The sequence below is a fragment of the Pipistrellus hanaki genome (genome assembly GCF_964339955.1).
Source record: "Pipistrellus hanaki genome assembly, chromosome: 3".
NCBI classification, from domain to species: Eukaryota; Metazoa; Chordata; class Mammalia; order Chiroptera; family Vespertilionidae; genus Pipistrellus; species Pipistrellus hanaki.
In genome coordinates, this window is record NC_140505.1 from 183,926,904 (window position 1) to 183,987,851 (window position 60,948).

Here is a 60,948-nt window from a genome sequence, read left to right on the forward strand (position 1 = left end):
GCTTTTTCGAGAGCCCGGGTTTGGCCAGCCAGAGCCTTTTCCATGAGAGCTGGCGCTGCCCCTGGGCGGGGTGCCGGGCGGCTGTGCCAGCCGCTGAAGGTGGCAGGCTGCCCGGTGCGCACATAGGACACCAACTGCGTCCCCTGCCCGCCCGCGAGGAGAGCGGCTTCCTCGTTTTCTCCAGGAGGAAGTTCATTCCTTCTCGGCCTTTCTCCCAGGGCCATGGGGAAGCCCAAGAAGATAAGGAGTGTTCACATGCTTTCTACACAGAAACTGTCGGATCAACAGAAACTACACCTTGTAAAGCTGCTGTTCTCTGATTAGAGGAGTAATTCTAGCTCACTGGAGGAGCTTTTGGCAGGTGCACAAAGTAAAAAAAAAAAAAAAGTAAAAGGTCACTTGTTTCAGAAAAAAGTGTTTAAAGACAAAGGACACGTTTCTGAATTGTGTACTTTTCTGTGTGCAAGTTTTACATCAACGAATGGCATTTAGGGAGGGAGGGAGGGAGGGAGAGAGAGAGAGAGAGAGAGAGAGAGAGAGAGAGAGAGGGAAAGAGAGAAAGAGAGAGAGAGAGAGAGAGAGAGAGAGAGAGAGAGAGAGAGAGAGAGAGAGAGAAGGGGAGGGGAGAGGAGGAAGGAAGGAAGGAAGGAAGGAAGGAAGGAAGGAAGGAAGGAAGGGAAGGAGGGAAGAAAGGAAGGAAGGAAGGAAGGAAATCATCTAGTCCTGGCCAGCGTGGCTCAGTGGTTGAGCGTCGACCTATGAGCCAGGAGGTCACAGTTTGATTCCTGGTCAGGGCACAGGCCCGGGTTGCGGGCTCGATCCTCAGTAGGGAGTGTGATGGAGGCAGCCAATCCATGATTCCCTCTCGTCATTAATGTTTCTATCTTTCTCTCTGCTCCCTTCCTCTCAGAAATCAATAAAAATATTTTTTTTAAAAAAGAAAGAAAATAATTTACCCTCACATCTCCAACCTTATTCTCTTAAAAATGCCTACCTCTGAACCATTTTTCAGATGGGGAACGAAGGTTCCCAGGATGTATACAACTAGTAAGTAGCAGAACTGGCCTTGTCTACCTACCCATTGCTCAGATGACTATCAAGGCATGTAACACTGCCCTCCCTCAGTGAAAGGACCTACACCTTTTAGGCAGTGGCAGCCTCTGAGATGACATCCTGGTGATCACACCCTTGTATGACTGACTGGCCTTGAACTCAATGACTCTATTCTAACTAACAGAATACTAGACTATGGCAAAAGTGATGGGATGACCTCCTGAAATTCGGTGATAAAAAGACTCTCTCTCTCTCTCTCTCTCTCTCTCTCTCTCTCTCTCTCTCTCTTTCTCTAGCTCTGGAGGAAGCAAGCCATGTCATGACTAGTGCTGTGGAGAGGTCCGTGTGCCAAGAAAATTGATGTCTCCAGCCAATTGCCAATGAAGACCTGAGGCCTGCCAACAGTCATGTGAGTGAACTTGGCAATGGATCTCCCACTCTGAAGCCTTGGGATGGCTGGTGTAGCCAACACCATGATTGCAGCCTTATGGAGACCCTGACCCAGAAGACACCCAGCTAAGTCCCACCTGGATTTCTAACCCACAGAAACGGTGAGAAACATGTTTCTTATTTTAACTCCCTATGTTCTGGTCCGTTTGTTACCCAGCAGCAAATAACGAATACACTTTGCCAGGCAACTGTTATCGGAAGCTTGGTGGGAGAAATAATATTCATGAAGACCACTGGACTAAAGAAAGTGCAGTCTGCGCATGTCCTTAGACATTCTACTATATTGATCTTTTTATTTTTTTTTAAATATATTTTATTGATTTTTTACAGAGAGGAAGGGAGAGGGATAGAGAGCTAGAAACGTCGATGAAAAAATCAATAAAAAATATATTTAAAAAAAAAAACAACACTTCAGTGGCCCTACAGGGTCCTGGGTCCCAGGTATGGTGCCCCCCTGCTGCCTAACGGACCCCTCAGGCTGTGGTTTCTGGAATATGTTGCCACTGGCCTCCTGCCTCTGGGGGGCTTGGGTCCTAAGGCCTCTCAGATCCCAGCCTGTCTCCTCTCCTGGCCTTTTCCTTCGGAAGAACAAACAGATCAACACATCAGACACATCCGCTCCCCTCCCGGCTCACCCCGCTCACCCCTCCCGGCTCACCCCGGCTCACCCCTCCCCAACATCCTCTTCCAGAGACGACAGGGAACAGCGGGGCATGGAAGGCACTGAGTTTTGCCTGGCTGGGTGGCTCAGGGGTTGAGCGTCAACCTATGAACCAGGAGGTCAGGGTTCGGTTTTCGGTCAGGGCACAGGCCCTGATTGTGAGCTCAGTCCCCAGTAGGGGGTGTGCAGGAGGCAGCCAATCAGTGTTTCTCTTTCTCATCATTGATGTTTCTATCTCTCTCTCCCACTCCCTTCCTCTCTGAAATCAATAAGAACATATTTTTTAAAAAGAAGGAAAGAAAGGGGCTCCTTGGCCCCTTGAGTGTGACTCTTCCACAAAATACGCACGTACAGTGCGATTGAAACTTTGTGGCCCATGCGCAGAAGTCAGTTTTCGGCTCTCAAAAGAAATCTCAGTCGTTGTACTGTTGATATTTGGCTCTGTTGACTAATGAGTTTGCCGACCACGGCACTAGGGCAATTCACCCAACCTCTCTGGGCTTCTGTTTGCCGCCTGTAAACTGGGAACTGGACGGGGACTGCCACACCAGTCGGGGTAGATTGAACACTGGTGGAGAATGTGTGTGCGGCTCTGAGCACACCGATCCATGTTCGACTCGGAATAAATGTCCGCTGTTATAAACATTCTGTGTGAGCCTGGTTGAGTGTTCAGGCTGCCAGAGCGGATGCCCAGCCCTGCCTCTCCGCTCCGCCCAGATGGCCGTCTGTCCCGGGCACTTCCACAGAGCTTCACGCAGCCCAGGGCGCTTCCTTGTTGAACCTGATCTCCAAGTTCAGTGGCCCCACTCTGAACCCTGGCTGCTGGCTACTGGCTGCACTGCCAGCTGGCGTTTCTCCAGGATCGCCAGGTCCTCTGGAGCTCTGGGGTCATCCTCGCCTTACCCAGGACTGGAGGGAGGCCTTGAGGGAGGAAGGAATTTGGAGGAGGAGGAGGAGGAGGAAGAGGAGAAGGGGATGGGCCACAGCCCCTTAGCTGCCCTCTTCCTCCACTCCTGCCCCCACAATCCTTCCACCGCCTGCTGAGGTCTTTGTAAAATGGAAATGGCAACACCTGTTCTCCTGCCCTAAACCCTCCTGTAGCTTCTTCTCTCCTCAGAATAAAATCCAACCCCCCCCCCATTTGTCTGACAAGGCCCACCTGGTCTGTCCTGTCCACCTTGCAGCCTCTGGCCCCCCCTGCCCCCTAGCCAAGCTGACCCCTCTGTCCCTTGGATTCACTAAGCTCATTCCAGCACCAGCAGCTCACCTCTAATATATATTATATATTAGAGGCCCGGTGCATGAATTTGTGCATGGGGTAGGGGATCTGGCCAGCCTGGCCAGGGGGAGGAGACATGGGCGATTGGCCGGCCTGCCTGCTGGTCAAGCAGACAATTTGCATATTAGTCTTCTATTATATAGGATATACACTGAATGGCCAGATTATTATGTGTTCAGAGATTATCATCATCTGGCCACTCCGGGTATAGTGTTGGAGGAAAGCTCTACTGACACCCTGGACTTTCAGGAAGACGGACAGGTGGGTCCCAGAGCAACTTCAGCCTGAAACATCATGGAGACAGAAATGACAGAACTGAGGTTGCCCTCCGTCGGCCACATCCTGATGATGCAGGTCCTTCGGGGAGGGTACTGACGCGGGGAAAACAGAAGGCAGCAGGACCGGAGGGAGACCGGAGAGAAGATGACGGAGTCCAGAAGAGAAGCCATCGGCACGAGGGCACAGGCGCTGAGCGGGGCTGCTGAGGACCGGACACGGCGGACGTCACTCACTCACAGGGTGGTCAGGCGTCAGGGCTGACCCATGGCCCCTCTCACACACCAACCAAGAAACATTGAATTGTACGCTTTCAATGGGTGAGTCCTCTGTAGTGTGGATTATATTTCATTAAAGCTCTTTTATTTTTTAAATATATTTCCTTGATCTCTCTTGCCTCTTTTTTTAAATATATTTTATTGATTTTTTTTACAGAGAGGAAGGGAGAGAGATAGAGAGCTAGAAACATCAATGATGAGAGAAACATCGATCAGCTGCCTCCTGCACACCCCCTACTGGGGATGTGCCTGCAATCAATGTACATGCCCTTGGCCGGAATCGAACCCGGGACCCCCCCACTTCGCAGGCCAATGCTCTATCCACTGAGCCAAACCGGTTTCGGCTCATTAGAGCTCTTTTAAAAGTTAGAGCTTCCTGGAGTTCCCAACGCCAGCTTATTTCACTTGTTTTCCATAAGCCCCTGCTGGAGTCAGTGCCAGCCACAGGTGCGGCCACTGGCTCCGTGTTTCCAGGAGGCTGTGGAAGGGGTAGTAACCTCTCTCCAGGAGAAAGCCTTTGCTGCCTCCTGCTGGCCACTAAGAGAACAGTCTAAATCAGGGAGAAAAATGGCATCTGCCTCAAAAGAGTGAAAAATTAAGATGCACGTGACTAAAGAGACACCTCACAGAAGTCAGAGTCTTTTGCAGGAGCAGCTGGTCTCCCCAGCCGCCACGCCGCCCAGAGGCAAGCCCCTCCTCACGCTTCTTTCCAACCATTCCATGAGCCACGCGGTCCTGTTTTCTTCTCGGAACCTTCTATCTTGGAGGCTGTTCTGTGGGGAGCGGCTGCAGTGTTTGGACAGGTTCAAGCCTTGGACTGATGAGAGGGCACAGTCATCTCATGGCCACGTGCAAGTCCCAGCCTGGAGGGCAGAGCCCTCCCCGCACATTGACAGCCAACAGCTGCCGTTGTAAGCTTGAACCTGTGGTTCGAACACGTGGCCCCACGTGCCTGAGTGATGTGGGCTTGATAGCGCTCAGGTGCATGTTATTGAGTTGGATCAAAACTCAAGAGAATGCTGTAAACATCTTGACCACGCCCTTACTTTGCCTCGTGGCATCTGCTATAAAATAAAGACACAGCCAAAACCGGTTTGGCTCAGTGGATAGAGTGATAGCCTGCAGACTGAAGGGTCCCGGGTTTGATTCCGGTCAAGGGCATGTACCTTGGTTGTGGGCACATCCCCAGTGGGGGGTGCAGGAGGCAGCTGGTCGATGTTTCTCTCTCATTGATGTTTCTAGCTCTCTATCCCTCTCCCTTCCTCTTTGTAAAAAATCAATAGAATATATTTTTAAGAATAATAATCTTCTTTCAATATTATTTTTTAAAATAAAAAAAAATAAAGACACAGCTTGTGGGTGCTGTCACTAGCTCTCCATCAGAGAGAGCAGCATCCCACCCAGACCCAGCTTTCTTCTCTTGTCTGTCTTTTCTCGATCCTTCACCACCCCCTCTCAGGCTCACCAAACCTGGCTGAGCTGGAGCGGCACATAAGGTGCCCTGGGGCTGAGTGTGCCATGGCTGAGCCGGCTCCCCACATTGTTCCCTATCTGCAAAGCCCTGCTGTCTCTCTGAAGCCTGGGCCCCAGAATGGGAAGCGGAGTTGGACACACATTTAGTTTGAGTTTGGGGTGTAGTTACTTCTGGGGATAGTTAGGTGGCTCCTAATCTAAAGAATAGTTTCCAGCTGGTGTGGCTCAGTGGTTAAGCATGAACCAGAAGGTCATGGTTTGATTCCCCATCAGGGCACATGCCCTGGCTGCAGACTTGATCCCCAGTAGAGAGCGTACAGGAGGCAGCTGATCAATAACTCTCTCATCATTGATGTTTCTATCTCTCTCTCCCTCTCCTTTCCTCTCTGAAATTAATAAAAATATATTTTTAAAAAAATAATAAAGAATGGTTTCCAGAAATACTCTAATCCCGTGGTTCTCAAGCTTTTTCAAGCTGCAATCCTTTAATACAGTTCCTCATGTTGTGGTGACCCCCAACCATAAAATTATTTTCATTGCTACTTCATAACTGTAATTTTGCTACTGTAAATGAATGGTAATGTAAATACCTGTGTTTTCCGATGGTCTTAGATGACCCCGCCAGCGGTTCTCAACCTGAGAGTCTAATCACTCACACCCCCTCTGCTGATTTCGCCTGGTGTCCTGACATAAAGGTGCAGGGACAGAGGTCATGTCACTGTGTCAGCACAACATACGTCCTAGGCTCCTGACATGGGAAGAATGGGGCCAGTGGGTGAGAAGGAAGGTGTGTATCTCATGGAGCCGGAAGCTGGTCTCGGACTCGGAAAACCACAGGTGGAGGACTCAGCTCCTGCTGGTGCCTCGTTACACGGAACTCCACGCCATTGGGGGTCAGTAACACAGCAGATGTCGTTATCCATGCACCACACAGTAGGTTCTTTTCGTTGGGGATCATGTGCAGAACAATTGAGCGGATGCCTCTGTGTGGGACCGGGGCCGGTAGCAGTACCGCAGAGAGAAAGGATACCTGTGTGTGACGTCGGATGTTTTCTAGGTCACCACACGGGGTTGTGTGTCAGCGTCCAACACGTTCTGTCTTGACGGAATCCGCAGCTCCTGAGGAAACCGCGCGGAAAATGTGGCTTTCCCCAATTTGACATTAAAAATGTAAGGTTTAGCCGAGACCGATTTGGCTCAGTGGACAGAGCGTCAGCCTGCGGACTGAAAGGTCCCAGGTTTGATTCTGGTCAAGGGCATGTACATTGGTTGCAGGCACATCCCCAGTGGGGGGTGTGCAAGAGGCAGCTGGTCGATGTTTCTCTCTCATCGACGTTTGTAGCTCTCTATCCCTCTCCCTTTCTCTCTGTAAAAAATCAATAAAATATATTTTTTTAAATGTAAGGTTTCCATGACATTATCAGTAACGGATTATGAAGCTGAGAAAAACCTTTCTAAAGTTGAAAACATTTTTTAAAAAAATTATCACATACACTCTAGCTGGTTTTGCTCAGTGGATAGAGCATCAGCCTGCGGGCTGAAGGGTCCCAGGTTTGAATCCAGTCAAGGGCATGTGCCTTGGTTGCAGGAACATCCCCAGTAGGAGGTGTGCAGGAGGCAGCTGATCAATGATTCTCTCTCATTGATGTTTCTAGGTCTCTATCCCTCTCCCTTCCTCTCTGTAAAAAAAAAATTAATAAAATATATATATATTTTTGAGATATATATATATTTTTAAATATATTTTATTGATTTTTTTTACAGAGAGGAAGAGAGAGGGATAGTTAGAAACATCGATGAGAGAGAATCATCGATCAGCTGCCTCTTGCACACCCCCTACTGGAGATGTGCCCGCAACCAAGGTACATGCCCTTGCCCGGAATCAAACCCGGGACCTTTCAGTCCACAGGCCGATGCTCTATCCACTGAGCCAAACCGGTCCCGGCTATATTTTTTTAAATAAATAAAATATCACATATATATGTACATATGTTATATGTTTTTTTCTGATTTCAGAGAGGAAGGGAGAGGGAGAGGAAGATAGAAACATCAGTGATGAGAGAGAATCATTATCTGCTGCCTTCTGCACACCCTCCACTGGGGATAGAGCCTGCAACCTGGGCATGTGCCCTTGACTGGAATTGAACCTGGGACCCTTCAGTTTACAGACCCACACTCTATCCACTGAGCCATGCAGGCTAGGGCCTAGAAAACATCTTTTCGATTAAACAGGCTAGAAGTCTGACTTTTTGTTCCTCCTTCGAGAAAAGAGACTGTAATCACTGCTATAGGAAGAGTATGCAGCCCACATTGTAGGAAAAAAATGCATTCCAGTGGCCTGTCAAGTAGGTAAGTAAAAATGTCTTATTGTTCTGATTTTACGGTTGTGGCATCTGTCAGCTTTTTAAAGTTTGTAATCTACAGGGATTTCTTTTCCCACTCTAAATAAATGTGGGCTTTTGCCCTGGTAATGCAGGCCTCAGGAAACCTGAGTTTCCCTGGTCCAGATCTAAGCCCTTTCCTCCGTTGGATGCCTGTGCGTTGAAAAGCTCTGGACCAGATAAGTGATCGCCAAGACTCCTTCCGGCTCTGGAATTCTCATAACTGCGGGAAACACGCCCTGTCCCCTTCCTCCCCAGGAAGTCCTTTCCTGGAGCGGATCCAAGTCTTTCCTGCTGTACTTGGCGTCCTTTTCCCTCGGGAAGACAGGAAGACAAAGCGCCAGTGCGCAGAGCTCCCAGGGGAGAAACGAGGCCGGGGGCCATTCAGGTATAAGCTTTGGGGGGAAAGGAAGAGAAAGGAGTCGAACCAAAGCCCCAAACCTGGAGAACAGAATCGAGGGCCTCTCCGGATATGACAACAGTCATCACCATTTGGAACTTTCTTTGTTTGGCCTGTATTGAGTGCTTCCTGTATACCAGTAAAAGCTACAGAGATCTTTTCCCACCTGTAGAGTAGGTGTTCTACGTTATCCCTAATCCTCCGCCAACTAAGACTCAGGTGCAGTGACTTGCCCAAGGTCACAGGGTTCTGCTCTCTCCTGCCACACACACCTTTCCCTCCAGCATGTCATACTTCCTGGGTCCCCACACACTGTCCCCTCACCTTCGGGAGCAAATTTCTCTTCCTTCTTCTTTAGTTCCCTCTTCAAGGGCGCCTCCTCTCTCTCACCCCTCCCTCTGCCCCAACGGTGACTGATCTCTCTCTCCTCTCCAGTTGGTTAGATGTGGTGCGTTCTGCTAAGGTTGAGGTTCGATCCTCGGTAAGGGTACATTCAAGATTCAACCGATGGCCCCAACTGGTTTGGCTCAGTGGATAGAGCATCGGCCTGGGGACTGAAGGGTCCCGGTTTCAATTCTGGTCAAGGGCATGCATTGTACCTTGGTTGCAGGCACATCCCCGGTGGGGGGTGTGCAGGAGGCAGCTGATCAATGTTTCTCTCTCATCTGTGTTTCTAACTTTCCCTCTCCCTTCCTCCCTGTAAAAAAATCAATAAAATATAAAAAGGGAGTTTTTTAAAAAAATCAACCGATGAATGCATAAATAAGTGGAACAACAAATTGATCTCTCTCTCTCTCTCTCTCTCTCTCTAATCAGTAAATAACAAAGAAGAAGCAAAAAGAAGATACATCAGTGAACCAAACAGAGGAAATGCCTTATCCTCATCAGCTTTCATTCTGTTGGGAGAGAGACAAAAACCACGAAGATGAAAGGCGGAGATACGTGCTAGGGGGGAAAGGTCAGCAGAGAAAGTGAGGAGGGATCGTGTGCTGCAGACACCCTCCCAGTGAATTTTCACAACCAGGTTTCAGATAAGAAGCTGGAGAAACAAGGCGGCTGAGTGGCTTGCCCTGGGCCATTGGATTCAGACAGCAGTGAAGGCAGGATGTGAGCCCAGGTGAAATGAATCTCTGCTGTCTTCAAAAAGTGACTCCTGCCAGTGTCTATGCCCCGAACCAATGCGGCAAAGGTGGTTGTTTTATTCTATAATAATTCATAATTCATGTTAGTAATAAAAGGGGGAAAAAGATGCCTGGCTGGTGAGCTCAGTGGTTGAGCATCGACCTATATGACCAGGAGGTCACCCACAGTTGGATTCCTGCTCAGGGCACAAGCTGGGGTTTCCCAGTAGGGGGTGTGCAGGAGACAGCCAATCAGTGATTCTCTCTCATCATTGATGTTTCTTTTTAAAAAAAAATATATATTTTCAGTTGGTCCGAAGGTTGTGGGTTATTTGTTAAGCTGATTAAAAATATATATATTTTATTGATTTTTTACAGAGAAAAAGGGAGAGGGATAGATAGTTAGAAACATTGATGAGAGAGAAACATCCATCAGCTGCTTCCTGCACACCTCCCACCGGGAATGTGCCTGCAACCAAGGTACATGCCCCTGACCAGAATTGAACCTGGGACCTTTCAGTCCGCAGACCGACGCTCTATCCACTGAGCAAAACTGGTTTCGGATCATCATTGATGTTTCTCTCTCTCCCTCTTCCTTCCTCTCTGAAATCAATGAACATATACTTAAAAGAAACGAAAAGTGCTCTTAAGTTCATATGATGTTACAACTTTTATTGAGAAATGCAATAAACTTACATATCATTTTCCTGTGTAACTTCAATGGCCTGAGGAGAATTGAGAAAACCATTCTAGTCAGCTGAATGGTTGAGTTTAGGGAAAAACTGACCCAGAACAACCCTCTCCCGTCCCCCTTCCTCCAGCCCGCCCCCTCTCCATCTCCCAGCTGAGGTCTGCCATTCTGCAAGGTGAATCAAGGTGATTCTCAAAGCCGAAGCTGAGCAAAAATGGACTGGCCAGATTCCCTAGTCTCCGAGGCTCTCTGACCCTCCCGAGCACAGGGTGGCTGGAGAGGGCATCCCGGCCCGGCCACTTCCCTGCTGGGCCACCAGGGAGCGACCAACTGCAACCAGACCCAGGAGAGCCAGGCACTGGGCGCCCCGGGCATGACATCACCAGACATCCCGGGCCTCGGGTGGGAAAGCAGATGAGGAGGGTCCTCAGTGGAGGGAGAAAAGGCACCGAGGCTGGGAAGTCAGCCTATTATTCTGCCTCCCTGATTTCAGACCAGCTCCCACCAGTGTCTTCCGCTCACTGTGGCTGCAAGGACATCTCTAAAACAAAAGCCTGATTTTGTCACCACCTGTGACACCTCCACATAAATTACCACAAAAAAAAAAAAAAAAAAAGCTAAACACAGGACCTGCGTGATCTTGCCCGGCCTAATTCCAGGCCAACATCCTTTGGAGCCCTATTGAAATAGTTTCAATTCCTGAACTATCCATACTTTCTCCCTGTGTGCCCGGAAACGTTTGGTTTGGTCCGCCTGGGATATGTTTTTGCACCAGGTTTACCTGGAGAAACACCTGTCTTGAAGTTAAATATCTTTCCTGTGAACCCTCCCCAGACAAGACTCCCCTCCTCCCCCACCCCCAGTTGGGATAGAGGCTCCTCCAGGGTTACCTATACTTCGTTGGCTTCCCCATCACACTGTGTGATAAATACCTGGCCTTGTCTTTCCAACGTCCGTCACAGAGCAAAGGAAATGCAGAGTGCAACAAATGGTGGCAGAATTAATGCAGGAAATAGTGCTGATTGCAGGCAAACTATCTAGCTCATGAGTTTGTTGGGAGGAGTGAATGCATTCATGTGCAAAAGCAAAAACAAAAACAAAACGCTTAGAACAATGCCTGGACCACTGCAAGCAATCGACAAACTACTTTCGCCTGACTTTCCCAGTACTCAGGCAGCCCACGAACGTCGTGGCCCCTTTAAGGGACACGCCCACTTTGGCAATAAGCGGAAGTACGCGCTCAGGTCTCCCGGTGTGACTTCAGAGTCCCGGAAGTGACCTCGAAGCCCCTCAGAAGCATGGCCGCAGGACGTTCTTTTGGACGCGGTCACAGGCATCTCCGTGACGCAGGACGAGTTAGAGCGTCCCGTGGGGTTTCCACGGTGCCGCCCTCAGTCCCCAGTTTCTCCGCTTTCTCTCCCGCCTGAGCACCGCGCGAACAGGAAGGCCGGCGGCGGGTCCGCCGTGACGTAACGCCCCTTGGGGGCGGGGCTAGGGGCAGGTGACGCTCTAGCGGAGCTCGCGCTGATCTCTATGCTCCCGAGCGCTCGTGTGCGCCGCTCCTGCGCGTCGGGGCGGACGTTGCCCCTTTAATCGGCGGAGGGTGGTACCGAGGAGGTCCCGCGAGAGCCGAGGGGGGCGGGGGGCGGTGCCGAGGCCGGGGGCCCGTGGCGGATGGAGGCCGAGATGGAGCCGGAGACTCTGGAGGCGCGAATCAGTGAGTGTCCGGGAGGGGCGCGGGCCGGGCCGGAACCGGAACCGGGGGCCCGAGGCGGGTCCCTTCCCGGCGGGGGCGGGGTACGGGGCGCCCCCTCCTCACGCCCCGCCCCGGTCCCGGGAGGGGCGGTACCCCGAACCGGTGCCTCCGACCCTGAGATGAAGGAAGACCCCACCGACTGGGTGGACTTCCCCATCCGATTCCCGGGCAGCAGCCCTCGGGGAAGAGTGAACTGCGCCCGGCTCTGCGCCCAGCAGCCCCGGGACGGAGAAAGCAGCCTCCGACCCACTCAGGCCCAGACTTCACCGAGTCATCTCCTTGGGTCCCGGGAGGGGAGCAAGCGAGCGCAGGGCTGCACCTCAGACCCGGAGGAAAGGACCCTGCTCCCTTGGGGGCCCGAATCCTCCACTCTCTGGTCCTGCATGCCCTCACTCCCTCCTGTCCTTTCCTTGAGCTTGCAACTTCTCAGATTTGCTGGTTCCCTCACCTAGAAAGGGAGGACCCACTGGTTCATCTGATCCCCCGAGCTCTGGCCACACAGTAAGAAACCCCCAAACCCTACAGGCTTGAAAGGGCCCATCTCGTAGTCCAGAAGTAATTTCAAGTTTTCTGTCACTACCCTCAGCCCAGCCCCTCGGCCTCTGCACCTCCACCCAAGACTCCTTTCCTAGCTGTTGCTGAACTTCCTCTGAAGGTCCCTGCACCCCTTTCTCTGAATCTTCAGACGCCGCTTCCTACTGCTCTAGGCTTCTGAGCCCTCACACTTGAGCCCTCCACTGAGCTCCCTACCCTACATTGCTGACACCCTTGGCTCTCACAGCCCCGCTCCTGGACTCTGCCCCAGAAAGCTGTGGTTGCTTCTCTCTGGGCTAGTGTTGGACCCATGTCTGTGCCAGGGCCTCAGGGGGGCCTCTGGGTCTACACTCGGTTCAGCGCCTTGGCCTCGGGCACGGCAGGAAGCTTCTAGGGGTGAGCATAGTTGACCCCTGAGGTTAGCCCCAGAACCACACCAGCCTCGGGGAAGTTTCAGTGTCAGTCTGGCAGGGGGAGGGGGAGGGAATGGAAAGGAGGCACTCGGCCGCCATGGAGACTGTTCCAGAACGCCACAAGTGTCCAGGTCGCAGCAGCACCTTGGGGGGATGGGCAGCCCCTGGCTGACAGACGTGACGGGCTGAAGGACTGGAGGGCTGATGATACAGTGTCAGGTTTAGCAGCAAGGGGCATTTTCTGGGAGACCAAAGAGTCTGACCTGAGAAGCAGAGAGGAAGCGGGACACTTGCTTTGGCAGTAGGCTGGACCCCAGTCCATTGGGACCGAGGTTGTTCCCTCTATTTCTTTCCTTTTGTGCCCCAACAAAATTGTAAGCTGTTCCCTTGGGCTGATTAGAGGTTAAAAGTAGCTTCCGATGGTAAATGATGACATTTATCGCCAGTGGAGGTGTTCTTCCCTGCTTCCTCCCAGAGGTAATGGGCCGGGGGTGGGGCCAGGGCCAGAGAAGTTGGTCAGATCTCCTCGGACCCAGAGGCCCTCGCTCTGAGAAAGATGCAGGGGAGAAAGCTGATGTCTCATGATTGCACAGCTTCCTCTGGCTTCTGACTCAGGAGGCGTCTCTAGAACCAGACTATCTGTCCACACTCAGACTCACATGTCTGATACTGGAAGGGACTTCCTGTTTCGGGGTCTCCCCCCTTCTCCCGCAGCCGGGTGTCACTGAGTGGGTAATAGCCAGCCCAATTCTCTCAGACTGGTGTTCCCCAGCCTCTGGCCAAGTTGGGGGGCTAGGAGGCAGAGTAGATGGCCACACTTATGGAGGTGTCTCTTCCTGGTGCCCTGGGTGGTCAGCGGGACTTCATTTCTCTAAGGGACTGGAGGGCTCCTGGAACAGTTTATACCCAGAGAGAAAGTGCTTCGGATATCTGCTCAGACGTACCCGAGAGCAGCCTTCCCCCCCCCCTTTCTGTACCTTCTCCTTGCTGTTTGTCTTTATGGCGCTTATAACCATGTACAGTATTCTGTGTGCGTTGTTGATCCGAGTAGTCAGCGTCTCCTGCTGGCCTGTGAGCTCCAGGAGGGCAGGGATTTTGTCTTGTTCACTGCTGTGGCCCCAGCGCTCAGCGTTATTAAATAAATAGGAATTGAATGAATGGCTGCCAGTCACTAGGCCCTCAGGGCTCCACCTCCCTCAGCACAGGAGCCCAAGTGGGCAGCTGCCACGGGCGGGGGCTCCAGCCTCCTGTCCACAGATCCTGCCCTGTCCCACCTCCTGGGCTCTGTTCCCTCCTTCCCACTCCCTCTGGCTCAGGCTTGGGCAGAACGGGCCAGGACAGGGTGAAGCTTGGAGACAGGGCTCTGGGGAAGGAATAAAGATCTGCCTCTGGCTGCCCCGTAGCTCTGTCCCAAATCAGTCTGTATTTCAGTCCAGCTTCACAAATGGGGAAACGGAGGCCTGGGGAAGCTCCGTGACCTATTTGGTGGTTGTGTAACCCATGTTGGTGTTAAGGGAGGTGACTGAGTGGCCTTGTTTACCACTCCTGTCTGCCTACAGCTGAGCCTCATTCATTCGTTTCCCTGAGGAGAGGGCACGTGCACACGTAGGGAGGTGGATGTGGTGCAGCAGCAGGCTTGGGCCGGTGGTGACAGTCAGGGCTGAGGGAGGTGGAGCCGATGAGCAGTACCAACCTGAGGATGCGGGAGAGCTAGCAGAGACCTCCTGGAGGAGGGGATACCTCAGCCAAGCCCTTTACAAGGCCCGGTGCTCGGTTGTCTACACCTTCTCCCACGGCCCCGGGGCTGTTCAGAGGCGGCACGCCCAGCCTGGTAACTCCCTCCACCCCTGTTTGTGTTGCCTCTCCCAGGCAGCCTCCCCTGGCCCCGGGCTCAACCGAGTCCCGTCTCCAGTTCCTGCCGCTCCTTTGCCTCCCTGTGTCCCTTGTTGTTGTTGTTGTTGTTGTTTTTGCAGAAAGGAAGAGAGAGGGATAGAGAGTTAGAAACATCGATGAGAGAAAATCATCAATCAGCTGCCTCTTGCACACCCCCTATTGGTGATGTGCCCGCCACCAAGGTACATGCCCTTGACCGGAATCGAACCCGGGACCTTTCAGTCCGCAGGCCGACGCTCTATCCACTGAGCCAAACCGGTTTGGGCTCCCTCTGTCCCTTGTATTGCGAACCTCGTTCCTTTGGCCCACTTGCCAGCGAGGCAGACTCCTGAGGGAGGAGCTAGACGTTTATTTCTCTCCTGCTTCTGGACCTCTGAGCATACATTTCATGAGAAGCATGGGGACACTGTTTCCAGGAGCAGAATCAGAGTGTGGGCATGGCAGACGTACAGCTGTAGGGGCTGGGCAGTGGGGAGTAGGACAGTCTCTAAAAGGGGGGGCCCTTCAGGGAGCAGCCGATAGGGGGAGCCAGTGGGCAGGCTTCTGTCCGGACTGAAACATCAGCACTCAGGGCTTGAAGTTGTGGCACCTGGCCGTTCTGTGTGCTCAGCCACACACCCTGCCCCCTGCTGCTGGGGGAGGGAGTGAGAGGCAGGGGTCCCTCTGCTAGGCCACATCAGCCCTCTCTTCCTGCAGACAGAGCCACGAACCCCCTCAACAAGGAGCTGGACTGGACCAACATCAACGGCTTCTGTGAGCAGCTCAACCAGGACTTTGAGGGGTAGGTGGTCTCTCCCTCTTTCACTCATACTCACAGAATCCGCCGTGTACCTGCTGTGCGCACCGCAGACGCTAGCCTCAGGCAGAGACGTCTCCATTTTTAAAAAAATATATTTTATTGATTTTGTACAGAGAGGAAGGAGAGAGATAGAGAGTTAGAAACATCGATGAGAGAGAGTCATCGATCAACTGCCTCCTGCACACCCCCCACCGGGGATATGCCCGCAACCAAGGTCCATGCCCTTGACCGGAATCGAACCTGGGACCCTTCAGTCCCCAAGCCGATGCTCTATCCACTGAGCCAACCGGTCTCGGCAGACGTCTCCATTCTTAATGTCCTCACAAATGTTTTATTTATTTATTTAGTGGTTGATTTAGGGAGAGAGAGAGAATCAACAATTTGTTCCGCTTATGTATGCATTCATTGGTTGATGCTTATTTGTGCCCTGACCAAGAATTGAACTTGGTGTGTTGGTGTATTACATGATGCTCTAACCAACTGAGTAGCCGGCCAGGCCTCATGTGCTCACACATTAATGACGTGCACTGAGTGCTGTTTATGAGCCTGTCTCCGAGGTGAGCCTTGCTGGGCCCATTTCACAGGTGAAAAAACTGAGGCTGTGGGATTCAGCAGTTGCCCCAAGATGTCACAGAGAGAAAATGGTAGTCCTGATTGTGAAAACGCACATTTGGGGGCTGCCCCTAGACTTGGACTAGATTCCGGGCAGGGGTGGTAGGGTGGATAAGTTAGTGGGTTCCCAGGTGATGCTGAAGTTTGGGGAGCACAGTTCAATGTGCTTCTCCCCAGTGCAGCGCTCCGCTTGGGGCGGCCATGCAGACCGCGTGACGTGCGCTCTGGAGTCAGACTGCTTAGGGGCGGGGCGGCTCCCCTCCCCTGTTAGTGGGGCAGGGAATTGAATGCTTCTGAGATTCTACTTCACCTGTAAAGTGGGGCGCCATTGCCGCCCGCCTCAGAGGGCTGTTACGAAGCTTAGGCAGGAAGTGCTTGTGCGGCACGTGCACATCATAAGCACTCAGTGCACATCATAAGCACTCAGTGCACGTCATAAGCACTCAGTGCGCGTTAGCTGTTACTGGCACTTTAGGCTCTGGTGGATGATACCACCACCTCCGCCATGAAGCTGCTCTGATTGCCCCTAGAACTGTGGTCGGCAAACTGTGGCTCTCGAGCCACATGCGGCTCTATGGCCCCATGAGTGTGGCTCTTCCACAAAATACCACAGCCTGGACGAGTCTATTTTGAAGAAGTGGCGTTAGAAGAAGTTTAAGTTTAAAAAAATATGGCTCTCAAAAGAAATGTCAATTATTGTACTGTTGATATTTGACTAATGAGTTTGCCGACCACTTCCTAGAATGTCCTTGAGTTCCCAGGGAGCTGTCTGGCCATCTCTCCTGGTCCATTGTCTTGTCTGCTCCCAGCCTGGGCCCTTGAAGGCTGAGGTCACTCTCCATACTTGTGTCTGTGCTGAGCCAAGGACACGGCAGGTCATTGTTCTCAGTAAAGCTGGCCAAGGGGCTGAGCTCACGCCTTTTGAAAGTCCCAGCCTGCACTCCCTGCCTGGCCCTACCCATCATGCCACAGTCTCCAGCCCTGCCCTTGACCCAGAGAGGGCGCTGGGCCTTTCATCTGCCCTGCAGAAGCCACTGAGGGCTGCGGCCTTAGGGTAGTGAGGCTCTTCTCCGGGTGCCTGAGCTGCATGGCTGTGCTAGCTCTGTCTCTCCCTCTCACCCAGGCCTCCACTTGCCACCCGGCTATTGGCCCACAAGATCCAGTCCCCGCAGGAGTGGGAGGCGATTCAGGCTCTGACGGTGAGGAGAAGAGGAAAGAGGGTGCTGGCCACCCGCCGACCACGTGGGTAGCACCAGGGGAGGCCAAGGCTGAGGTTTTTGGGGTCCCATCAGATCTTCAGGGCCCAAGGGAGTTGTGCCAAGATGGCCTAGAATGCGGGTCCGGGGCATCCCCTGAGGGTCCCACAGCAACCATGGGCTGGCCTCCTCTCCCAGACCCTGCGCAGGTAGTCTCCTGTGGGGAGGAGGCCCCCTAGGGTCATCTGGTCCAGAGGTTCCCCACCCAGGCTGTGCCTCAGCTCTCCGGGGGGGTGGTCACACATAGCACCCAGAGCTGCCGGACCAGAGCCACAGTGCCTGCACAGGAGTCTGTGTGTTTACAAAGCTCCCAGGTGCGCTGCGGAGCCACCCAGCCCGTCAGTGGCCTGCAGACAGGAGTACGAGGAGGTGCCTGGGCTCAGGCCCGAGCTTTCTGTGCCAAGAGCAGAAGAGCACAGGGTGCACTGAGCCCCCCAGCATGGGTCCTGTCGCCACTGATTGTACCCAAGCTGACTTTGGGTGGTAGCGACAAACAGGTTTTCTTTGAATAGTTATGTCTTTATTTTTAACACAGTACGTTTTTTGTTTCGTTTTCTCCAATGCACACTAGTCCTATGATTTCACAGACATAGAGCTTAGAATAAGACTAAGGTAGATGGTGCCCACTTAAATTTAAAAAAACAAAGGAATATCGTGAGAAAGTAATTTACCAGTGGTATCGAGACGGCCAAGCCAGGAGGTGGTGATCAGTCTCAGGGCCGAACCCTCTTGTCCTCACAAGTCACTTTCTCCTTTCTGGGCCGCCTCCTCTGACCCTCCCCGGGGTCCCCGCACCCCGCCTCCCCCCAGGTGCTGGAAACATGCATGAAGAGCTGCGGCAAGAGGTTCCACGATGAGGTGGGCAAGTTCCGCTTTCTCAACGAGCTCATCAAGGTGGTGTCTCCGAAGGTGGGTGCTCCCAGCCCAGGCTCAGCCCTGTGCCGCCGACGGGTGACGGGCTGTACCTCATCCTGAGGCCTCTTCCTGGGACTCTCGCTCCTACGCCTCAGCCCCCGTTAGAACTCTCACCGGGTGGAGCACAACCCTCTCTCCTGGTCCCCTTCACCCCGCTGAGTCTGGGGCAGCTGACCTCTAGGCAGAGTGCTTCCGCTGACATGGCGGCTGGCCCTGGAGCTGCCTGGTACTGAGGGGCAGACAGCTGCAGGGAGTGCACACAGCTGCTCTGGCTCTGAGGTCTCTCCCTGCAGACCTGGCCATGGCACCCCACCTGAGTCTGTAGGGGAGGGTCTCCTGTCCCCACTTCACAGGAGTGGCTCCCTTGAGGCCTGGGATGCTAAGGCCCCAAACCTGAGTGATGGAGCCTGCTGGCTCCAGATGGACCACACCCCCAGCTTGCCTGAGGAGTCCTCCCATGGGTCATGGACATGTTTGGTGCCTCTTGGGTGAAGCCCTACCCCCTCCGCCCTTCCTCACTCAGCCCTCGGAAACCTGGGCTCCAAGGCCCTCACAACCTACCCCAGCAGCCTGGCACAGATGGACCTCACCTGCTAGCTCTGTCACTCGCTAGCTGTGCTAACGCTGTATGCCTCAGTTTCCCCACTGTTAAGAGTGGGTGATAACAGGGGCACCACAATGAGGATGCAGAGCTTACATGGCTAAGGCGGAGCCCAGTGCCTGCTCAGGTAAGGTTTAACTGTGACCTCAGGAAGGAGGAGCCACCGGACTGACAAGGGCAGGGGCAGCTGTGGGCATGCTCGGCCCTGAACCCCCTTCAGACCAGCAGGTCTGAGTGGCTAAATGATCCTCCTGGCCTCCCATTCTTCTCCCGGAAGGCGACTCATGTGAGAGCCAGTTCCCCTAGCCTAGTGTACAGCCGGGGTCTGAAGGGGGTTCAGGGCCAAGCATGCCCACAGCTGCCCCTGCCCTTGTCAGTCCGGTGGCTCCTCCTTCCTAAGGTCACAGTTAAACCTTACCTGAGCAGGCACTGGGCTCCGCCTTAGCCACGTAAGCTCTGCATCCTCATTGTGGTGCCCCTGTTATCACCCACTCTTAACAGTGGGGAAACTGAGGCATACAGCGTTAGCACAGCTAGCGAGTGACAGAGCTAGCAGGTGAGGTCCATCTGTGCCAGGCTGCTGGGGTGGGTTGTGAGGGCCTTGGAGCCCAGGTTACTGAGGGAGTTCTGAGGAGGCAGCCAGCCAACATCAAGGCCTTCCCCTCCCCTTGGTCTCTGCAGTACCTGGGCTCTCGGACCTCAGAGAAGGTGAAGAACAAGATCTTAGAGCTGCTCTACAGCTGGACGGTCGGCCTGCCCGAGGAAGTGAAGATTGCCGAGGCCTACCAGATGCTCAAGAAGCAGGGTGAGGCCCTAGAGCACATGTGTCAAACACAAGGCCCGCAGGCCAAATCCAGCCCGCCAGGCCTTGCAATGTGGCCCGCACCGCGCTGTCATCACTGCACTCCGCTGTCAGTTTATGACATTGTCAGTTTATGACTGTTCAGTAAACCATTCGGCCCACGATTTAGGCTGGATTTTAGATTTTGGCCCTTTCTCTGATTGAGTTCGACACCCCTACCCTAGAGCCTGCCTGGGCTTGGCCTCTCTTCCCCTTCTCCTCTCCTCCCCTCCCCTCCTCCCCGCCCGGGCTCCCACTACTTTGGAGCTCTGGCAGCAAGGTCATGGGTCTGCCCTTTCTAACTCCTCAAGAACATCACCAGTGAGCCTTTTTGTCCCTGCCTGAGGCCAGCTTGGGGGGAGAGAAGGGGGGTTTGGGTAAGCTTCCCTCAGAGAGTGGCTCCCATGGAGTGGCTTCAGAACATGTGTGCCCACACTTCCCCATGCAGTGCAGTGTGACGGGTCAGGCGCTGGCCTTGGCGCACCCAATCTAGAGCCAGCATGCTGGAGAAAGACTGCCTTCCACCGTCCTTTCTGTGCTTACCTGGCCACGTCCCCGTCACACCCCCTGCCCTGGGCCTGAGCCCTTCTGACAGCCTTCCCACCACCCGTCTATTCTAGGGATAGTGAAGTCTGACCCCAAGCTTCCAGATGACGCCATCTTTCCCCATCCTCCTCCTCGGTCCAAGAATGTCATCTTTGAAGATGAGGAGAAATCCAAGGTGAGGCTCCAAGGAGGGGGTGGCCGAGGGTTCTAAGGCCCACTTGGGGGTCAGTGAATCCCAACCCCTGGCTGCCCTGCCCTTGAAGCAGAGGCTCAAGATGAGCAGTGGGGGGTGACAGGCATTTCCTGCATGCCGAGTCCTCCCCATACAGTGCCCTGCATTTAGTAAACACAAGAGTGTCTGGTGCAGTGGGGTTGGTTTGAGGGCATTTCATAGGTTGCCAGGAGTTTTGCACAGCTTTATGCTGTTCTCCCGTTGAATGATAATTTCATTAGCTTTTTTGTAAAAGAAGCATGTGTTCATGGGCAAGAAATTAAACTGCACGGAGGTAAGGTACACAGTAAAAGCTCCTGCCTACCTCGCCCCGCCCAGAGGGTAACCACAGCTCAGCTTCTTGTACACCGCTCCAGAAAGCCTCTCTAACAGCAGTGATAGGATGTTTTGCGCTATTTGTAGAGAACTTATTTCTGCTGAGAACTGTGGGGAGCACTTATGTGCAGTGTCTCAGTTGTCCTGTGGCCACCCCATCAAGTGTCAGCAGGTTCTCGCCATTTCATGGGGAGCTTAGGTAACATCCCACAGCCAGGAAGTGGGGAGCCAGCACCTGACCCCAGGCCCATTCCCTCCATCACGGCCATGCCCTTCTGTCTTCGCAGATGCTGGCCCGCCTGCTCAAGAGCTCCCACCCGGAGGACCTCCGAGCAGCAAACAAACTCATCAAGGAGATGGTGCAAGAGGTGATGGCTGAGCCCAGAGCACGGGCAGGAGGGGGCAGGAAGATGGTCAGCTGGGTGGATGTGCAGAGGAGGGATTTGGAGTGACCCGGCTAAAGGGCTGTCACAGCAGTGAAAGAGCTGGCTGACTCCGCGGACCCCAGTGGGCTGAACCAGGACCACTGTGTAGAGGGAAGAATTTCCCAGCAGCCAAGTTCATCTTCCCTGGATCTTTTCCATAAAAATTAGAAATAAATTAAGCTTTATTATATTTACAGAGAGAGGGAGGTGTGTGTGTTTGTGTGTGTGTGGGGGGGGGGGGGAGAGAGAGAATAATGTATGCTTAATTTATAAATAAATACAGATGCTCCTTGACTTACAATGGGGTTATGTCCCATAAATCCATTGTAAGTTGAAAATGTTTTAAATCGATAAAGTGTTTAATACACCTAAGTTACCAAACATTATAGCTTAGCCTAGCCTACTTTAAATGTGCTCAGAACACACATTAGCCTACAGTTGGGCAAAATCATCCAACACAAAGCCTATTTTTTAGTATCATGTAATTTACACATATCATTTTCGTAAAGTAAAAAACTCATAAGTTGAACCATTGTAAGTTGGGGACCATCTGTATACCTATATCGTGGGTGCATGCGGGAACTTTTTTTTATTGATAAAGGCAAGTCCTCAGAAAAGTTTGCAGTCTAGAGACCCAGCGGGCAGAGTTCTGAGTTGTCTCAAAGTCAGGCTGCATGCTCTGACAGCCCAGAGCCAGGCCAGGGATGTATCCCAAGACAGCACGGCACAAGCCCACCCTTCATGCCCCGAGGGAGAACATGGGTAATAAGAAGAGTTGGCCTGAGGAGCAGGGGCACTTCCTGCAGTGGCCTTTCAAGGCCAGCAGTGCCCATCCATTTACCAGGACTAACGACATTGGCAGGGGTCACTGCACTCGTTTCCAGATGCACTTGATGACCTTTAAGGTCTTTCACTTGACCCTTAAGGACAAACACAAGGCTCATGTGGAATCACAGGTGTCGGAGGTCTGGGCCCTGGTCCTCCAGAATCACCTGGCAGGTATGTTAGAGGCCCAGGAAGTTCTTGGGGGCCCATGCAGACTCCAGGGGGCACTGACAGGAGGAGAAGACATGAGGAGGGTTGGCTGAGGGCTCCTTGGACCAGAGTCCTCTACTCTGGGCACGAGGGGCTCTTAGCAGTGTCTGCCTGGACACCCAGCCCGCAGGCACTGGGAACAGATGGTGTGGGCAGTGCTTGGCTCGGGGCTGGCCTGACCCAGCTCTCCGGGGCGCTTGCTGATGCCTCCCTAGGACCAGAAGCGGATGGAGAAGATCTCGAAGCGGGTGAGCGCCATTGAGGAGGTGAACAACAACGTGAAGCTGCTGACGGAGATGGTGATGAGCCACAGCCAGGGCGGAGCCGCAGCCCAGAGCAGCGAGGACCTTATGAAGGTGCGCCTGCCTCCACCCTGTCCCAGTCCACTCAGCGGCCCTGCGGCCCTCACCTGCCCACCCTACCGCCCCCAGGAGCTGTACCAGCGCTGTGAGCGGATGCGACCCACACTCTTCCGACTGGCCAGTGACACAGAGGACAATGACGAGGCTTTAGGTGAGCCCCAGGCAGAGCTGGCTCATCCTACTTCTTCCCCCATCTCTCCCAGGGTGTGCTGAGTACCTGCAGTTAGCAGGAGCTGCCACCAGGGGGCCCCTTCCTCCGGCATTGACCTTGGGTTTCTCCTAGCTGAGGAAGAAGGAAGCAGAGAGCTGATCTGATATCCTGGAGAGACCCTCTGGGCCACGCCCCTCCACAGACACCTCATTTACTGCCCACAAGCTACACAGGAGGGAAATGACCGCCATCTCACAGCTAGTGCTGGGGTGGGGGAGGGGGCAGGAGTGACTTTCCCAGATCACAGAATGGAGGCAGAACCCAGGTGGAGCAGGGTTCTCTCTGCAGACACTGCCTCCCTGGTAAGGGCTACAAACTGAGCGGATCTCACAGGCTGGGCAGGTCCAGAGCTGAGCCTGTGGCTTCTGCCAGTGCCACATGTCAGGTTCTCATCCTATTCTCTGCGACCACGTCAGCAGGGCCTCTGGGGCGGCCGTCTGGGTACCATCTCAGGGCTTGGTTCAGAGGGAGCTCACTTAGCGCCTCCCATGGGCCAGGGACCTGGCCTCCACCAAGAGGCTCACTGTCCAGATCCCTCGAAGCCCTGGCTCCCCAGGAGCGATACCGACAAGGGCCTGCCGTGTGCCAGGCACCATTCTGGGCCCTCAGGATGTGGCAGTGATCAGAATGGACACGAGCCACGGCCTCGTGGAGCTTGTGGCCTAATGAGAGGAGACAGGCAGGAAGCCCAGGACGCGAGCAGTGGCAGTTTGTCAGGTGGTGCTGAGAGACATGGAGAAAACCACGCAGGGAGGGGACCGCTCAGGGGGTGGGATTAGGGGAGGCCTCCCCACCGTGACTTGGGGGAAGACCGGAAGGGAGGAAGCATGCAGAGATCTGGGGTATCGACAGCAGAGCCATGTGGAGGCCTGGAGCGGGGGGCACGCATGAGAGCAGGGGCCGGCACGGGGCCGTGTGGAGGGGGCAGTGGGCCAGGTGACCGAGGGCCTGGGTCTGAGTAGATGAGGAGATGCCCGCCGCCCCACTCCCTCGCGAGCGCTGGGACAGATGTGGGTGCTCATCTCCCCACAGAGGCCCACCTTCCTTCACACTGGCCTCTCCCTTCCTGCCATTGCAGCGGAGATCCTGCAGGCCAACGACAACCTCACCCAGGTGATCAACCTGTACAAGCAGCTGGTGCGGGGCGAGGAGGTGAACGGAGACGCGGCTGCCGGCCCCATCCCTGGTGAGGGGCGCAGGAGATGGGAGGGGCCCAGCAGGCTGGAGGGGGCAGGGTCTAGGGTGGTGCACCGGTCCCAGAGCTGGTGACCCTGGCCCCTTAAGATGGGGAAAGCCCCCGGAGAGAGGCTGTGCCACGCCTGCAGCTGTGGGAGTGGAAGTCTGGATGTGGGACAAAGAGGGAGGGAGCCGAGGGTTTGCCAAGGACAGGCAGGAGGAAGACCTTTTATTTGACAACTCGGGCACCTCTGGTGCAGGGCTGGATGACACCCCAAGGCTTAGTCCCATTATGAGAAGTGGTAGGAGGGTCTGACACACAAACAGGCTGATTCAGTAGGGTAAAATGCCAGCCCTGGGACCCACAGAACAGGTGGGGATTGGCCCTGGGAGGGGGTGGGGGGAAGCCCTATGCAGAAGCAGTAGCGTTTAAGCAGGGCCTTAAGCGTGGGAGGCAGGTCACCAAGTAGAGAGAAGAAGCAAATCCGTTCCAGACAGAAGGAATGCATGAGCTAAGGAAAGGGCTTGGTGGGCAGATTTAGGGGCATGGGCCGTGTGGCCAAGGAGGGGGAAGCAGGAGAGTCATGACGGGTGGGGGACAGCTGCCCCCCAAGCCCCCACGGACTCTGAGAACCTGAGCCTCCTCCCCGGGACTTGCCTGACTCTCCTTTCCCACCCCAGGGAGCACCTCGGCCCTGTTGGACCTCTCAGGCCTGGATCTCCCTCCCTCAGGCACCACCTACCCAGCCGTGCCCACCTGCCCCGTCACCCAGGCCAGCCCCGAGCAGCCCAGCGCCTCCGTCTCCCTGCTGGACGACGAGCTCATGTCTCTGGGTGAGGATGGGCCGGGCCCGGCGGGGGCGGGCTCCGCTCGCAGAGCCTGGTCAGGCCGGCGTGGGAGTCCTCCCCTGAGCACTGTGGGGCGTGGGGGACGGCTGGAGGCCCTTTTCACAGCTGAGGAAGCTCCGGCTCGAGGAAATCAAGGAGCTTGTGTAAGGTCGGACAGTCAAAGGGTGAGGCTGGCCAGCCCCCGAACCTGATGTGCCAGCAACACCCAGCTCCGGGGGGAAACAGACGCCCCTGCAGCGGGGAGCCTAGAATTGGATGCTGCCCAGGCAAGAGGTGCCATTTCCCCACCCTCTGAGGAAGAGGGGAGAACTCTGAGGCTCCAGGGACTCTCAGGCCGGAGCACCCTGTCCTCTGTGGCCCACGCCGGTCCTGGGCCAGGCGGGGCCAGGGCTCCGGCGGCCGGAACCAGGCTCAGCCCTGGGGGAGAAGCAGAAGGCGCCCAGCCTGCCGAGCAGTTTTGGGGTTTCCAGCTTTTAGAGCTTAGAAGCAGGAGAGTATAATAGCAGCCCCGTACTGCTCTGAGGCTGTAAAAATGGAGGTGTGACGGGCTCTGTCAAAGGAATCTTGAAGGATAAGTTGGGGAAACTAACTTGGAAGCCAGAGTCAGGCTGGTTGGGAGGTAAAACAAACCTGACGGGCTCGAAGAAGCAATGGCGTGCGGGGCCCGGGAGGGCCAGCCGGGGTCAGAGCTGCCTGGGTTCAGAGCTGCCTGGCCACGGCTGCTGCTCTGTTTTTTCTCAGACCACCTCCATCCCATCCCAGGAAGTGGTGCTGTTAGCGTTCCCTGGTCACAGGATGCGGAGGCAAAGCCCAGAGGGCACCGGTGCTGAGCCTCGCTCGGAGCCTCCTGCGCCCTGTCTCAGCTCCCAGCCAGGAAAGGGAATGGGGCCTTGGGGTGAGGAGGGAGAGGAGGGGGACAGGGGGCCAGGTTTGGTTCCCTTCTCTCGGCATGTCAGCGCACCCTGCCTAGGAGGGTCTGCCCGCAGGGTCGCCTGCACACCCACCTGCCCCTCATTCAGAGCCAGAGGCCCCGCCCTGCCTCACGGAGCGGGAAGGGCGGCAGTGACAGCCGGGGCAGCGGCACCGACGGGCGCTTGTGGGTGGCCCACCCCCAGTGAGTGGCTGCGGCAAAGCCACCTCGGGAGAAGCGAGGTGTGCTGTGCGCTTCCTGTCCCCGTGTCGCTTCAGCAGAGGCCTGAGCCTCCAGCCTCCTCTGGTTTCTTCTCAAAGGCAAAGGAGATGTGGGAACAGGAACCAGCAGTGCCGGGCCAGCACCCGCCCGGCTCTGGGGGCAGAGGGAGCCTCGGGACCACAAAGGCGGCTTTTCCTAAACGGTTCTGCCGCGGGGAGGCTGAGGGGTGGGGCGGGCTAGGCAGTGAGGACTTCCTGTGTGCCCGAGACGGCGTGCGCCCCTGTGCAGGCCCTGCGTCTGGTCCGCCCCATCTATCACAGCAGTCCTCTGACGTGGGTGCTGCTGTCATGTGCGGCACAGGGCGGTTGTCACCAGCGAGGGGGCGCAGGGCTAAGTGGCATAGCTGTACTCAAACTCCAGCAAGTAGGCCACGCTCTGTCCAAGTCTAAACTCGGCCACTTTCTAGTCTGTGACCTTGGACAAATTACTTAACCCCTCGGGGCATCTGTTCTCTCCTAAAAGAGGGATGAGAACCACATTGTAAGGTGGTTTAAGGATTAAGTGAGACCAGGTCAGAAGTGCCTGACACGTCAGGGGGTGTAGGAAGTGTTACCGGTTACCACCGTGGTGTCAGAGGTGTGTCCAGCGGAAGGGAGCCAGTAGCCACAGCTTCCTGCGCCTTGCCTTTGCCTGGCACAGGCTGGCCCTCACTCACTCAGGATTTGCTAGAAACAGGATAACTTGTCATCTGTCGATGAAGGCTGGGCTGAACCTGGCCAGAGTGTGCTTCAGGGCAGGCAGAGGTCAGACTGGTTGGTGACCTGCTGCCTTCTACCGATCAGCAGCCTTCACAGGGCCTACAGCGCTCTCCGGCACCAGTGAGCCAGCCTTGTTGGCACGTGCCAAGGCAGATGGGGTCTTCACAGTCTGCCCCAGCCCACCCTGCGTTGTGCACGTGGGGCCACTACTGCCCAACCAGCACCTTGCCCTGGCTGCTCCGATTCTGGGCTAGCCCTGGCCTAGGGCTCCGTTCACTGTACCACAGTGCCCTTTGGACGCTCAGAGGGCATCCCTCCAGTCAGTCGGCAGGGTGCTGCCCCCTGGCCATCTGGATCAGGAACCCCACTTGGTGTCTCCCACTCCCTGCTCCGCTCCCACCACCACCAGCAGCTGCCAGCTGGTGGGTGCAGATGGAAGTCCTGACATCTGTGGTTGACTGGCTTCTGAGCAGCAGCAGAGGAAGCATGTGGCGGGAATGGGCTGTTGGGATGCTAGCTTCCTCCTCTGCGGCTGGCTGCCTGTGAAAGTGCTGAAGTGGGCTTTTCCCCTTCGGGCTGAGCCTCAGAGGAAGGGGTGCTGGGGGGAGGGAGGATCCAGGGACCCCAACCCATCCCACAGGAGCCCCATTTCTCTGGCCTCTGCTCAGGAATCCAGCCCCCTTATCTCCCTCTTGCTCCCCCGCAGGCCTCAGTGACCCCACACCACCCTCAGGCCCAGGCTTGGACGGTGCTGGATGGAACAGCTTCCAGGTAGGAGGGCCGGACCGAGCCTGATCCATCCTGGAGCAGAGCACCTGGGTCAGGCAGCCGAGAGGGCAGTGAGAGGAGGAGCGGGAGGGGACGGCCCGGGCTGAGGCATCCGTCCCCGGTGGAGAAAGGCAGGCGGTCCTCTCGCCTCCACATGCACCTCCGCCAGTCTCAGCCTCGGGCCTCCCTTGGGTTGAGGTGAGGGCTCCTTACTCCTGTTCTCCTGAGGGTGATTTTGAATGTGATGGTTTCTAGAGTGGAACCCCAGACCAGGCCTACCAGGCCTCACCCACTAGTGGCCCTGGAGTGAGAGGGTCAGGCCCAGCAGGAAGGGGGTCCCATCCCTGCTGCTGCTTCCCCAGACGTCACCTGCAGGGAGGGGGCGGGCCTCCTTTTCAGACCACCTCACCCACCTGCGTCCTTTGTGTGCCCCACAGTCATCTAACGGCGCCGAGCCCCCCGCCCCCGCTCCAGCACCCAGCACGGACAGCTGGCACCCCGCTCAGACATCCCTGCCAGCGAGCAGTGGTCTGGATGACCTGGACCTCCTGGGGAAGACCCTGCTACAGCAGTCACTGCCCCCGGAGTCCCAACAAGTGCGGTGGTGAGGGCACACTCCGGCTGGCATGGGGGAGCCTCTGTCCCACAGCCAGACCGGCAGGGAGAGGCCCAGTGCCAGTGCATCCTGTGAGCAGTGGCTGCAGTGTACCACCTGGTGCCAAGCACCGCACTGGGTGCAAGGGTGGTGCTGGGCCCGTACATCCCACGGGGCATGGAGTTTATGAGAAAAAGAGGGCCTGTGCCCCACTCAGGCATCCCAGCCCCTGAGAAAGATGAAGGCCAACAGTGAGGAGGACACAGCCCCTGTGGGCAGGGGCGGGGGGAGAGCTGCCCATTTCAAGGTGAGGAAGCCAGGGCCAGAGAGACAGGGAGGCGTCAGGGCCGGTCAGGAAGCCCAGCCTTCCCTGTGCCCTGATCTCTCGGTCACCAAAGAGTCACCTCTCAATGCACCGCCCTCCAATAAGGGAGAAGCAGCAGCCCGCCCCCCGGCTCACGCTCCGGGACCTGCAGAATAAAAGCAGCGGCGGCTCCCCCAGCGCCGGCGCCACCGGCCTCCACAGCACGTCTCCCGAGCCTCTGGGGCCTCCGCAGCAGCCCGCACAGACCGAGCTCTCGCTGGCCAACATCACTGTGCCCCTGGAGTCCATCAAACCCAGTGAGTAGTGCAGGCAACGGCAGGTGCGGCCGGGCCAGCTCAGCTCACGGCCCAGCAGCACCACCCTCCGCGCCGCCCCTCCAGGAGCTCTTTCTGGGGGACGGATGGGAAAGTGGGTGTTTCGTCCCAGTCCTTCGCCCTGCCCGGCTCGGCCAGGAGCTCTGGGCAGGACCCTGCACAGCCGTCTCCTCACCCTCCCAGGGTGGCGCAGAACTGCCATGTAAACTCCAGGCTCACCCAGGCAGCAGGCTTCCGATGGCCAGCTCCCAAGTCTCCCCAAGATCACAAAACCAAACTGAGATAAAGATCCAGGTCTCGGTCAGGGCTTCTCCGCCCAGGAGCAATAGGGGGCCCCCAGCAGCACAGACAGACAAAGATGACCCAGCCTTCTCAGCCTCGTCCGCCCGTGACCAAGGGCGTCACACCTGTGTCCGGGAGGCAGGTAGTGGTGCCCCATCTTACCAGTGGGGAGGCCGTGATCAGCGGAGTGACCAGACCACGGTCACACAGTGAGACAGGACCCCACCTGACTCCAGCATGCAGCCAGCAGCCGTGCACGGACGGGCAGAGCCCTGCACGGGACTCAGTTCCCAGCTGGGTGTCTTGCTCCGCCATCACACTGCACGTTCACCTGCCTTCCTGGGCACCAGTCTGTACCCCTGGCTGCGCCGCTGCCCGGGATCGAGGCGAGGACCTAAGTTTGTGGGTTCGTTCGCTCATTCCCAGCTGAGCAGCGAAGACCTGACGTGAGCCGGTGTGGGGGTCTGGTCGGATGTGCTAGGGCTCAGGCGCAGCACCACCCATGGCCCTCTGCCCTCTCCCTGCCAGGCAGCATCTTGCCGGTGACCGTGTACGACCAGCATGGCTTCCGGGTCCTTTTCCACTTCGCACGAGACCCGCTGCCTGGCCGCTCCGACGTGCTGGTGGTGGTGGTGTCCATGCTGAGCACCGCCCCCCAGCCCATCCGCAACATCGTCTTCCAGTCCGCTGTCCCCAAGGTGACACTCAAACCTCCCTCCGCTCAAGGCCGGGTGACTCCAGGCTAGATGGGGGGCCAGCTGGGAGCAGGGTGGGCCGAGCCCCAGGACCCCAGAAGAGGAGCTGGCGGCAGGCTGGGCGCGGTCCCTCAGGGTGGGGAGGAGAAGCCGGGGCTAGCTGCGCCCGTCCCGCCCTCTGTCCACAGGTCATGAAAGTGAAGCTGCAGCCGCCCTCAGGCACGGAGCTGCCGGCCTTCAACCCCATCGTCCACCCCTCGGCCATCACCCAGGTCCTGCTCCTCGCCAACCCCCAGAAGGTGAGGGCCCGCTGGGACGGGGCACTGCTGTGGGGTGGGGGCAGCTCCTCTCCGCCTCTGACCCTCTGCCTTCACCGTCTCTCCCCAGGAGAAGGTTCGCCTCCGCTACAAGCTCCTCTTCACCATGGGCGACCAGACCTACAACGAGATGGGGGATGTGGACCAGTTCCCCCCGCCCGACACCTGGGGGCGCCTCTAGAACACAGAGGGGAGGGGAGAGGAGGAGGGGGCAGCGGGACTGGCCGCTGGCTAACCCGGGCAGGAGGCTGTGGTGGCCTAGGACACCCTCTGTCCCCATGGCCTTGTCCCCTGTGCCTGGTGCTTCTTCCCCACCCCTGTGCCCCTCCTTCCTCCTCCCCTCCCCTGCTGAGCCAACCCCGCAGGAGGCTGGGCCTGGGTTTGCACTGCTGGGGACGGCACCGCCGGTGGGAGCCTGCCACGGGGACGGGCTGTGGCCTGGAAGGACTTGGGTCCTTGGAAGAAGCATGGCTGCGGGGCGAGGGCCAGGACCTCAGGCCCAGCCCCGACCCCAGCCTGGGGTGGGGTCATCCCCGCCCATCTCTTATGCCTTATGGGAAGGCCCAGCCATAACTGGGAGCCATGCTGGAGCCAGGGACAAGCTCAGGCCGCCTCCATAGGAACTGGGTAACTGGGGGCGGCGATGCCTGCAGCCCCAGCTGTTTGCACTCTGGTGTGTGTTTGACTCAGCTTTTATTTCTGAGTGGCCCTGTGGTCACCATCTCAGGGGCCCTGTTGGGGGAGCCCCACCTTTCTCCTCCTCCTGGGGGTCTCCCTCTATGGGCCTGGCTCCTTTGCTCTCAGGCCTCCTGAGGAGCTGCGGGGGGCCATGCACTGCTGGCCCAGGGGTAATGCCGAGGCACGTGGCCCCCCAGGGGACCCCAGGACTTCTGGCCAAGGGAGGGCCTACACTGGTTCTCAGAGTCCCCTTCATTCCTGGGCCTCTGCCGGGCCTCTCGTGGGTGTCTCAGAGGCCCTCTGTCCATCTGTTCATGGGCAGGAGTGGTCAGTGTGTGAGTGAGAGCAGGAGTATTTATGGAAATAAAATGTCCTTTTTCCTGGACCAGCTCTCTCGTGGCCCTTCTGAGGGGAAGGGAGATGGAGACAGGAGGGGTCCGGGGCCACCCTGCAGGCCTCTCTGCCTCTGCATTTGGGATCGGGCCATGGTTCCTCTCCCCACCACCCCTGAGCCCTGCACAGGAAGAGGCCCTGCTTGCGGGCCTGTGGCCAGTGCTGAGTCACCAGAGAGGGCTCGGCTGTGGCGGTCAGGCGGGCGCAGAGCCGTCCCAGCTGGAAAGAGCAGCCCTCGCTCTGCTTGCTCTGGGCCTGCCAGGAGCCCTGGCTGCTCACAACTTCCTCCTGCGGCACCGGTTCTCATAACACAACTGTGCTGTGGCCCCGCCCCGGAGGCCCGCCTCAGCCTCCTTCTCCCCCTCCCCAGGCCTGGGCCCCGCTTCTCCCCCTCCCCAGACGCTGCTCCCAGGAAGCAGGGTGCCAGCTGCAGCTTGTTTCTGAGAGGCCCAGGGACCCTGCCCTGGGCCCCCTGCCACTCCCAGCTGCAGCACACTTCCCCTGCTGCTATCAGTTTCTCTTAACTGGGAGGCTGGGGTCCAGGCCCTGGGAGTGGCTGGGAGAGCCGGCAGTGCTGAGCTGAGCAGAGCAGAGCTGAGCGGGAGGGGTTAGTGAGGAGGGAACTGCCCTGGTGTGGAGCCAGCCCTCCGCTGGGCTCTGCGGGAGAGTTCCTGTTCCAGTAAATCTGGGGAAGGCCGCCCACCATTTCTGCTCCCAGCAGATGGAAGCCCTGTGTTTAAGAAACCAGTTTCACTTTGTCTAACCCAGTGTTCCCCAGTCTGAACTTGACACCAAAGCCCTTCCTTAGGCACCGTTGAGATGTGCTGGAGGACAGCCAGCCCGCCGGTTTTCAGAGCCCTGCACATCTGAGGACGCTGCTCTGTGGCAGGGACACTGAAGGGCAGAGGGGCGCTCCACACCTGCCCTGCTGCCGAGGGGACAAAAGTGCTGGAACCTTCCAGCATCCCCTGGACACTGCCCTCCCAGCTGTTTCCTTCCCGCCAGGCAGAGCTCCTGGCTTGTGAAGTCTCAGGGACGGTCTAATTGGAAGGTCCGTCCTTTTAAATGAAACAGCCCCGTTTCCTGTAAGGCCCCTGGGGTCCCAGAAGCACCATCTGGAGCTCAATCTCTGCTGGCCCCGGAAGGGCTGCGTGTGGGCTGCTTCCGGTGGTTCCCTGGCTTGCTGTGTGACTCTGAGCAAGGCCCTTCCTTCTCTGATCTTTAGGTTCCTTGCTTTAAAAAAGTGGGGAACATCCGGCCTGCGGGCCATATAAGGCCCAAGAAATCATTTGGTCTGGCCCTACCTGCCGAGGCATTAGGGGAGAGTTAATTTTAAATGATCAAATATAGCAGGCTAATTTTTAAACTGATAAATGTGTATGGCCACAAAAGATGTTACAAATATCCAAATGGCCCTTGGCAGAAAAACAGGCTCCCCACCCTGCTTTAAAAGGAAGTGGGAGGGACCTGTGAGCTGTGGGACCCTGAAGAGTCTGGGCCAAAGCACACCCAGCCCTAGCGGGTTTGGCTCAGTAGACTGAAGGTTGTGGGTCCAGTTCTTGTCAAGGACACGTACCCCAGTTGCAGACTCAATCACTGGCCCCAGTTGGGGCACCTGCAGGAGGCATCCTATTGATGTCCTCTCACATCGATGTTTCTGTCTCTCCCTCCCTCCCTCCACTTTAAAAACCAATGGAAAAAATGCCTCGATTAACAAAACAAAAAAAAATGTATCCCAGACTATCAGTTTGGGATGACCCAGATGTTACAGGGACAGGAAGACCCCTTCAGTCTTTCAGACCTCCACCTTCCCTCATTTGTAGTCTGTCCATCCAACTGTCTGTTGTCTGTCTGTCCTGCAAGTGCCTCTTGAGTAGCCCCTGTGCCAGGCACTGCCCTGTCCTCAGCTCACAGCCTGGCATGGAACCTGTGAGCCAGGAGCTCAGCATGACACGCTGAAAGCCGGGAGGGAGGGGACATGAGATGCCCGGCAAGGCCCAAATCTGTGAGGGGCTGGGGGGTCTGGTCAGAGGGAGGGACCCTTGGCTTCTGCTCGCTGGGGGAGTCATTCCCCAGGTTCCGTGTGTCAATTCAGACAGAGGCGGGGAGCCCAGCGCAGGAGGCCCAGAGCCTTTGGAGCCCGTGGGCTGGAATGGGGGCGCAGGAAGGGAGTGGGCCCTGCCTCTTAAAGGGGGACCCCACCTCCACCCAGGAGCAGTGGGACTTCCCAGACCTGAAGCCACACTTCCACTTCTATTTGTGGGGCTGGAGGCAGCAGCTCGTGTTGTGTTTTTTTTTTAGCAACCGCAGCACACTGCTCATCCGCTCATGGCCGCCAAGAGAAACAGGCAGCATGCTGCTCGCCTGGGGAGCCTGCCCTGCTGTCCTGATGCCCCTGCCCCCGGCCGCCATGGGCCTCCTGGCCAGGGCACAGGCAAACAGGCAGGTGACGGGCCAGCCCTAGGCCTGGCGCCGAACTAGACCTGAGCATGCATCCTCTCCCTTTTTCCTCATAGCTGCCCTGCGAAATGGGAAACAGGCTCAGAGCATGCAACCTCTCTCTTAGTCCTCATAGCTGCCCTGCGAAATGGGAAACAGGCTCAGAGAATGAATAAAGGCCACCTGTCATCATGTACTTCATTTAGCACATCCTCCAGGGACACTGGTGTCCCCATTTAGGGCCCAAACCATTGCCACCTGCCTTCTGAGCCTACACACCTGTCAGCGGCTGTCCTCTGCGCCTGGGGTTAAGGTGCAGGGCCATGAAGGTTGTGCTGGAGGCCGCATGCCCCGGCCCCACCCCAGCATTTCCCGGGAAGTCCTGTCAACTGGAGCCGGAGGAAGGACGTTTTGGAGCCCCAGCAATCATACCACACTCCCCACTGCTCCGGGCGGAAGCCTCCACTCAGGGCAGCACTGATGGCCAAACAAGCCATGTGGCAAAGTGTCTAAAACGGGAGATTCTATCTCAGTCCTGCGGCCCACAGCTGACCCCTGCTACCACCACTGCACTGCCCCCGCCACTCGCCTCCCTGCCCACATCCTGCCCCAGCTTCACGGCAGACGCTTCCCAGGCTGTCACACCTCCTCAGCCCGTACCGAGGCCTCAGGCTCAAAGCAGCCACGGGATTCCGGGGGCGGTGGTGGCAGGGACCAGCATTTCTGGGTCTCCAGGTGGTGCCCTCTGGCACAGCAGGAGAGCGCATGGGGGCTTTGGAGAGCTGGTGTCAGGGCTGCTTTCTAACTTGGTCTCCACCCCTTAACCAACTAGGAACCTCGGGGCAAGAACCTCAGTTGGCTCACCTGTAAAATGGAGGCAATACCAGCCTCACTGGAGGATGGGCTAAAGTACATGACAATAAGTGCCATTGTCCCACGGCAGCAGGTCAGGCACATTTAGGGGGCAACTGAGGCAGGCAAAGGGTCTTTGCATTGCTGACTTTGCAGGCGAGGCACTGTCCTAAGCACTTTATATATTGACTCTTTCAATCCTCAGCAGGTAGCTGCTATTATAAGGCCCACTTTACTGAGGACACTGAGGCTCAGAGAGGTAAACTACCTCACCCAAGGTCACCCAGCTAGCGAGAGGCCGAGCCCAGCCAGCTGGCTCCATCCACACCCTTAAGTTCACGCCCTTGCTGTCATTTGGGTAGGAAATAAGTTCACTGATGCAGGACCTCCCTTTGTGAGTTGAGTCAGCTGTGTGTTTTGAGCACCTTGCAGAGGCTTCAGCATGAGCCGGACAGGATTCGGGCCCTCCTGGAGAGGAGACCCAGCAAGGTCAACAAACCCCTGCAGTCCTAGCTGGTTCGGCTAGGTGGAGAGAGCATTGGCCCAAGGAATGAAGGGCCCAGGGTTTGATTCCGGTCAAGGGCACATACTGTAGTTGCAAGCTGCTCCCGGCCTTGTTCGGGGCATGTGTGGGAGGCAACCAGTCTGTGTCTCACATCAGTGCTTCTCTCTTTGCTCTCCCCTCCCTTTCACTCTCCAAAAACCAATGGGAAAATATCCTCAGCTGAGGTTTAACAACAAAAACCCTTGCAGGGCCATGCGAAAGGTCTTGTGATTGGAATAGGGGTTGGCTGGCGACCTCCGAGGGCCCCTTCTGCATCTGCAGTCCTAACACTTCTAACTACTTCAACACCCACTGATGGAAACTTCCGAGTCCAAAAATCTCTGGTTACAACACCCTTCAAGGAACAGCCTATGATCCTTCAATTTTTTGGGCCTGCCAACCTTTTATGATTCACCATCAAAGTGTGCTTGAACTTAAATATACCCTAAAATGTAGGCCTCGCCTAGCCAAAGGCACGGCACCCCACCCAGGCCTCGCAGAAGAGCCAAGTGCCTCTCCTGCGGAGACTGGATGGGAGGGGAGGCTGGAGCTCACGTGGCCTGATTATACGGGGCTCAGGGTGTTTCCCCAGCAGCTGCTGCCACAGCCCAGGGACTGGCTGCTCCCCAGGCTGGAGCTGGGGCTCGGGCCGGGGCAGGTCTAGGAGGCACAGAAGTAGAAGCCCCCGTGTGGTCCAGGCTGCAGGTGGGGCTGACACAGGGTGGGGATGCCAGGTAGCTTGTAGATTAAGGTGACCAGACGTCCCGCTTTTGGCGGGACAGTCCCGATTTTTAATAATTTGTCCCGCGTCCCTTGTGTTTAAAAAAAAAGTCCCAATTTCTGGAAAGAAATCAGGACTTTTTAAAAATGCCAAGGGACTGGAAGTGCCCGGCTAGCTCAGTCGGTAGAGCATGAGACTCTTAAAATGCCAAGGGACGCGGGACAAATTGTTAAAAATCAGGACGTCTGGTCACCTTACTGTAGATCTCCCACATGGCAGGTCAGTGGTAACCTGGTGTCAGGCTGCTGGCTCAGGGTCTGTTTCCTAATTCTGCACACAGTAGGTGGTGCCTGCTGCAGGGAGAGGGGAAACTGAGCCACCATGAAGTTCCGGGTTCTGGCCAGTGAGGAAGGTGGAGAGGACAGGACTGGAACCCAGACATTGAGACCCAGCCCCACATTTTAAGAAGCCAGGTCTACACTGGACTTGTGTCTCCCCTCATAGAGGCATTCTTCAAGCCCTGCTCCCTTCCCACAATCCCCTCCGGGGGCTTCCAGGTGGGGCAAGGCGTGTGGGAGCTCCTCACGCTGGCCTGAGCCTTCGACCCAGGGGCCGCCAGCTTCTCCCACTCAGGTGGGAGTCTCTGGTTCAAGCAGCAACAGCTGAGGGTTCCCGTTTCCACCCCTCCCCACCCCCTGGGGCCCGCCTGACTCTGAGGAGTGGAGAGGCAGCCAGAGTCCAGCAAGTGCCCACTGGGAGCCAGGCCCCATGCTGGGCACTGGAACACATGCCCGAGGCCAACTGCCTGCCCTAGAGAAGTGCCCAGTCTGCCCACTCGCACAAGCAGGTACTCAGTAATCCTCAAACTGAACTGAAACTAGCAAATCAAAGTGCGGGGCTCTCCCCTGCGCCCTTCTTCCGCACCCACCCGGGGCACCTGGTCTCTAAGGGGTGCACAGCTCCGAGGAAGGAGGGCCCCGTTCCCAAAGGCTCTCATCTTGTATTAGCTAGCAGTTAGCTCGGAGCACCTTCTGTGTGCCCAGCTGTTTCATATGCAGAACCAGATGTAACTGCTGCTGAGTTTGGAGGGGCAGAGCAGCACCCATATCACTGCCTTACAGGAGAGAGGGGCGGGCCCTGAGGGGTTTGCCGGAAGGGACTTTGCAGGTGGAGGAGGACTGTGGTGCGGGGCTGGGGGAGAGCAGGGTGTAGGCGACTGCTCTGGGAGCGTTGGCTGTGGCTGGAGGGTGGCTGTCATCCCCTTTAGAGGGGTGAGGGGAGCCCTAGCTGGTTTGACTCAGTGGATAGAGTGTCCGCCTGCGAACTGAAGGGTCCTGGGTTCGATTCCGGTCAAGGGCACATGCCAAGGTTGCCAGCACAGTCCCCAGTGTGGGGCGTGCAGGAGGCAGCCAATCAATGATTCTCATCATTTATGTTTCTGTCTCTCTCTCCCTCTCTCTTCCTCTCTGAAATCAATAAAAAAAATTAATAATTTTTAAAAAATAAAGGGGTTAGGGGAGAAGGATCATGGATGCTGTAATATCTTGTCTGCTCTTTGAGCCCCACAGGCCAGGAAGCCGGCTCATCAGGCCACCAGAGACATCAAGACCCAGTTCCAGGGACTTAGCCAAGGGCACGCAGCAGCAGGATGACCCCAGGCAAATGCCCAGCGGGGAAGCGTCGCTGGTCATCCGATGAGAGGAGGGGCAGCCAGCAGGGCCACGGCTCCTGGGGGAGGGGAGGGGAGGGGAGGGGCGGAGACAGTCCTGGCTGCCGGGAGGGAGGGCCTTGGGGAGGGAGTCCAGGGCAGCAGCATCCTTCGGCAGGTCCAGCCACACCGGAGGTCAGGGAGGCCCGTCCCTGGCCTCCGTCTCCTAAGCCTGGAACCCCTTTTCCCTTCGAGTGGGGTGCAAAGGTTATTTCACCCCGGCGGCGGGCCGGGGGCGGGGCGGCGGAGCGGGCTCACCTGCCTCCCGCACCGGCGCCGGGTGCGGCGGAGGCGGGGCCGCGCACACACCTGTGGACGCCCGGGCGGACGGCCGGGGCCCGCGGGAGCCCGGAAGGCGGGGAGAGCGAGAACCCAAACTTGCGGAGGGGAGTGACCTGGGGGCCGGGGCGGAGCCGGAGCGGGCGGCGGGAGCGCGCGGGCGGGAGCGCGCCGGCCCAGGAAGCGGAGAGCGCCGCCCACCCGCCCGGGAGAGCGCTGCGGCCACGGGCAGCTGGGCCGGGGGCTGCCGGCCCTCGACCCCCGCAGGGACCCGCCGCCGCCAGCCCGCCCCCAAGATGATGAAGAGGCAGCTGCACCGCATGCGGCAGCTGGCCCACACGGGCAGCCTGGGCCGGTGAGTGGCCGCCCCGTCCCTCCAGCCCGCGCTCACCCCCGCCTGACCCGAGGGGAGGGGGAGGCAGCCGGACCTCTGGCTAACCAGGGCCCTGCCGCCCCCCTCCCCTCCGAACTCACCCCTCTTCCCCGCTGGAGCAAGAGGGAAAGGCACCCTCCCCCCCCCCCCCCCCCCTTAGAGCGGGGTGCAGGGAGGATCGGGGATGCTGAGTCTCCTCTGCCTCCATGGGCCTCGGGATGCCCGCGCCTCCCTGGTCTCACTTGTCCCCTCCGTGCAATGGGACAGCCGTCTCGGGGTGTCCGGTGGGGGAGGGGCGGCCAGGGCCCCAGACCTTGGGGGAGGGGAGGAGACTGGGCCCGGGCTGGTGGGAAGAGCCTGTTCCTGTCCGCCGTGTGCCCCACTCCCCCAGCCCGGGGCCGCTTCTCTGTCCTGCTTCTGCTTTCCCAGCCTCAGGTGGAAACAGCGCCCGGCCTCCCCAGCCTCAGCCTCCCCTCTCCACCCCCCAGCTGGTGGAGTGGAGGCCGGAAGTTTGGGGAGCTCCCCTGGCCTGTCTCCTCTTCCCCCTGCGCTGGGTGTTTCTCATCTCTGGGCCCAGGGGAGGGGACGGTGCCCGCAGAGCTGGTTCCAGCCTCACACACACAGATGCCTGTGGGCCTGGGCAGCCAGGCCACCTGGTGCCGGGCCCGCGTCCCCATGTGTCCGGGGCAGGCAGGGGCCTGGGGCCTGCCCACCGCTGCAGTCCAGAGTCCTCTGTGACTGACAGCCCCAGAGCCTGCGCTCACACACTTCCCGTTCTTGGGGCGGCAGAGAGAGAGAGAGGCTGGGCCCTGGGTGGCTCCCCCAGTCTCCCCTTTGGTTTCATCAGCCCTGGACTCAGCCCTGGGCGGAGGAGGAAAAGCCTGTATCCTATTGCTATCCCCATGGAATGTGCTCTGACTGGGATCAGCGGGCGGCCACCCAGGGCGGGCCCAGTGGGGAGGGGCACTGGAAGCACCTGGGGTTCAGGTGCTCTGTTTGGGGGGGGGGCGGGCAGAGGGGTCCTCATCTGGGCCAGCTCAGCAGAAGCTCTCCCCGCCTCGCCCCCCTCCATAGCACCCCGGAGACGGAGACTGCCGAGTTCCTGGGTGAGGACCTCCAGCAGGTACATGCCTGGGCCAGCTGCGGGTGGCAAGGCAGGTCCCTGCAGGCTGTCAGCAGAGGGCTGGGCAGGGACGCCAGTTGGGGGCCTCGGTTGAGTCATTCCCCAAGCTTCGGGCCACAAGGTCCCCAGAAGGAGGGGAGGGGAACGTGGTTCCTGCTCTGGGAACGAACAGGGCAGTGGGGAGGGGGCAGTAATGAACAGGGCAGCAGGGAGGGGGCAGTAACCTCCCGGAATCCATACCCCCCCCCCGCCCCTCCCAGGTGGAGCAGCGGCTGGAGCCAGCCAAGCGAGCGGCCCACAATGTCCACAAGCGGCTGCAGGCCTGTCTGCAGGGCCAGAGCGGGTCGGATATGGACAAGCGGGTGGTGAGTGGGGGTCCCAGGGAGGAGGGGGCCTGGCTGAGACGCCTCTGTCCAATGGGGGAGTGATGTGGGGGCTGGGGTCTCCCTGCCAGTCTGAGCCTCTGGGGGTGAAGACTGCTCTTTCCCAAGGCCCCTGGCACCCCATTCCTGAGGCCCCATGTCTTCCCCATCCCTTCTTGGCCCCACCCCCCTCTGCACCAATCCCAGAGCCAGGGCCAGCCTGCTGACTGCACCTGAACTTCCTTGTCCAATCAGGCCCTGCAATCTGGGAGGGCTTCCTGAAGGGAGTGGCATTGAGCTGGCTTTTGAGTGATACTCACAGGAATTCATCAACAGCAGCATTTACGGGCTGTTTACTGTCAGCGTGTTGCTAAGATGTGTCAGTGCAGTGCCTTGCTCAACGCTGACAGCGGGAGGTGGGGGCTGCTAAAAAGAGCTCTTATGAGGAACCGGAGACTCACAGAGGTAAAGAGGGTCCAGCAAGGTAGTAAGTGGCCAAACCAAGATTTGAACCCTGACCCTCGTGACCAAGGCTGGTGCTGTCTGTAACTCCAGGCGGGGATGGGTCAGGCGTGTTCTGGAATCCGTCAACAGTCCAGCGCAGCCGGAGCTCTGGGGAAGGGGAGCGTAGGGGCGTGGAGGGTTTGTGGCAGCCGCCTGTGCCTGGGGCAGGGAGAGCCACTCGGAGGCCCGTCTCCAGCTCCCCCACTCTCCCTCCCGCTGTGTGACCTTGGCAAACCCGTGGCCTCTATTCTCAGTGCTCCGGTCTGGAATGGGATTTGGTCCTTCCCTCCACCGCCATCCAGCGGCTTCTGGGAATGGGAAAGGGGACCCCAGTGGTCCCCAGGAGAGGTCACCCCCACCAGGCCTTGTCATCACCCTGCTTCCACTCCCACCTGTGACGGGGGCCCTCCTGGGGTCCCTCCTCCCACTTCCAAGCCCAGTGCCTGGGGGTGGGGTGTTCTGCCCCCGGGGACACCCTGAGGGGTGAAGGGAGGCCCGGAGGCAGCACAGGCCTCACGCTCACAGCGCCCTGCCCCTCCCTGCAGAAGAAGCTTCCCCTCATGGCTCTGTCCACCACGATGGCCGAGAGCTTCAAGGAGCTGGACCCCGACTCCAGCATGGGGTGAGCACGGACAGCGGCCTCGGCTCTCGCCTGGAGAGGCCAGGAGGGATCTGGGCAGGGAGGGCAGCTGCAGTGGAAGGATGACTAGGGAGGGGGAGTGTCTGGGCTGAGGACAGAGTCCAGGGCAGTGAGGGCGGCCCGGCCTGGGAGGGTGTTGGGCTGAAGGATGAAGGAGAGAGGGAAGGGGCAGGAGGTGACGGGGAGGAAAAGCCCAACCGAGTCCTTCTAGATTGGGGCGAGCGGCTCCGGGAGCCGGGGCCCACTGGGTGCTGTGTCCACAGGAAGGCCTTGGAGATGAGCTGTGCCATTCAGAACCAGCTGGCTCGCATCCTGGCCGAGTTTGAGATGACCTTGGAGAGGGATGTCCTGCAGCCGCTCAACAGGCTGAGTGAGGTGACCCCTAACCCCTGCCCGCGGCCTCCCCAGCCCCTCCCTCCCACCTCCCCAGCCCACTCATCCTCCCTCCCCACGCCTGCCCCAGGAGGAGCTGCCGGCCATCCTGAAGCACAAGAAAAGCCTGCAGAAGCTGGTGTCCGACTGGAATACCCTCAAGAGCAGGTGGGAGCCACAGCGTGTGGTGGGGTCCATGCCTGGGTCGGCCCACAGGGTGGCCATGGGGCTCCGAGGCCCTTCCCATACTAGGAGGACAATGCAGGGCCCCTGGGTACAGGGTGTCCTAGGAACACATATGTGAGGGTACATGTAAGGGTATCTCTGTGCATGTGTGTGTGCACGTGCTTATGCCTGCTGCAGTGACCCCAAAGCCCAAGAGAGCCAGCCATACACAATCCTCCAGGACCTTCTACTCTGGAGTTGGATGGTTGTGGCCACCAAGTCTACCACCAGGTGGCGCCCCCGAGCACTCATGGCCCAGGCCCAGTGGAGCTCTGGGATTTGTAATTATAAATCCCCAAATCCTGTGGTCACGCACATGAAAGGGACACTTGGCTCTGGACATGCAATGGGGACCGTGACCACTCCACCTTGGGATCACCCCCAGGCTCAGCCAGGCAGCTAAGAACTCGGGCAGCGGCCAGGGCCTGGGTGGCGGCCCAGGCAGTTACAGCCACACCACCACGGCCAACAAGGTGGAGACGCTGAAGGAGGAGGAGGAGGAGCTGAAGAGGAAGGTGGAACAGTGCAAGGTGAGGGGGCACTTGCGGTTCCCTGGGTGGGTGGGGGTGGCGGGGTGGGCACTGTTCTCATTTCATAGGTGAGGAAACAGCTGGGGGTCACCCAGGTCTTGGTGTATTTGCTAAGTGAATGAATGAATAAAGGTGAATGAATGAATGGTGCATGACATAAGGGTATGGGGACTCAGAGGTGAGGCCTGGAAGCTGGAGTTCTAGGCGCTTCCGGGGGGCTGTCCCCAGTGCAGACTTGGCAGAGAGAGGAGAGCTGGCTGGACCCTCCACCCACAGCTTGAGCAAGTGACCAGCCCCTCTAAGCCCCACCTTACCCCGGGCACAGCCTCACTGACATAAGCCCTCCCCTCTCTGTCTCCAAGGACGAGTATTTGGCCGACCTGTACCACTTTGCCACCAAGGAGGACTCATACGCCAACTACTTCATAAACGTGAGTTCCAGACGGGGCTCCAGCCACCCAGAGCTCTGGTGGACGCCAGAGCCAGAGGCCTCTGAGGCCCCCGGGGAGCCAGTGGGCGAGAAGGGTCAACTCTCGCGGAAGGAGGCTCGGCTTCCCTCACTCTCCCCCGGCCCCGCAGCTCATGGAGATTCAGGCCGATTACCACCGCAAGTCTCTGAGCTCGCTGGACGCAGCCCTGGCGGAGCTGAAGGAGAACCACAGCCAAGCAGGTGAGGACACAGACCGTCCCTGACCCCACACTCCCGACCCCCACGTGCTCAGGCCTGTTCAGAAGCTTGCACTCCATCCCCCAAAGGCGATGGGGAGCCATAGATGGTTCTGAGGAGGGGAGGGCGCGATTCGGTTTGTGGTGGAGAGATGGCTGCGTGGAGGGTGGAGTGGGGTGGGGCGGAGGTGCAGGACTGGAGCCAGGAGACCTGTTAGGAGGCAGGAGGAAGTGTTGGTGTCTGGATGGCATGGAAGCAGTGGACGTGGGCAGATTTGAGAGACGTGTTAGATGGTGTCAGGGTGTGTGAATGGGCGGTTGGGTGGGAGGTGGTACCGTTAGCCGGAGCAGCAGTCACTGAGGATGTCTGGGGGTGCTCCTGGCTGCCCGGGGGTGGAAGGACCCTGGGCTGATCCGTCTTGTCCCCGCAGACCCCTCCCCTTCGATGACGGCCGCCCCCTCCTCCAGGGTGTACGGGGTGCCCCTGGGAGCTCACCTGCAGGAGCTGGGCCGGGACATCGCCCTGCCCATCGAGGCCTGCGTGCTGATGCTGCTCTCCGAGGGCGTGAAGGAGGAGGTGGGACCCACGGGGGCACGGGGGGCGGGAGCAACGGGCCCTCAGCCTACCCCGTGCTGTGCCCGTAATCTGCCCTTAGAGCAGGTCCTGGGAGAAGGCATGGCCTCCTGCTGCTGAAGTGACACCTCCCTCTTAGTGATGCTCACGTGGTCCAGGCTGTGAGCCTTTTGCTCTGAGGGACTCATTATCCCAGTAACCCTCCAAGGGGCTCAGTGGCTGCATTTACAAGGGGAGACGGAGATCATGAGGTGGAGGTGCCCAGCTGCACGTGAGCAGGTGGCAGTAATGTCCTTGCTGCATGTGCCCTCTCCGTCCTTGGCTCTCAGGATTGCTGGTCCATCAGCTCTTTCTCGAGGACAGACCCTGAGGAGGCGGAAGTACTCCAAGACAGGCTCCCGCTCACCCTGCGGGCCTCCTCGCTCCCTCCCTCCCCTAACCAGACGCCTGTCTCCCCACGACCTGCCCCAGCCCCTCCCAGACTCCCCCTTTGCTCAGAATCCAAGGACCCTGGTGTCCACTCTGCCTGCCAGACCAGGGGGGACCCAGGGCCAGTGAGGGCCAGCCACCTGCCCCAACCCATGAGTGACGCAGGGCCTTCCGGCCAGGGTGTCCTGCCCACCCACCCCTCCATGACCCCACCTGGTCCCTCTCCCCCCCAGGGCCTCTTCCGTCTTGCCGCTGGGGCCTCGGTGCTGAAGCGCCTCAAACAGACGATGGCCTCGGACCCCCTCGGCCTGCAGGAGTTCTGCTCTGACCCCCACGCCGTAGCAGGTACCTGCCCCCAGGAGCCCTGGGTGGGCCCGCCCCCACATCCCTTCACCACCGCTGCCTGACAGGATAGTTTGCTTTAAGGCCTGATAACCTGCCCATAAACATGGCGGTCCTTAAAGCGGGGTTTGTACACTTTTCTGAGAACATGATCACTGGCCTTTATCATTTTCTCTAAACGGCCCGAGAAATGATAGTCCTAGACATGCTAGTGTGAACAAGGACCAGAGGCCGGGGAGAGAGAGCTGGGTACTGGGGTGAAGGTGGAGGTTTGGGCTGCCTCTGAGCTCACACCACCACGCCAGGTGCCCTCAAGTCCTACCTGCGGGAGCTGCCCGAGCCCCTGATGACCTTTGACCTCTATGACGATTGGATGAAGGCAGCCAGGTGAGGCTGGGGGCTGTGGGGAGAGGGGGCTGTAGAGGTGCCAGCCGGGGCTGGCTCACCAGGCCTGTTCCCCTCCGCAGCCTGAAGGAGCCCAGGGTCCGGCTGGAGGCCCTCCAGGAGGTGTGCGGCCGCCTGCCCCCGGAGAACCTCAGCAACCTCAGGTGAGCCCACACTGACCCCGGCCCCCGCGAGGCCCGGCCCTGTGGGGACTCCGGGGCCTGGGTTTGAGTCCTACCTCCTTGTTCTAAGCAACATTTCTGAAAACACAGCTTAGATGTACTCGTCATATTTTTATTCTTTTATCTTTTGTTTTAAATAAGGAACACTTCGCGAATTTGCGTGTCCTCCTTACACAGGGGCCATGCTAATCTCTGCACGGCTCCGGTGTTAGCATTGTGCTGTGGAAGCAAGCACTGTGCTACTCATATTTTTAAAGATATATATATATATATATATATATATATATATTTTTTTTTTTTTTTTTTTTTTTTTTAATTGATTTCAGAGAGGAAGAGAGAGGGGGAGAGGGACAGAAATATCAATGATGAGAGAGAATCATTGGTCAGCTGCCTTCTACATGCCCCCTGCTGGAGATTGAGCTCCCAACCCGGGCATGCGCTCTGGCCAGGAATCAAACCGCTGGGGCCTCGGTGATGAAGCACCTCAGCAGACATGGCCTACGACCCCGCAGCCATCCTGATTCGTAGGCTGACACTCAGTCACTGAGCAACACCAGCCGGGCTGACCTAATCATATTTCTGATACTAGACATTGAACTAAACACATACTTTGAACCTTTGAAGCCACACCACCTGGCTTCACATCCCACCTCTGTGACTGTGTGTCCCCGAGCAGGCAAAACCACCCCATAGATTCTCAGCTTAGCTCAGTGCCTGGCAAGTAGTAGCACTCAGCAGGTCAGCTAATTTAATCATCAAAAATTTTTATTTTTTATTTTTTAAAAATATATTTTATTGATTTTTTACAGAGAGGAAGGGAGAGGGATAGAAAGTTAGAAACATCGTGCCGAGACTGGTTTGGCTCAATGGATAGAGCATCGGCTTGGGAACTGAAGGGACCCGGGTTCGATTCCAGTCAAGGGCATGTACCTTGGTTGCGGGCACATCCCCAGTAGGGAGTGTGCAAGAGGCAGCTGATCAATGACACTCTCTCATCGATGCTTCTAACTCTCTATCTCTCTCCCTTCCTCTCTGTACAAAATCAATAAAATATATTTTTTTTTAAAAAGAAAAAAAAAAGTTAGAAACATCGATGAGAGAGAAATATCGACTAGCTGCCTCTTGCACACCCCCTACTGGGCAACCAAGGTATATGCCCTTGACCGGAATCGAACCTGGGACCTTTCCGCCCACAGACTGATGCTCTATCCACTGAGCCAAACCGGTTTTGGCTGTCAAAAAAATCTAAACCAGCCTGTGTGCTGTCCTGGCCACACTTTGGAACCCCAGGCTGGGAAAGGCTCCGTTTCGGGGGACACTGATGGGAGCTGGTAGCCCAGGCCCCGCCCCGGGCCCACGCCCGTCTCCTGTCTCCCCAGGTACCTGATGAAGTTCCTGGCACGTCTGGCCGAGGACCAGGAGGTGAACAAGATGACACCCAGCAACATCGCCATCGTCCTGGGGCCCAACCTGCTGTGGCCCCCCGAGAAAGAAGGGTGAGGGGCCGTGGCAGGGGAGGGTGGCAGGCCCTGGCCCTGCCTTTCTCCTGGGCCTCAGTGTCCTCCTCCTCGGAATGGGTTGAGCAGCTCCTGTTCTCAGGCTCCATGGAGAGCAGCCCAGAGGGACCCTGGACCCTCAGGGCTTTGGAGATAGCATTCTGGGTAATGGCAGGAATGGGGTGCTGAGAAGATCTGGTTTTAGCCCCTCCTCCACCCTCCCGAGATGGGCCTTAGCAAGTTCCTCCATTTCCTCATCTGTATGCTGATGAGAAATTACACTAAGTCCGAGGACTTTTGCTGTGGGTTCGGCGAGGTGCTGAGTGGAAGATGCTCTTGTGAGAGGTCACACTGGTCCCCTGGCCGCTCGTTTGCTGAATGCAGCTGCTGTCGAGGCTGCCTAGATCAGTGGTCGGCAAACTGCGGCTCCTGAGCCACATGCGGCTCTTTGGCCCCTAGAGGGTGGCTCTTCCACAAAACACCACGTGCGGGCACACACACACACACACACACACACACACACACACGTACGTACAGTGCGATTGAAACTTCGTGGCCCGTGCCCAGAAGTCGGTTCTCGGCTCTCAAAAGAAATTTCATTCGTTGTCCTGTTGATATTTGGCTCTGGTGATGAATGAGTTTGCCGACCACTGGCCTAGATCCAAGAAGTGTGGGAAGCTGCCCTGACCGAGGCGACGCCTGTCGTGTGTGAAGGACGGGAAGTTGGGGGTGTGAGCGGCATGTTTGCCCTCCGCAGCGTCTGTGAGCGTCTGAGAACAGGATGTGACGGCTTGGTCCTGTGTTCCCAGTGGCCGGCACGGGCCACACAGAGTTGGGGCCACTAAGTGATGGCTCACTTCACCCCCTTTGTCCCAGGGACCAGGCCCAGCTGGATGCAGCCTCGGTGTCGTCCATCCAGGTGGTGGGCGTGGTGGAAGCTCTGATCCAGAACGCAGACACCCTCTTCCCTGGAGGTGCAGCCCTGCCTCTGTGTGCAAGCCCCTCCGTGCCCTCCGTGCCCTCCGTGCCCACCTCGGTGCCCTCCAGACCAGCTCGGTCCCGGCAGCCCCGTGCACTCCCCGCGCGGCCTGTAGGAAGCTGCTTCTCCGCTCTGAGCCTCAGTTTCTCATCTGTAGAAGGGGGATGGTCCCGCCTGCTTCCTGCCGTTGGGAGGCTCCGGTGGGAGGGGGAAGGCGAAGCGTGGTCCGGACCGTCTCCGGGAAAAGGGAAGGTGGCCCCGGCGCCGGCTGTGCGGGGAGGCTGGTGGAGTCCCGGAAAGCTAAGGCCGGCTCTTCTGTCCGCAGACATCAACTTCAACGTGTCCGGCCTGTTCCCGGCCGCCACCCCCCAGGACAAGGTCAGCGATAGGCCGGCCTCTGAGGAGCTTCCAGCCATTGCCATGCCGGCCCCGGCCCCGGCCCCGGCCCCGGCCCCGGCTCCAGCCCCAGCTCCTACCCCGGCCCCAGTGCCTACCAAGGAAAGGTAAGGACTCTAAGGTATGAACGGCCCCAGGCGCCATCTCTCATGGCTCCCAGCAGCGATTTAGGAAATGGCATTGAGTTTTTATTCCAAACACCAGGTTTCCTGGTTTGGGGTGGGTGGGTGGAAGCTCTGAGATAATACTGCTCTCAGCCTCTGAAACAGTGCCTGGCACATAGTAGGTGCTCAGCAAATAGCCATACAACGCACTTGTGCATTGTATGGCTGTTTGCTGAGCACCTGCTATGTGCCGGGCACTGTTCCAGGCCACACGGATGTAGGGAACTAGTGAGCTGGTCACTGTGGGATGTGTCAGCACCTTCCAGTCTTCTCTCTGACCCCTGATCCCTGCCAAGCTGTCAGACTGCTGAGCCCAAACTGTGAATTTCCTCCCGTGAGCAAGACAGACAAAGCTGCCCTCAGAGCTGTGCTCCGGGGGCGGAGAGAGAATCAGCAAGTTCTCCCTGGAGAGGTCAACAAGGTCAGGCAGAGCTGCGTGCCGCCCCGCCCCGGAGAGCAGAGCAGGAGAGGGCGCCGAGGGGGGGCGGGGGAGGGCGCCGAGGGGGGGCGGGGGAGGGCGCCGAGGGGGAGCGGGGGAGGGCGCCGAGGGGGAGCGGGGGAGGGCGCGGGGGAGGGCACTGAGGGGGAGCGGGGAGGGCGCCGAGGGGGGGCGGGGGAGGGCGCCGAGGGGGAGCGGGGGAGGGCGCCGAGGGGGAGCGGGGGAGGGCGCCGAGGGGGAGCGGGGGAGGGCGCCGAGGGGGAGCGGGGGAGGGCGCCGAGGGGGAGCGGGGGAGGGCGCCGAGGGGGAGCGGGGGAGGGCGCCGAGGGGGAGCGGGGGAGGGCGCCGAGGGGGAGCGGGGGAGGGCGCCGAGGGGGAGCGGGGGAGGGCGCGGGGGAGGGCACTGAGGGGGAGCGGGGGAGGGCGCCGAGGGGGGGCGGGGGAGGGCGCCGAGGGGGAGCGGGGGAGGGCGCCGAGGGGGAGCGGGGGAGGGCGCGGGGGAGGGCACTGAGGGGGGGCGGGGGAGGGCGCCGAGGGGGAGCGGGGGAGGGCACTGAGGGGGGGCGGGGGAGGGCGCCGAGGGGGAGCGGGGGAGGGCACTGAGGGGGGGCGGGGGAGGGCGCCGAGGGGGAGCGGGGGAGGGCACCCAGGGGGGGTGGGAGAGGGCACTGAGGGGGAGCGGGGGAGGGCACCCAGGGGGGGTGGGAGAAGGCACTGAGGGGGAGCGGGGGAGGGCACCCAGGGGGGGTGGGAGAGGGCACCGAGGGGGAGCTGCCGCAGCCCCGGGGTCAGGAAGGGCCTGAGGAGGAGCCGGCTGAGCAGAGACCTGGAGGCAGGCAGGAGACCGCCCCTCTGTTCTTGTCCATGCTCTGGCTCCCAGGGAACAGAACATTCTAAAGATCAAAAAGAGGCCCAGCTGGCATGGCTCAGCCACTGAGCCAAACTATGAACCAGGAGGTCACGGTTTGATTCCCCGTCAAGGCGCACACCCAGGTGGCAGGCTCCATCCCCAGTGTGGGGTGTGCAGGAGGCAGCCGATCAATGATTCTCTCTCATCATGGATGTTTGTATCTCTCCCTCTTCCTTCCTCTTTGAAATCAACAAAAATATATATTTAAAAATATATCATGCCGAAACCAGTTTGGCTCAGTGGATAGAGTGTCAGCCTGCGGACTGAAAGGTCCCGGGTTGGATTCTGGTCAAGGGCATGTGCCTTGGTTGTGGGCACATCCCCAGTGGGGGTGTGCAGGAGGCAGCTGGTCGATGACTCTCCCTCATCGATGTTTCTAACTCTCCATCTTTCTCCCTTCCTCTCTGTAAAAAATCAATAAAATATGTTTAAAAAATAATTATATATATATATCTAGATATATATAGATATATATCTAGATATATATAGATATATATAGATATATATAGATATATATCTATCTCACAAGGAGGCTGAGAGCTGAAGCCGAGGGGAGGCCCTGCTTTCTCCCCGTCCTGGCCCCATAGGGGACCACGGACACTGCAGTCACCCAGCAGCCAGGGACTCTGGATGCAAACCCTGATGGATGCCAGCAACATCTTGGGGACAGGGGCAGCCTGGGGACGGGTCCCGTCCCCACCACCGGTGGAGGGCCCAAACCCGGCCTGTTGGCTGGGAGTCCCAGAGATATCTGGGAAATGGCCCAGCCTGAGCCTGACCTTCCTCTCCCTCGCAGGACGGAGTCTGAGGCTCCCCCCAGACCGGCCTCCCCCAAGGTCAGCAGGAGCCCCCAAGAGGCGGCAGCCCCCGTGGAGGACACGGCGCGGAGGAGTGAGTTGGCTGCGGAAGGAGGAGGGGTCAGAGGGGGGCCAGGGGTGGGCAGTCCAGACCGCCCCATGGTCTCAGGCATCCAGGGGAGGCCGAGAGACCAGGTGGCTACGAGCCAGTCTGTTGCCTCACACGCCGGGTTCAGAGTCCAGCTGGTGACCTTGGGCAGGTGACTCCAGCGTCCTGCGCCTCAGTGGACAGTAACGGCCCCTATCTGGTAGGGCTGTTGGGAGGATTAAATGCTGCTGCCTGGCTCATGCAGCAAATGCTCCATAAAGGCTGGCCATCGTGAGCATGGGGGGCAGCGGGACCCAAAGTCACAGAATGAAGATGGAGGACAGTCTTCAGCACAGGGAGGGGGGCGGGGTGCTGGTGGGGGAGAGACCTGGGCCTCCTCCTGGGCCCTTTGGGACATGCTTCTGTTGAGTTGGCCGAAAGCCAGGCCGGTGAGGTTCAGGTGCAGAGTCTTGTGAGGCCCTGGCCAGCCCAGGAGGTTCTAGAGTTTTCCACGGGGTACAGTGTAGAGCCGGGAGCAGGTGGAGCAGCTGCAGAGCCTCCAGACCTGCAGGAGCGGCGGGTCCCACAGGAGCCTCCCTGCGGGAAGCTGGCAGGTAGCCCCCCTTCCCGGATGCGGGGCAGTGACGGAGCACACGCCGAAGGACGGTCAGCATCACTGAGCTGGTCCTCACGGCAGCCCCAGGAGGCTGAGGACTCACCCATCTTCCCGATGAGAAAACCGAGGCCCCGGGGACAGGTGCTGTGTGTGTGCGGAGGCAGAGCTAGGACCGGAGTCCAGACCTCCTGGCCCATCCGGTCCTGTGGCGGCCTTGGGCCGTCTGGCCTGCGCAGTGGGGTCTGTGCACTGGAGGGGGGGGGGTAGTTCTGGTGGGCTTCCGAGAGGAGGTGAGCAAGAGCCCAGTGTCGGGGACAGGTAGCATTTCCTTCTTTGACGGGATTGTGCTGGACACCTGCTCGGCCCAGCACTGTGCGAGGCAGCCATACCTCAGACGGCCACATGTAGCTTACGTTCTGCTGAGGGAAGCAAGCAATATTCAAGTAAAATAAAAGAGAGAGTAGGAAGCCCTGTGAAGAAAATAGAACTGGAAAGTGTGACGGGGGCGGGGGGGGGGGGGGGAGGGAGTAGGGGGGCAGGGGCAGGGAGTCTCTAGCTGAGGGATGAAGGGACACGTAGAGGCTTGTGATGAGGAGCCGGCATGCACACAGTGTTCCCGCAGAAGGAGCAGCAGGTGCAAAGGTCCTGAGGCAGGGCCGAGCTTGGGGGTTTGGCCACAGGCGACACGGACCCCTTACCGCCCCTTTCCTTCCTCCGCAGCCAAGCGCCCAGCGCCCGCCCGGCCCACCATGCCACCGCCCCAGGTCTCCGGCAGCCGCTCCTCCCCTCCGGCCCCCGGCAGTCCTGTGATCCCCCGGGCTCTGCCTCGCCGTCTGGTTGGCAGCAGCCTCCGGGCCCCCACTGTGCCACCCCCACTGCCCCCCATGCCCCCCCAGCCTGTCCGGCGCCAGAGCCGGCGTTCACCAGCCTCCCCCAGCCAAACCTCCCCGGGTCCAGCCTCCCCCAGCCCGGTCTCCCTGAGCGCGCCTGCCCAGGGGGGCCTGGGGGAGGCCACGGAGGATGGGGACGGCCCTGAGGCTGTAGACAGCACCCCCACTCCCACGGCTGTGCCCCCTCAGCCTCGGCCCAGGAGCCTTGCCTCAGAGACCGACTGAGTGGGTGGCTCCTCCCCAAGAGCCCTCAGTGTCCCCTCTCTTCCAACTTGTCCTCCCAGGACACAGCCCTCACCCCTCCCGAGAGGGGGGGCCCCTAGCCTTTGCCTACAAGTGCCTCGGTGCCCGCTGGGTCGGCCCCGCGGCAAGGAGGACTCAGGACAGCCCTCCACGTCCAGTCCTTTTCCTCCTGGATCCACCGTGGTCTTGGGGGGCTCAGCCCACCCCCCACTCTCCGGCAAGGTCCCAGGGGAGCCACCAGGAGGAAGGAGAGCTTGCCTGCTCCTACTAGGACGTTGATTTTTCTCTTGACAACCTATTTTTTTGTAAGGCAGGTGAATAAATTATTTTGGACAAAACTGGAGCGAGCTGCCCAACAGATAGCTTTATTTTCTGTACTCGAAATAAAGAAGCCACTTTCGTAACGGGGAAAATTCAGCCTTTCTTTGCCTCCTTTCCTTTTTCCTGTCTGAGAGGATCGCAGCCAGAGCTTTTTGGCACTTGCTCTGGGCTGCACGCTGCTTTTCTGTGCAGGATTTCCATGCGACCCTCTCCTGGACGGCAGACCCCGTGACCTCTCACCGGTGAGGAGACAGGCTGAGAACATGACATGCCGAGGTCGCACGGTGCGTGTGGCATGGACCTAGGATTCCAGAGCCTGGACCTGCCCCTCCCGTCCTGGGCAACGGACCTAATTCCTCAGAGCTCTGGTTTCCTCGTCTGGGAAACGGGTGACAGCTCCCCCCGCAGAAGTGCTGTCTCGGTGACTAAATGAGACTCCTATAAAGACCTAAGCACCACCCTTCCCCTTGAGGCTGGCCCCCCAATCTAGGGAAGGCAGGAGAGGTTTCCCCAGGAGCAGGGATGGATCTGTCGGCCAACCTCCCCTGAGGCTGCCCTGCCAGACCTGGGCGAGGTCCCTGGCACGGCCCTGGTTGCTCCTGGGAACGGACAGGCAGAACTGACGGCTGGAATCCAGTGTCATGACACCGGAGCCCACATTGGCCCAATTAGGCACAAGCCGTCTGACCCGGGCTAGTGTGTGTCTGGAGGGCGGAGGTCACGGAAAGCTTCCTAGAGGAAGTGATAGCCGAGGGGAGTCTTTCAAGGGCTGGCCAGGTGGAAAAGTCAGGGAAGAAGGGAGACATTCCAAGCCACGGAGACCACCTGTGCAACCGTGACAAAGGCCAGGCCATTGGGGAGCAGGAAATACCTGGTTAGCTTATAGTAGGGGTGTCGAACTCAATCAGAGAAGGGGCCAAAATCTACAATCCAGCCTAAATCACGGGCCGAATGGTTTACTGAACAGTCATAAACTGACAATGTCATAAACTGACAGTGGAGTGCAGTGATGACAGCGCAGTGCGGGCCACATTGCAAGGCCTGGCGGGCTGGATTTGGCCCGCGGGCCTTGTGTTTGACACATGTGGCTTATAGGATGTGGCTTTTCCCAGGTCTCTGGAGCACCCACCGCTCCTGGAGGTGAAACAGGTCTTCAGAGCCTTCCCAGACTTCCCTCCCCAAGGGGGGCCTCGGCAGCTGGGTCACCCCATCACTGCCCTGGGCCACTGGCCACTGCTGCTCTGGCTCCTTCCCCTCCCCGGACTGCTTGGTGACAGCCTGTCTCTAGCCCAGAGCCTCTTCACCCTGGCCCCACAGTAGAATCCTTGATAATTAAAACAGAGAAACCAAAAATGCCAGGCCACCCCCCAAACAATTAAAGCAGACTCTTTGGGGTCCTACCACATATTGCTCCAGGGGTCTCTGCAGTATAGCCAGCCTAGAGGGTCACTGGTGTAGGCCCAGGGCCCCGGCGCTCAGGAAGATGCCAGGCGTCTCTCTCCCCATCAGACCCACACGCTCAGACCCGGAGCACCCACAGTTCAGAGGGCAAAGAGACTTGATCCAAAGGTGTCATCAGCTCCTTTAGTATCCGTTTTCCTCTTAGCAACCAGCTCTCCTAAGCTTCTGATTGGCTGAGGGGCGCAGGGCATTCGCGCCACAATTTCTACTTCTCACTCGTTATTGGCCCAGAAGAGCGTCAGTCTCCCATCCCCTTGGTGCCAATCGCGATCCCGCCCTTCTCCGCGAGCTCTGTTTGCACGCGACCTCGCCCCTTAACTTTGGCCTCTATTGGCCGCGGGCCAGGCCGTAGCCCCGCCCCCCGGCCCTTCCCGAGCGCCCATTGGCCGGTGCGCGGGCCGAGCGGGATGCGGGCGGGCGCGCCGTGCCCGCGGAGGGAGGGCGGCGCGGCGCGGCGCGGGCGTGCGGGCGGCCAGCCGGCTGCATGGCGCGCTGCGAGCGGCTGTGCGGCGCGGCCCTGCGCGACGTGCTGGGCCGGGCGCAGGGGGTCCTGTTCGACTGCGACGGGGTGCTGTGGAACGGCGAGCGCGTGGTGCCGGGCGCCCCGGAGCTGGTGGAGCGGCTGGCGCGGGCCGGCAAGGCGGCGCTGTTCGTGAGCAACAACAGCCGGCGCGCGCGGCCCGAGCTGGCCCTCCGCTTCGCGCGCCTGGGCTTCGGCGGGCTGCGCGCCGAGCAGCTCTTCAGCTCCGCGCTGTGCGCCGCGCGCCTGCTGCGCCAGCGCCTGGACGCGCCGGGCCCCGTGTTCGTGCTGGGCGGCGAGGGGCTGCGCGCCGAGCTGCGCGCCGCGGGGCTGCGCCTGGCCGGGGACCCCGGCGAGGACCCGGGCGCGGCCCCGCGCGTGCGCGCCGTGCTCGTGGGCTACGACGAGCACTTCTCCTTCGCCAAGCTGAGCGAGGCGTGCGCGCACCTGCGCGACCCCGACTGCCTGCTCGTGGCCACCGACCGCGACCCGTGGCACCCGCTCAGCGACGGCAGCCGGACTCCCGGTGAGAGCGCGGGGGAGGGTGGGCGGACGGCCTGGGCTCTCCCCTCCCTGCCTGGGGGTGAGGGCCGGGAAGGGGCGTCTCCTGGTGACAGGTAAGGGCCTGGAGGATGGCTAGCGCGGCTGCAACCCAGAAAGAGCCCCAGGTGCTTTCTTTCGTGTCGAGGTCTGGTCTTTCTTGCAGCTGCCACACGGTGAGGGGCAGCATGGTGTCCTCGTTGGACAGATCCGGAGTCCAGGCACCCCTACCCCCAGCCCAATCCTTCCTGAGCCAGCCCCAAGGAATCCTGTCATTTTGTCTCACCCGCTATTGGGGTGAGGTCGGAGATGTATGTGAGCACAAAACCCGGGAGGATCGTCTTGCTGTGGGAGAGCGGGGACCCCGTGTCCAGCGGCAGGTGTGCGGGAGCACCGAGCACCGGAGGTGGTTGGAGTCTGACCCGGGTCCAGTCCCAGGGCTCTGTGATCTTGTCCGGTTACATAACCTCCGAGCGTCTCCCGCTGTGCGGTGGGAAGCTAACGGTGCCAGTTTCGTGGCGTGAAGAATGATCTGTGCCCATAGGCGCTCCGATGATGTCAGTTGCGTCCAGAGCTGTCATGTCGCAGCATCTCGGAATCTGTTCTTATTTACTTCCCAAATTATTCTGGGGGTGGGGGGTTATTTTTCCATTTCTCAGGTAAAGGAACTGAGGCGCAGAGAGGGCGGGGGAGTGAGCTGCCCAGGAGTTCAGGGAACTAGAACTTGGATCTTGGGGCCACCCAACTCCCACCCCCTCCATCCACCTGGGTGTTCAGACCCGCGGAGGAGGCGGGGCCGGCGGAGGGTCCTGCACCTTGGAAGGGTCCCGTTAGATAAGAGCGATGGTAGCAGAGGCTCACTGAGAGAGTGAGTGTGGACACGCCAGCACCCCGGTCAGTCAGGGGCTGAGGGCAGGGACAGCCCTCCATCACCTCCTCCCTCTGGTGACTGACCCAGGCTGTTGTTGAATACCCAGTCCTGGCGGGGCCGGGGGTACTCACTGAGGGTTTGTGTTGCAATGGGGTGGCAGGGAGGGCTGGAGCTTAGGGGGTCTGGAGAGGCTTCCTGGAGGAGACATCTTGCAGAACAGGTGCTGGGGGAGGACACGTGGGATAGGGCTTGGCCACGGCAGAACCCGTTCCAAGCCGGGGGTCTATAGTTCTAGACCTGTCCTGTCTTTTTTTTTTTTTTTTTTTTTTGCATGCCTACTTGCTGCATGGCCACTTCAGCCTGTTTTCCCATAAACCCAAGGTGAGCTTCCCTCTTCCCCCAGCAGCTCCTGCCTGCCGTAGGCCAGGCTATGAAAAGTGAATCTCACCCTGAACAGTTTGGCTCAGTGGCTAGAGGATCGGCCTGCAGATTCAAGGGTCCCGGGTTCGATTCTGGTCAAGGGCATGTACCTTGGTTGCAGGCACATCCCCAGTAGGGAGTGTGCAGGAGGCAGCTGATCAATGTTTCTCTCTCATTGGTGTTTCTAACTCTCTATCCCTCTCCCTTTCTCTCTGTAAAAAAATCAATAAAATATATATTTTAAAAAAAAGAAAAGAAAAATTAATCTCTCCCTGGAGGCATCAAAGCTCAGGTTAAGGCTGTGGGGTCAGAGGCCCCCAGGACTCGGGAAAGGTGGCGTGGAAGCGCTGGGAAGAGACCAGGCCCTGCCCGTGTCTGCCACTTCCATCTCAGCACCCGCCAGGCCGGGCCTGCTGGTCATTCCCTCAGCCTGGAGGGGGAGGCAGAGGCCTAACGAAGACGAGAAATGCCGCGCTGCTGTCATGTTTTACGCCGCAGGATGCAGCTCGCAGCTTGGAGACCGTGGCACATACATATTAATGAAGGCCTCTGATGCATAAAATCTGAAATAATGCCAGTCTCTCCCCTCCATTTTCCCTCCCCCTGCAGGACTCCTTGTCACCATGTGGCAGCCGCTCCAGCTGCCACATGGAAAAGCCTGCTGTTTCAGGAAAACGTCACCACCAGAGCATGTCTCGGATTGTAGAATGTTGAGAGAAGAGGGTCATGGTGGTCTGAGTCCAGAATGAAGAGCATAGACTGCCCACCCGGGCAGCCCCTCCTCCAGGCTAGGCTCTTCGTTGTGTCCGCTGCTCCGTCCCAGCGCCTAGCACAGCGCCTGGGATGTGGGGGGGCTCAGGAAGTGTCAGCTGAGGGGGTGGAGTGGGCCATGGGGACCAAGGGCGGTCGGCTCTGTCCTGGGAGGAGAGGAAGAAGTTGAGAGGCAGGGTTTGGGGTGACTCAGCTGAGCCAGGCTGAAGGAATCCCTCGCCCAGGAGGCAAACGGCTTTTCTTCCCTCCACTCCTTATGGAAACAGCGGGCGCGTTCCCCGTCAGATGGCGAGGAGCGCTCCCCGGTGCCCTGTCCTCTGACACGGGAGGTTCCTCCTCCTCATCTGGGGCCACTGACCCTCCTGAGCCTCTGCTTCCCTGTGAGCAGGGGGTAGGGGCCGGAGCCTTGGGGTCAGAGCCGCTGCTACATGTGTAGTAAATGGGGGCGCCTGGTTTATACCACTTGCCAGTGTCCGTGGTGGGAGTCCTCACCATGGCAGGCCTTCAAGCTCCCGCTGGGAAGTCACCGAGCACGGAATTGGGGAGATGTGTGCACGCCGTTACATAGCATTGCTATTGGTACGGCTATACATCATGTTAGGAGCATAGAGCGTGGTTAAATCATTAGGAAGTGATGAGTTTTGAGAATTACCTTTTTTTTTTTTTTTTTTTTTTTTTTTTTTTTCAAAAACTAAACTACATACATGTTATCATTTTCAAAACTTGAATGTCGCCGGGACCGGTTTGACTCATTGGTAGAGCGTTGGTCTGCGGACTGAAAGGTCCCAGGTTCGATTCCGGTCAAGGGCATGTACCTTGGTTGCAGGCACATCCCCAGTGGGGGGGGTGCAAGAGGCAGCTGGTCGGTGTTTCTCTCTCATTGACATTTCTAACTCTCTGTCCCTCTCAATTCCTCTCTGTGTAAAATCAATAAAATATACTTAAAAAAAAACAAAACTTGAATGTCAAGAGCAAAACTGGCTATTAAATAATAATAAAACAGTGCCAATGCAGAAAAACAGTATGAGAAATCAGAACTATGACATATTAACATTTTTAGCTAATATATTTTATTGATTTTTTTACAGAGAGGAAGGGAGAGGGATAGAGAGTTAGAAACATTGATTAGAAAGAATCATCTATCAGCTTCCTCTTGCACACCCCCTATTGGGGATGTGCCCGCAACCAAGGTACATCCCTTGACCGGAATCGAACCCGGGACCTTTCGATCCACAGGCCAATGCCCTATCCACTGAGCCAAACCGGTTTCAGCGAGAATTCCCTTTGTTTTAAACATAATTCATTTTAGCCGAGGCCGGTTTGGCTCAGCGGATAGAGCGTCGGTCTGCGGACTGAGGGGTCCCAGGTTCAATTCCGGTCAAGGGCATGTACATTGGTTGCGGGAACATCCAAAGTGGGGGGTGTGCAGGAGGCAGCTGGTCAATGATTCTCTCTCATCGACGTTTCTGACTCTCTGTCCCTCTCCCTTCCTCTCTGTAAAAAATCAATGAAATATATATATTTTTAATTCATTTTATCGTAACTTTCTATAAGAGGGCGTTAGACAATGGCTTTATTTAACCACCAGCTGACAGAATTCCTGGAAGTGAAACCATCGGGACTCCCAAATACGTAAGAGCAGGCCCAGCACATGAGTGGGTCCTACCCCCCTGAATGCAGTTTATCGGCCACTTGTTAAGCTGTGCAACCCTGGGCAAGTTACTCAACATCCCTGAGCCTCAGCTTTCTCTGTGAAATGGGCTTCCACGAGCACTAGCCCAGCCCCGGGCACTTTAAAAACATGCTCAGTAAATTGTAATTACTGTTACCATCATCATCGTCGTCATCATCATTTGTTCTGGGACGTGAGTGCGAAGGCCGAACATCTGGCACCAAGATGTGCCTGTGGGGCGGGCACAGTGGAGTCATTGTGTGGGGCCGATGGCCAGGAGTGGGGGCTGTCCTTTTTTAAACAGTCCCCCTATTGTTCAGCACGGGGCGTGGTCCGCGGCTTGGGGTGTCCCAGGGACTGGCCGCAGACATCTTCAGGCATGTAGCCTTTTGTCTCCGGTCTGAATCCCCTCCCTGTGGCCGCTGCCCCTCGGAGGCTGGCGGGGTCAGAGGTGCGAACGGCTCTGGGCCCCGCTGTGTTCCAGAAGGGCTGTGCCCGTCTCCGATGCCAGAGTGCATTCCTGTGGCCATAACCACGGCTGCTGGCTGGGCGGTGCTTTTCCGCTTCCAGAGCGCCTGCCCCGAGGCCTGCCGGAGCGCCTCCTGAAGGTGGGCATCAGCTGGATCTTCCTTCTCCAGCTGGTCCCGCCCGGACCGCAGCGAGCTGGACGGCTCGTCCGAAGGCACACGCTGCAGGGTGAACAGTGAGCCTCGGCTACATGCAGTGGCTCGTTCTCGCCTTACAGTACCCCCGTGAGATTAGTGCCATGTTAGGGAAGGGGAAACCGAGGCACGGGTGGAGCAGCCTGCCTGAGAAAGGTGGAGATTACTCTGAATGCTGGTTGCAGGGGGCGTGGCCTCTTCACCACTACAGTAAGATTGGAAGCAGGCCTTTTGACTCTGGTGCCTGATTATTTTATTTTTTTTAATAGATTTTATTGATTTTTACAGAGAGGAAGGGAGAGAGAGAGAGAGTTAGAAACATCGATGAGAGAGAAACATCCATCTGCCTCCTGCACACCCCCCACTGGCGATGTGCCCGTAACCAAGGTACATGCCCTTGACTGGAATCGAACCTGGGACGTTTCAGTCTGCAAGCTGATGCTATTCACTGAGCCAAATCAGTTAGGACCTCATTTTATTTTTTAATTTATTTTAGAAAGAAAAAAGCATCCATTTGTTCCACTAATTTATGCATTCGTTGGTTGATTCTTGTACATGCCCTGACCAGGAATCCAACCTGCAACCGTGGCATATCGGGACGACACTAACCACCTGAGCCCCTCCCAGGGCTCCAGGGCCTTGCTGGACCCCCCACGCCCTGCGGCCTCCCTGCGGAGTCCCGTGTCCGGGCCTGGATCCCTTCCCCGCGGCCTGGCCCCCCCTCACTGACCGGGTCTCCGTCTCCCTGCAGGCACGGGGAGCCTGGCCGCCGCGGTGGAGACGGCCTCGGGACGCCAGGCCCTGGTGGTGGGCAAGCCCAGCCCCTACATGTTCGAGTGCATCGCGGAGCACTTCAGCCTGGACCCCGCCCACATGCTCATGGTGGGCGACCGCCTGGAGACCGACATCCTCTTCGGCCACCGCTGCGGCATGACCACCGTGCTCACGCTCACCGGCGTGTCGCGCCTGGAGGAGGCCCAGGCCTACCTGGCGGCCAGCCAGCACGACCTGGTGCCCCATTACTACGTGGAGAGCATCGCAGACTTAACGGAGGGGCTGGAGGACTGAGCCCACCTGACCTGGGACCGCAGCCCCGCCCCCGCCCCACCCCGATCCCAGAGATGGAGGGGGCGGGCCAGGAGCTGCGTTCCGTGCCACTGGCTCTCCGGCCCCAGTTTCCTCACCCTCATAGGGCTGGGACCCGGGGAAGGTTTTAGGACCCTGGGACCCCCAGGGGCGGCCGAGCACCCTTGCTGCCGCCCTTGCCGCACTGGCTTGCCCTGGCGTGACCCAGCCAAGGTGGCCTTACTTCCTGCCCGGTGACTTCCCTTGTTGAGATCTGGGCCCTGATGCCCGCTGAAGGTCTCCCCCAACCCTGAGCTCTTCACGTGCTCACCTTTCCCTGGGGCCTCCAGAGCTCCGCCTGCTCCCCATGTCCTGGCCTTGGGTTCCTGTTGACCAATCAGAGGTCTAGGTGACCACAAACCGCATTGTCCTGAGCCCCGAGCGGACCAATCAGAAGGCTAAGTCGTAGGCATTCACTCATGGTGTGTCCTGAGTAGACCAGCTGGGAGCCTGAGTAACCATGGCCCCCGGATGTCCCGGAGCCTGACTGGACCAATCGGAAGGCTGAATGATAATGGCCCTTTCATGGCCTAGATGCTGGGTAGACCCAGTCATACAGGTAATCATGACCCATGGGTCCTTGAGGTCCTGCATGGAACAAGTTAGAGACATTGGTCTCTTGACAATCCCGGTCTGACTGGCTGAGCCAGGGGTCCAGGTTTCTGTCCATAGAAGGTCCACATTCTAAAGACACCCCTCCTCCCCCATCGAGACTGCTAACCAGGGGCCCCTCAGTGGCTCTGCGGGCTTCCAGAGCCCGCCCTCCCCTGATCACGGTCCAGTGTTAACAGTGGCCACCACTCTAGTGGGGACATCTGTGCCCCTCCCTGTGCCGTCCGTGTTTGCTGTGCCACTTCTCCCCTGTGCCCGCCTCGTTATCTATTTATTTATTTATTATCGCGTGATGGTGATGGTGATGGTGCGGGTGGGGGCTGGGCCTTCCCTGCCGTCCCTGCCCCCGTTGTGACTAGTCCTCCCGGACTTAATAAAGTGCGCGTGGGAGTGTCTCTGTGGGTTCGTGTCTGTTCAGGGCGGACCGGGAGGCAGAGCCCCTGGCTGAGCCTCATCTCCCCAAAGCTGGCCCCACGGCCTTCCCCGTCCCAGCCCCAGCGTGTTCCCTGCAGTAGGGCCTAAGCTGTAGGGCTTGTCCCTGGCTGAGTCTTCATGTAGCCATTTGTTTCAGTCCCTCAGAAACCCGGCAAGCTTGTATCCCTCGTCCCTCCCCTT

The 60,948-nt window shown here is 58.2% G+C and overlaps 3 protein-coding genes across 7 annotated transcripts; all 3 read left to right on the top strand.

The window, feature by feature from the left end:
• Positions 1-11,341: 11,341 nt before the first annotated feature.
• On the top strand, positions 11,342-31,083 carry GGA1 (golgi associated, gamma adaptin ear containing, ARF binding protein 1). 4 transcript variants are annotated; one of them, XM_084876776.1, is made up of 17 exons: positions 11,342-11,780; positions 15,356-15,440; positions 17,194-17,269; positions 18,137-18,235; positions 19,524-19,647; positions 20,304-20,404; positions 21,064-21,144; positions 22,452-22,592; positions 22,668-22,749; positions 23,888-23,995; positions 24,667-24,819; positions 27,431-27,495; positions 27,930-28,096; positions 28,518-28,708; positions 29,537-29,706; positions 29,892-30,002; positions 30,091-31,083. In XM_084876776.1, the coding sequence occupies exons 1-17, from the start codon at positions 11,738-11,740 to the stop codon at positions 30,199-30,201; spliced, it is 1,908 nt and encodes a 635-aa protein (XP_084732902.1). In that variant the 5' UTR covers positions 11,342-11,737; the 3' UTR covers positions 30,202-31,083. The 4 variants fall into 4 exon arrangements, with proteins under 4 accessions (XP_084732902.1, XP_084732901.1, XP_084732903.1 ...); XM_084876777.1 differs by lacking the exon at positions 11,342-11,780 and adding an exon at positions 11,837-12,749; XM_084876778.1 differs by lacking the exon at positions 11,342-11,780 and adding an exon at positions 11,863-12,320.
• Positions 31,084-37,756: 6,673 nt separating this feature from the next.
• On the top strand, positions 37,757-51,701 carry SH3BP1 (SH3 domain binding protein 1). 2 transcript variants are annotated; one of them, XM_084876774.1, is made up of 19 exons: positions 37,757-37,989; positions 39,082-39,130; positions 39,391-39,495; positions 40,542-40,618; positions 40,900-41,011; positions 41,100-41,176; positions 41,619-41,763; positions 42,126-42,194; positions 42,343-42,433; positions 42,861-43,006; positions 43,666-43,777; positions 44,080-44,161; positions 44,242-44,322; positions 45,720-45,836; positions 46,713-46,810; positions 47,141-47,254; positions 47,291-47,318; positions 49,521-49,615; positions 50,946-51,701. In XM_084876774.1, the coding sequence occupies exons 1-19, from the start codon at positions 37,931-37,933 to the stop codon at positions 51,338-51,340; spliced, it is 2,052 nt and encodes a 683-aa protein (XP_084732900.1). In that variant the 5' UTR covers positions 37,757-37,930; the 3' UTR covers positions 51,341-51,701. The 2 variants fall into 2 exon arrangements, with proteins under 2 accessions (XP_084732900.1, XP_084732899.1); XM_084876773.1 differs by having other exon boundaries at positions 37,758-37,989; positions 47,141-47,318.
• Positions 51,702-53,506: 1,805 nt separating this feature from the next.
• Positions 53,507-60,728, top strand: PDXP (pyridoxal phosphatase). Its single transcript, XM_084876867.1, has 2 exons — positions 53,507-54,186; positions 59,348-60,728. Exons 1-2 carry the CDS (start codon positions 53,625-53,627, stop codon positions 59,662-59,664), a joined length of 879 nt encoding a protein of 292 aa, XP_084732993.1. The 5' UTR covers positions 53,507-53,624; the 3' UTR covers positions 59,665-60,728.
• Positions 60,729-60,948: the final 220 nt, after the last annotated feature.

Coding starts and splice junctions, on each gene's coding strand:
- GGA1 (XM_084876775.1), top strand. CDS start 11,738: ATGGAGGCCGAGATGGAGCCGGAGACTCTGGAGGCGCGAATCA. Junction 15,441..17,193: donor CTCAACCAGGACTTTGAGGG/GTAGGTGGTCTC, acceptor CCTCTCACCCAG/GCCTCCACTTGCCACCCGGC. Junction 17,270..18,136: donor AGGCGATTCAGGCTCTGACG/GTGAGGAGAAGA, acceptor GCCTCCCCCCAG/GTGCTGGAAACATGCATGAA.
- SH3BP1 (XM_084876773.1), top strand. CDS start 37,931: ATGATGAAGAGGCAGCTGCACCGCATGCGGCAGCTGGCCCACACGGGC. Junction 37,990..39,081: donor CACACGGGCAGCCTGGGCCG/GTGAGTGGCCGC, acceptor CCCCCTCCATAG/CACCCCGGAGACGGAGACTG. Junction 39,131..39,390: donor TGGGTGAGGACCTCCAGCAG/GTACATGCCTGG, acceptor CGCCCCTCCCAG/GTGGAGCAGCGGCTGGAGCC.
- PDXP (XM_084876867.1), top strand. CDS start 53,625: ATGGCGCGCTGCGAGCGGCTGTGCGGCGCGGCCCTGCGCGACGTGCTG. Junction 54,187..59,347: donor CGACGGCAGCCGGACTCCCG/GTGAGAGCGCGG, acceptor GTCTCCCTGCAG/GCACGGGGAGCCTGGCCGCC.